Raw genomic sequence first — 72,089 nt, 5'->3', positions numbered from 1 at the left:
CACAGTACAGAGATAATACACACAGTGATGTCACAGTACAGAGATAATACACACAGTAATGTCACAGTACAGGGATAATAAGATAAGATAAGATAAGATAATCCTTTATTAGTCCCACAGTGGGGAAATTCACAGCGTTACAGCAGCAGAGAGGGGACAGAGAATATTAGGGATAAATGAACAAAAAGAAAATGGGGATAAAAAGACAAAAAAGAGACAAGCAATGATCGGCAGTTTGATGTTTAGTCTGTGGATGGGACCTGCAGGGACTGGTTAGGTGGGGGGCGCAGGTTACTTCAGTTTGGGCCTTGTTTGTTGAACAGCCTGATGGCAGCGGGGAGGAAGGACTTACGATAACGCTCCCTCTCACACTTGGGGTGAAGCAGTCGGTCACTGAATGTGCTCCCCAATGCCACCACAGTCTCATGCAAGGGATGGGAGCTATTCTCCAGTGATGTCACAATACAGGAGTAATACACACAGAGATGTCACTGTACAGAGATACTACACACAGTGATGTCACAGTAAAGGGATAATACACACAGTGATGTCACAGTACAGGGATAATACACACAGTGATGTCACAGTACAGGGATAATACACACAGTGATGTGACAGTACAGAGATAATACACACAGTGATGTCACAGTATATAGATAATACACACAGTGATGTCACAGTACAGAGATAATACACACAGTGATGTCACAGTACAGGGATAATACACACAGTGATGTCACAGTACAGGGATAATACACACAGTGATGTGACAGTACAGAGATAATACACACAGTGATGTCACAGTATATAGATAATACACACAGTGATGTCACAGTACAGAGATAATACACACAGTGATGTCACAGTACAGAGATAATACACACAGAGATGTCACTGTACAGAGATACTACACACAGTGATGTCACAGTAAAGGGATAATACACACAGTGATGTCACAGTACAGGGATAATACACACAGTGATGTGACAGTACATAAATAATACACACAGTTATGACAAAGTACATTGATAATACACACAGTGATGTCACAGTACAGGCATAATACACACAGTGATGTCACAGTGCAGAGGTAATACACACAGTAATGACAAAGTACAGGGATAATACACACAGTGATGTCAAAGTTCAGGATAATACACACAGTGATGTCACAGTACAGGGATAATACACACAGTGATGTCACAGTACAGGGATAATACACACAGTAATGTCACAGTACAGAGATAATACACAGTAATGACAAAGTACAGGGATAATACACACAGTGATGTCAAAGTCCAGGATAATACACACAGTGATGTCACAGTACAGGGATATTACACACAGTGATGTCACAATACAGGAGTAATACACACAGAGATGTCACTGTACAGAGATAATACACACGGTGATGTCACAGTACAGGGATAATACACACAGTGATGTCAAAGTTCAGGATAATACACATAGTGATGTCACAGTACAGGTATAATACACACAGTGATGTCACAGTACAGGGATAATACACACAGTGATGTCACAGTACAGGGATAATACACACAGTGATGTCAAAGTTCAGGATAATACACACAGTGATGTCACAGTACAGGGATAATACACACAATGATGTCACAGTACAGGGATAATACACACAGTGATGTCACAGTACAGGGATAATACACACAATGATGTCACAGTACAGGGATAATACACTCAGTGATATCACAGTACAGGGATATTACACATAGTGATGTCACAGTACAGGGATAATACACACAGTGATATCACAGTACAGGGATAATACACACAGTGATGTCACAGTACAGGGATAATACGCACAGTGATGTCACAGTACAGGGATAATATACACAGTGATGTCACAGTACAGAGATAACAATACAGACAGTGATGTCACAGTACAGAGATAACAATACACATTATTGGGGCATTGTAATATGTGATAAGCAATCCAATTATAAATCTCTATTTTCAACGCTGAACTTAAAAAATAATAATAATTACCTATTACCAGTCAGGAAAATTGAAAATTATTTTTTACAAATGTTTTTTTACTAGAAACTGTTGTAATGTCCCATGTGTCCACTAGATGGCAGTTCAGGGATGAGAAATGAATATCAGACTGTAGCCACATACTGGACTGTAGATGGAGGCCACACAGCTAATACACACCATGTATGAGTATGGATGTGGGATTCCTGTTAATCACTAGGTATTTCAAGGCCACTGTATAACCATAAACATTATTATCACATAACGTATCGTATTCATGTACGGATGTCACAAACCCTACAGTTATCAATTCTGCCCCTCCCTGATGTATAGAGAGCGGTCCATGGGATTAGAGCCAGCATTCTTCTAAAAAAAATACTTTTATTGATGTCTTCTATTACTAACGAGCCAGTCCTGGAGTTAGGGAGGTCCTGCATACAGTGAAGCTACCCCCCTCCTAACTGACGCTGACACCGCTAACACGGCCCCGCTCAGGAGAGAGGGAGTCAGAGATGTTGGATAAGACTTGGTGAAGAGAATTTCTGAGGGAGGAGAGAATAAGGAACCTGATTTCTCTGGCACACCGGCCAACATCTTTCTCTACCGCTTCAATCTCCCCTCCCTTAGTAATTCTCTTCAGTAAACTCTGCCTGCAGATCAGTGGAATCATAACTTTTGTGTCCAGTAAGCAGCACCAGGACTGTGAAGCATGAATTTTTCATCCGGGTTCGCAGCCCCTGCTCTGCGCGGGACCTTCAGCCCGAAAAACTTTCTGCTGTTTGCAATGAACAATTTCCACAGCCCCTCCCCTCTACTGAGTGACTGATGTATTTATCCAACCAAAAACCTGATCTAAGCAGAGGGGAGGTACAGTGCAGAGAGCAGAAAGATCTTAAAGCGTAACTGTAAAGTTATAGTGATTTTACAAAATTATTATATGTGATTCCCCCTTTGAAAACAGAGCGATGCCTACGTTGTGCTGCTTGCCCTTTCTTTCCAAAGTTCTGGTATTTTCTGTTCTTAAAGTGTTTCTCCCCATAGGTGAAGTGGGCGGAGACTAATGTCTGTCAGTCTATACCCTCAGGATGAGGCCAGCTAGTTTGCCCACAGATCCTATGATGCCTTGTGTTCTCTCTCAAAGTAATTTAGCATTAAATCCATTTACTTCCCCACAAGTAAATCCACTGAACACTGCATAGTGCACATACAGTACAGGATGTATATGGTGACTATAAATACAGGATGTACCGTATATACTTGAGTATAAACCGAGTTTTTCAGCACAAAAAATTTGCTGAAAAACCCTAACTCGGCTTATACTCGAGTGAAAAAAAAACAAAAAAAAACCCCTCAGCTCTCCAGTGCCCCGGCAGCGCACTGAAGATATTTTGCCAGGTCCCTATGACGTCGCAGGCTCTGTTGTCAGTGGCAGCCGCTGGAATTGTATTGCGTGTGCCGGTAACGGGCGGGGGAGGGGCTACATAACGTGGTTGTAGGTATAACAGATCGGGGGGGGGGGGCGCCTGCATTACGGGGTAGGTGATGGCTAAGTACTGGTGCACTGGGGCTGGCAGGCTATACAAAGGTAGGGCATGGGCTAGATGGCTATAAACTGGGGCAGGGGCTGGATGGCTATATACTGGGGCAGGGCTGGATGGCTATATACTGGGGCAGAGGCTGGCAGGTTATATACTACAGGGGCTGGATGGCTATATACTGGGGTAGGGGCCGGCAGGCTATATAATACAGGCGCTGGCTGTATACTACAGGGGCTGGCAGGCTATATACTACAGGGGGCTAGTAGGCTTTATATTACAGGGGCTGGTAGGCTATATACTACAGGGGGCTAGTAGGCTTTATATTACAGGGGCTGGTAGGCTATATACTACAGGGGGTTGAAAGGCTATATACTGGGGGGCCTGTGACCAATGCATTTAGGTTTTCCCAATTTTTGGTGGTAGAATTAGGGGCCTCGGCTTATACTCGGGTCAGCTTATACTCGAGTATATACGGTATATGGTGACAGCCTGGAAGCTTCCATCAAATGGAAAAGCAACTAACATGTAATAAGGGTAGAAATCATTAGTAAACCAGTTACATGCAGTCTATAGCCTGTGCTGAGTGAGCTGTAAGGATTAATAGCTTATCTGGACAGAGCTGATACTGCTGACGAAATTCAAAATGTTTTACTTTTTCCACACTAACTTGATAACTAACATTTACCGAATGTCTGTTTTTTTTTTGTTGACATGGTTTTTTATGCATCCTCTCATTTTTGTAATGTAACCCCAGGTTGCTTGACTACAGGAAACGCTCTCCACTCTCTCCAGTATTGTCGGGATCAGTGGTAGTGGATCCTCTGTACCACCGCCAGCGATGATGTTAGCCGACACCTAACCTAAGTGAGGTTGCCGGCAAGAGGGGACACAGTGAGGCAATTCAAGATGACCGGTTTCAGGATGGAGACATGGAAGGAGTTCGGGATGCGCATGGTGGGAGGGAGACGAAGTCTGTATGCCATGGAGTTGATGCGCCTTAGTACCTCGATGGGGCCCAGAAAACGGGGACCGAGTTTGTAGCCGGGGATCTTCAGACAGAACTACCTGGAAGACAGTCAAACTTTATCTCCAGGAAAGAAGACTGGAGGAGGCCTACGTTTCTTATCAGCCTGTGTATTGGTGCAGGTGGATGCCCGAAGTAGAGAATGGCGAGTTAGCTCCCAGATGGACTTAAGATCTTGTACCAGTTCTTTTACAGCAGGAACATCAGAGGGAATGGCAGGAGGAAGAGGTGGGCGTGGAAGTCTCCGTAGACAATGAAGAAGGAAGCAGCACTGGCGGATTCAGAATCTAGAGAATTATAAGAAAATTCCACCCAAGGTAAGAGGGAGGACCAATTGTCCTGTCGAGAAGAGACTTGCCCGTTAGTCTGCGGATGGAATGCAGAGGAGAAGTCCAGCTTGACCGGCAGCTGATTGCAGAAGGAACGCAAGAATCTGAAAACAAACTGGACCCCACATTCCGAGACATCATGCAGAGGGAGTCCATGTAGCCGGAAGATATGGAGGAAGAATAGATGGGACGAGGAGCTGATGGCAGACCTGGCAGTGGAACAAAATGAGACATCCTGGAGAAATGACGGAATTCCCAGAGGAAGATGGTAGATCCATAATAAAGTCCATGGCTATGTGAGTCCACCGGCAACTAGGTATCAGCAACGAAAGAAGAAGACCTGCTGGCTTGAGAGGTGATGACTTGCTACGGGCACAGGAAGCACTTGACCAGATCGGGCCACCAGTAGTAACGAGATATGAGAGCGGCAGGCCTCTGCACCCCAGGGTGCCAAGCCACATGAGAGCAATGCCCCCAAGTTAGTATCCTCTTACGAAGAGCAGGTCGGACATAAGTCTTGCCAGGAGGAATCTGCCACAGAAGAGGACACAACCAGTCGTTCTGGAGGAACAATATGAGGAGGAGCCAGTTCTTCCCCAATGATATCAGAGGCATGAGAGAGAGCATCGGCCTTAACATTCTTCTCTGCTGGACAGAATTGTATCATAAAACAGCAGAAGAAAAGGGACCAACGAGCCTGTCGAGGATTGAGACACTGGGCCATCTGGAGGTATAGGAGGCTTTTGTGATAATTGTAGATACAGACCGAATGAAGAGCTCCTTCCAGCAGATAAAGCCACTCTTCCAAGGCAAGTTGTATGGCTAGAAGCTCCTGAACACCTATGGAGTAGTTCCTCTCCACAGCAGAAAAAGTCTTTGAGAAGAAACCACAGGTGAGCGTTCGGCCATTGGGCCCTTTCTGGGTGAGGATGGTTCTAGCTCCTACAGAGGAAGCGTCAACCTCAAGCTGGAAAGGTTTCTCCGTATCAGGCTGGGTGAGAACAGGAGCTGAGGCAAAAGCAGACTTCAGTTTAGAAAATGCTTCTTCAGCCACCGGAGACCAGAGGTTAGGGTCAGCATTTTTCTTTGTTAACGCCACAATAGGTGACATGAGGGAGGAGAAATGTGGTATGAACTGCTGGCAGTAGTTAGCAAAGCCTAGGAATCTCTGTGTAGCTCATACTTAGTGAAGATCTTAGCTCCACGGAGGCAAAGATTTCCGTGATCAAGGGTAATGGGTAGCGGTTCTTCACAGTAACTTTATTAAGCCAACAATAGTCGATGCAGGGGCGAAGAGAACCATCTTTCTTGGCCACAAAAAAAGAATCCAGCACCGGCAGGAGACAAAGACTTGCAGATGAACCCTTTCTGCAGATTCTCTTTGATATAGGCTGACATAGCCGTGGTTTTGGGTACGGCCAATGGGTATACCCGACCTCGTGGTGGAGACTTGTCCGGCAGCAGCTCTATAGGACAGTCATAAGGACAGTGTGGTGGCAGAGTCTCTGCTTGTTTGGCATTGGCAAAGTGCGTATTAGAAGCGGGAAGACCCACCAGAGGCTTGGAGGATACCGAAGCAGACATGGTGGACACCGGGCAAAGAACCAAGAAACAGCAAGACTGGAACTCTGGACCCCAGCGAAGAATCTTCCCAGTCTGCCAGTCAAGCACTGGAGCATGTTGCTGCAAGCACAGGAGACCCAACAGAATGGCAGACATAGATCAGGGAAGCACATAAAATGACAGTCTCTCCTAGTGCATAGCCCCAAATTGCAGAGACAGAGTCTCATTTGTGCAATATACTGGAACGCTAAGGACCTGTCCACTGACGGAGGAGATAGCCAGCGGCTTCTCTAGGCAGACCACAGGAAGGTGATACCGGGAGACCAAGTCAGCATCCACGAAATTTCCTGTGGAACTAGAATCCATAAAGGCTGTGGCTTGAAACTGAGTACCTGTCCTGGAGCTGAGTAAAACAGGCAAGTTCAGTCGTGGTGAAGCTTTGCTCTCACCTAGGGACGCTCCTCCCAAGAATTCTAGGCGCGTGCGTTTCCTGGACACTTGAGGACGGACTGGACAAGACTCAAGAAAGTGTTCCGGGCACAATAGAGGCAAAGGTTCTCCTGTCTTCATCGGGAGTGCTCTTGGGGTGTCAGATGAGCTTTATTCTCCTGGATGGGTTCCTCAGCAGCAGACCCGGAGGGCGGCAGAGGTGGACTTTGGAAGACAGGAGCCAGGTGGGGCAGACGGAGGATCTTGAGTTGCACTTGTTCAAGACGCTGCTCCTCAAAGCCCTCAGTAAACCGGATGTCGATCGAAGTGGCCAGAGAGATGAGATCACTCAGAGTAGATGGCAGGTCACCTGGAGACAGTGCATCTTTAATTTGTCCAGAAAGCCCCTTTTTAAAGGTTGCGACCAAGGCAGCTTCATTCCAGGCTAGCTCAGAAGCCAGGGTAAGGAACTGAACTGCATAGTCACCGACAGATGAGTCCCCTTGATTCAAGTTCAGCAGGGCGGTCTCAGCAGAAGATGCGTGGGCTGGTTTCTCAAAGATGGACCGGAACTTGGCGTAGAAGATGGTGATATTAGCTGTGACGGGTCTTTTGTGTCCCAGAGGGGAGTAGCCCATGCCAGGGCCTTCACGCAGAGGAGGCTGATGATTAAAGCCACTTTAGACCATTCTGTGACGAACTGTGTAGGCATGAGTTCTATGTGCAAGGAGCACTGAGTGATAAAGCCCCTGCACAACTTGGGATCCACATCATATGTAGACAGCATGGCGAGTCTCAGCTGAGGGCAGACAAACCGGAGTAGCAGAAAAAACCACAGGAACTTGAAGCTTGTGCTGAGTAGCCATCACTTGTTGAAACATGGCGGTGACTTGTCCGAGTTTCTGACCTTGCGCAGCAATCTGCCGAGACTGCTGGGCCACTATGGTGGTAAGATCAGCCAGCACAGGTAGCGGAACCTTGGCGGGATCTATGTCAGGATCTTGCTGTCGGGATCAGTGGTAGTGGATCCACTATACCACCGTGGACGATGACGTAAGCCGACACCTGGGACCGGAGTCTAAGTGGTACCTGGTCTTTACCAGAGCCCGCCGCAAAGCAGGTTGGACTTGTTGCGGCATGGTACCACCAGGATGTTCCACAGGCGTGACTTTGTCCGGAGTGGCGGCCAGGCGTAGTACAGAATCGTAAGGCAAACTCGTGGTCGGGGACAGGCAGGGGGTTGAGACAGGCAACACAGGATCAGAGTCAGGGACGTAGTGGTAGGTCAGGACAGGCAGTACGGGATCGGAGTCAGGAACGGAATCAAGGCCACAACGGGAAATCAGGATAATCGCAAAGGGCATGGAACAAAGCTTTCTCTTAGGGAAAGAAGCACAAAGATCCGGCAGGGGTCACATGAAGAGGTTGAGCATTTATAGGTTGTAAGGGGGCCAGCGCCAATTAGCGGTAAGCTGGCCCTTTAAATTTCAGACGGTGCGTGCGTGCCCTAAGAGGCGGGGACTCAGGCTGAAGTGAGGAGACCATAGCTGGAGTGCGGGTAGGTGTGGCTGCCAGCGAGACGGGGCACACGGAGGCACATGGGAGCTTCTGCGACCCAATACATGGGTCGCAGGAGCACCCATGCTAAGTGCACAGGTAGCAAAAGGAAATAGGGTCGGCTTGTTCCAATGCACGTTGAATGTTCTTTATTCAACCATGATAAAAAAACACCAAAAATTATAGCCATGAGAATAAGCGGTAACTCTAAATAGCAAACATTTCAACTGATGAACTTTTGTAAAGCAGGGATCCGAAGAGGTAAAATATACAGCCCAAAGAAATTAATACTTTGCTATTTAGATTTTAGATTTTATCATGGTTGAATATAGAACATTCCACGTGCATTGGAATAGGTCAGTGCCAAACCAAATTCCTTTTGTTACCTGTGTACTGAAGGTTCGGTATTAGTCTGATAGTCTGGGGAAGGTCATTCCAGGGTATTAGTGCAGCTCGGGAGATGTCCTGGAGACATGCATGAGGTTCAAATTAAAGTAGAGAATAATCTATGATCACTGGTGGATGGAAGTGCACGGTTTGGGCAATAGAATGAGATAAGATAAAAGAGACAGGGGGGTGCAGCATTATGCAGAGTTTTGTGGGTGAGAACTGTATTCGGAAGGAGACGGGCAACCAGTGTTTGTGTATTTTTTTAAATTCTTTTATATATTTTATTGTATTCTTCTTATTTATTATTTTTTCTGTAAATAATATTTCCTGGTAAAATTATCAAATAATAATATTAATAAAATACTAGCATTTATCTAATGTGACAAAATGTAATTTGGAGAAAGACACATTCATTTCCTATGACTGATCCAATAAGGATTTCAGAAATCGTGAATATGGCTCAGCAAAGCAATATCAATTGTCACATAGTACACGAGGTTATCATAGTAGAATCCAGGTAAGACCTCAGAGTCTCCCAGTTGCCTTGGTAGAAGCACATTGGGAGTCTCTATATAATACATTAATTGCATATTGTACAACAGTTGTCCCTCGGCCCCTCATTGTAACTCCCGGGGCCTGGATCACAGGTGCTCAGACCTCATTGCACTTCCTCTCATTAATTATAACAAAATTAACAAAACATAAAAGTGAATTCTGGAGAGACAGGTGACATGTGTCTCCTTTGTGTCCCTTAGGTAATGCTGGCGGGATGCTACAAGACAATCCTTAGCGGCTCTACTACTCCCCAGTCACTCTGATGGAAATAATATCACTTCTCCTTGTTATTTATCCTCCTGGGCAGCAACAGCCAAGAAGAAATGATCTGTTCTATTAATGATGAGCTGATAAACAACTCAGAAAAAAATTTGAGACAATGTAATTATTACACAGATATGTCGTCACCTTCATCCTAGAAAAAATAGGAATTCTAGTTCGTACAGTACAGCTGTAGTCAATGGTAGGATTGATACGGTTGATTCTAAAGTAGAGTAGTAATAAAAAATAAGTTCTATGCATAGATGCATAGATATCCCGGTTTGGTTTTCATCCAGCATCATGACATTAGGTTTCCTCAAGGTCGTGCTTGATGTCAAGGGAGCTGCCTTACAAGGTAGCTAAAAGAGGCGTGGTTTTCCTTATTCCATCCAGGAAAACGTATTTACATATTTTATCAAAGTCATTAAAGTATTTATTAACTACACAAATTAAAATAAAATATTAAAAAGGAAAACAAGACTAATGCAAGTAAAGACTGATAAATACAATAATAAAGTGGACGAAATAATTTCAACAAACTTATACAGGAGTATAAGTTATTCAGTTATACAGGAGAGGTGTCTGCTGTATTATACCTTAGCACAGGGCAGCTGCTAGTAGAAACGGGCAGTCAACCAATTAGGTGCTACTGTCAGGTTGGAATGTAATGTCATCAGCGGTACCGATCGGCTAACCACATAAATTTGTTAATGTCACGGGTGCTACTGCGACCCGTGTTTCAGGTTGCAGGCGCACCCGTGTGCCTCTGTGTGCCCCCACTCGCCAGCAGCCTCACTTACATAGCCGTGCCCCAGAGACGGTCTTCTTGCTTCAGCAGGCGGGGGCGCACGGGTGGGGAAGCGCGCTTGTCAGCCGTCTGAAATATATAGGGCCAGCGCACCGCTGATTGGTGCTTGCCACCTGAAAACCTACAAATGCTCAACCTCTTCCTGTGACCCCTGCCAGATCCTACCTTTGCGATTATCCTGATTTTCCGTTGTGACCTCGATTCTGTTCCCGACTCCGATCCTGTGCTGCATGTCCTGACCTACCGCTACGTCCCTGACTTTGGTCCTGTGCCGCCTGTCTCGACCTCCTGCCTGTCCGTGACCACAAGTTTGCTTTACCATTCTGTACTACGTCTTGGCCACCACCGTGGACAAAATTGCGCCTGTGGAACGACCTGGTGATACCGTGCCGCGAAACAAGTCCAACCTGCTTTGCGGCTGGCTCTGGTGAAAACCGAGTGCCACTTAAACTATGGTCCCAGGTGTCGGCTTACGTCATTGTCCACAGTAATATAAAGGATCCACTACCACTGATCCTGACAATTAAAACCTTACGTACAAAAAAAATTCTTCTAGAGCTAATAACTTTCATACGTTGGTTCACGGAGCTGTGCGAGTTGTCACTCTTTGAGGGATGAGTTGACGTTTTCTTTGCTAATATTTTGTGGGACTGTACGACATTTTGATCACTTTTTATTACATTTTTTTGTATGGTGAAAAATGGCAAAAAGTGACATTTTAGACATCTGGGCGCTATTTTCCCTCACAGGCTTCAACGCTGGAAATAACCCTTACCATATTTTGATAGATCGGACATTTGTGGATTCGAGGATTCCTAATATGTTTATGAATTTTACAGTTTATTTTTATATCATTTCTAGAAAAAGGGGAGTGATTTAAATTGTAGGTTTTTTTTGAAATGTATTTATTTTTTCAGCTTTTTTTCAGACCCCCTAGGGCAGTGATGGCGAACCTTTTAGACACAGATTGGCTGATTTATGAAGTGTCTAAAAGTCAGAATATTTCTAATTGCCCATGGCAACCAATCACAGCTCCCCTTTAAAATATTCATGAGCATTGGTAAAATGAAAGCTAAGCTGTGATTGGTTGCCATGGGCAACTAGGAATATTCTGACTTTCAGACGCTTGATACATCTGCCCCAGAGTGAACAAACTACAAACAAAACCTACTTTTATGTCACAAAGTGCCAAGATGACAATTTAAGCAATAACCTATTGATCCCAACTGAATCATAAGTCTTAATCCTATTGGCGTTCTGAGGACACCAATACAATAGAAAGAAAATTTGGATTGTAGCTTCTTTCAAGGGTCTCCTGAAGAGGAAGAATCAGGGTACCCAGAGCAGGAGCTCCGACCATAATCCATCTCTGTCCACACCTTCTCGCTTCTTGTGTAGTCCTGGTAGCCAAGGAGGTGTCGCTTCAAAATAGTTTTGGACCGCAGGAGAAAACCTTGAGTCATGTCTAGCAAATTTTGTGCTAGGGTGAAGGCCTGAGTGCAAACAGAAAGGGCTCCAAGTGCCACCTCTGGCACCTGTGCCATAGGTTCGCCACCACTGCCCTAGAGTACTTAAACCCTAGTTTGTTTGATTGATTTTAAACATGATCTATTACACTGTGCCTCCGGCACATTGTAGTAGATCATCAGAAATAATACAGCCTTGGGACTTAAAAGGATTTGAGGCTGTCATGGCTACAGATTCTTAGCCAAGATGGAGGTGCCCACATGCCGCCAGCTTTTGACTACCCCCAGTAATCATAGGGCAAGATACGACACACATCGGTAAGAGGGTTAAACAACAGAAGTCACATGAAGACGTGTACAAGTGTATATGACGTTTCACTCCTTCAAAAAAAAACTTGAGGCATCTAATAAAAGTTTGGACTTTCCATGTACTTGCCTGGCAATGAGGACGGCACTACTTTCTGCATTTTAACTCGTGCTGCTTCTGATATCTAAACATAGGTACTGAAGACAAGACTAAGAAGTTGTGGTGTGAAGCCGGCCACTGAGCCGTGCTGTAGGTTCCCTGTATGGTCAGGAACAGTATGGACACCTCCTTGACCTCTCCAGGGCATCATGCTGTCAGGACATGGTGGGTGGGGCTATCATAAGCCACACACCCTCTGAATGCTGATGTGTCACGACTGTACAGGCTCTACAGCTAGAAGGCTTGCGCAGTCCCCGAGGAAAGAGTAGTCACAAAACAACCTACACTCTCTGGGGAGGAGTCACAACCAGGGACTAGGGGCAAATCCCCCCCCCCCCCCTTTCATTAGAACTAATTTCAAAATAAAACACATTAAATAAATTTTAGGTATTAAAGTGTTTTAAACTTCATTATCAAAATAAAAATGGGTATTGCCACTTTTCCCCATTTTTCAACATATTTTAATAAAAAGTAACTAAAGGGTTGTACAGTCACAAAAACATCAGTTTATCCAGCAAAAAACATTACCATAGAACCCATATATGCATTTGTATACCATTTCTAGCTATGTGGACAATTACTTTACAATGATTTTTGGCTTAGGCAGATTGTCAGAGAATGTTCTGTGTGTTAGGAGCGCAGTGTGGACCTAGGCAGAATCCCAATCGGAGTGGCGAGGAATCAAGGATTGGTAAGTTTTTATTATCTAACAGTTGAGCCTCTATCATAAAACCCATCAAATATCATCATGGAGGAGAAAACATAAGGGGAGATTTATCAGGGCTTCTAAGCCAGTTTTCTGGTGAATAAGCACTGAAATAATCACAAATTCTAGTGCACTTCAAGAATTTATGATTATTATGGAGACTATCCTACTCCACGCCATGTGGGCATAGAGGGGGCGTAGGTAGAGAGGGATAGCCGATGGTGGAGCAGGTGACCCTGCCCCATGCCAGAGTGCTTTTTAATTTGCAGGTTTTTATCAAAAACCAAGGTCAGGCCTAAACGTTTCGATGCATCCAGCAGGACACGGTGGGCATGGCCTTTATCATACGCTGGCACATGAGCACCGGTGTATGATAAGTTAACCCCATAGTGTAAAAGGCTTTCTAGTTATGGCGTTATGGACACTAAGTATCTGATGTAATTGACAGGAGGACAGTGTTATACTGTAGTGTTCCTGTTATGTTTTTCTTCGTAGCTATAAAGATACAGTATAATTATAGGTATCAACGTCTACGATTTCCCAGATACACAAATGTTACACCTATAGGGAATAGTATACACATATATACAACACATACGCATCACCAACACCAGTATTGACGGTAATGATGTTGAATACTACGGTCATGCTACCATCTTGTGGTCACTTCTCTAACAGCATGTTTTTAAGGGAAATCAAAATCAAGCACGATAAACCAAACACCTGAGGGGCTCTGTCGGGCGTTACCAGAGCCCTCGTGCTGCAGCTTCATGGGCTGTTACTTCCCTCTCCCACTATGTGAGATTACAGCAGGCAGAGGGAGAAGGGAAATGCTGAGGGAGCAGGGGGAGGGGGGATGCAAAGTAACAGCCAGTGAAGCTACAGCACAGAGAGGCTCTGGTAACATCCCCAGGAACCCTTCTAATTTTAAAAGTTGATATTAGAAGGAAGAAGGACATGGATAACAAATATAAGAAGATTCCCACAGTAACAGATCTATGAGTATGTGTCTTGGGGTTATCATGATGGATTTTTGATTAAAACAACAGATTTTTTCTTTAAAGATTATCACATAAGTAGTCTTTACTTTGGGAGTCCATCTATGTAGGATAAAGGGTGCTGGATTACTGTGTAGTTACAATTTTGGTGGTTGTAAGAGTTATGGAACTGCACAGTAGAAAAAAAGTATTTTTGAAAAAAGGGATTAAAATATGAAAATTAGTAAAATAAAATTTACATTACCGTGTAGCCTCGTGTATAAGCAAAATATGTGCTGAAAAACTTAAACTCAGCTTATACTTAAGTCAAGAAAAAAAATAAAGTCTAAACTCACCTTTCCGACGCCCCCAGCAGGTCTTTCCTTCTATGACATCATAGCATGCGCTGGCCGGGCCGTGTGCAAGTCCCGTCGCTGACCTGGAGCTGAAGCAAGAAGAGGACCTGCCCAGGGCATTGGAAAGGTCAGGACTTTTTGTGCTGGGCAAAAGGGGGGCTGGATAGCTATATACCACACAGGGCTGGCTATATACTAAAGGGGACTGGCTATATACTACACAAGGCTGTCTATATACTAAGTGGGGCTGGTTATTTTCTAAAGGGGGCTGCCTGGAACTATAATAAAGGGAGATGACTGGCTATATACTACAGGGTGCTGGCTATATACTAAAGGGGGCTGTCTGGCTATATACTAAAGGGGGCTGGCTATATACTACAGGAGTCTAGCTGGCTATATACTAAAGGGGGCTGGCTGGCTATATACTACAGGTGGCTGGCTGGCTATATACTACAGGGGGCTGGCTGGCTCTAAACTAAAGGGGGCTGGCTGGCTATATACTACAAGGGGATGGCTAGCTATATACTATGGTGGATGGCTAGCTATATACTAAAGGGGGCTGTCTGGCTATATACTAAAGGGGGCTGGCTATATACTATGGTGGATGGCTGGCTATATACTACAGGGGGCTAGCTATATACTACAGGGGGTTGGCTGGCTATATACTACAGGGGGCTAGCTATATACTACAGGGAGATGACTGGCTTTATACTAAAGGGGGCTATCTGGCTATATACTACAGGGGGATGGCTGGCCATATAATACAGGGGGCTGGCTGGCTATATACTACAGGGGGATGGTTAGCTATATACTATGGTGAATGGCTGGCTATATACTACAGGGGGCTAGCTATATACTACAGGGGGCTGGCTAGCTATATACCACAGGGGGCTTTCTGGCTATATACTACAGGGGGCTTGCTAGCTATACACTGGGAGGCTGTGACCAATGCATCTTCCACCCTTGGTTTATACTCAAGTCAAATGTTTTTCCTAGTTTTTGTGGTAAAATTAGGTGCCTTGTCTTATACTCAGATCGGCTTATACTCCAGTATACACGGTACTTAAAAAAGATGCAAAAGACGAAGATTTTTTTATGTATTTTTTTTTTATTTAAATAAGGTAAAAATAAAGACATATTTCATATCCACAGCTAACGGATCAGATGATTTCACAAACAACCTAGGGGTTCTAGTCAAATCTTTTTCTGACAAATTATTAGTAATTTATTTGATTTATGACACTTTTTTTAAACTTTTTATTTACGTCTTATTTAAGAACCTTTCTACAAAACCTGTAGATAAATCATAAAGAGATATGATGAAATAGAAACATGGCCAATAGGAGAATTATTTAAATCATGATGAATATGAAGTAGCGAGCTGAATTAGTAAAGCCTGAAGGTGAGAGGAGAGAAACAAGAAAAAGATAGGATGTGCTGTTTGCATGTAGCATTAGTCCTCATTCACACAGCCACGTGTTCGCCCTAACTGGATCTCGGGCGCAGCACACAGCGTCTGGAGAAGGGAGGGGGAGTGAGTGTTTCTCAGCCCTTCCCTCTCCATTGAAAGCTCAACAGCAGCAAATTTGGCAAAATATAGGACATGCGCTATATGTTAAGGTGCGGGTCGGTCACAGTATGACACTGTGTGGTCACCACGCCGTGACGGTGCCATAGTCGCCTATGGGGCTGTGGTCTGGCAGCAAATACGGTCATGTGCATGGGGTCTTACTCTGATTTTTTTTTTTTTTTACAAATCAATAGTTCTTGTTGTATGCCCAGCAGATTCTTTGCTATCCTCCTCAGTTTACAAAAGTCCCTTTTACCACCCATCTTTTCTGTAATGTTATTTCATAGTTGAAATAACATTACAGAAAAGATGGGTGGTAATTCCCCCCCCTGTATAAAATTACTCGTGTATAAAAATTTTTTTACTCGTGTATATAAATAACCTTTTCATAAAGCCCTCATATCATTTTATTTTTTGGAATTTTTTATTGTTAGATATAATACCTCTAGTATTTCGGGTTAGTTAGATCAGAAACTGGCAGTCGGGGGTTAAGTTTTTTGTACTTGTGATTCATTATCTATAAATGAGCAACAACTTGTGCACGTTGACAAGCCCCGGATGAAGCCACCTGGCGAAATTCGGAGTCGGGCTGTTAATGTCGAACGTGCAATCATTCTATTTTTATAAGGCCTTTTTATCAGAAGTTTTTTGTGAGTATATGAAATAAAAAGAAAAGTTTTATGCCAAACCCTATTGCACCATTGTGTGTTCTCTCTCTCTTTATCGGTGAATGGACTTGAAGTGTTCCCTTTCCGGACAGGAGCGGAACTAACGTTGGAGGAGTTGAGTTTCTGAGTCGGAAGACCGGACACTCGCACCGCATTTCCACACGTCGGGCTCAAAAGAACGCTACACCAAGGGGGGATAACGCACAAATAAGGTTTCTACTCGGGTACATGTGTTTGAAAATGGAGAGGTACTGTGTTTTTTCTTATTGACTATTTTTAATTTTTAAATATCTAATACATACGGTGGACGTTGATGCAGAGGGACTTTTGTGTTATTGTATTTCTACGTTTGGATATTGGACTTTTATCCGTATTTTTGTCTCTCTTGCACCGTTGCGCCATCTCCTACAGCGGATTTGGTTTTCTTTTTCTGTTTTCTATACCTCCTCAGTTTAGCCCATTAAAGGTAGTTGTTGTCTCATCTCCGTGCACAAATCTCAGTGAAAAATGTTTTTTTTTGCTTACAAGAAATTCAACACACATAGACCTCATTCACTTGGCCATATGCATTTTGCGGTCTTGTTTTTGCATCCATTTTTTGGCCCCCAAAAACTGATTGTGTGTCACCCATATGCCTCATATCTGCAAAAAAAAAATATGGTCTGGTCTCCCGGGCAACCCAACACAAAAACGGGTCGCATGTGGTTTTTTATTTGTTCCAATAGACATGCTATGGAGAAACTGTGCCGAAAAAAAAATGTAAAAATATATGACGTGCTATTTTCTACATTGTGGTCTCCTGGCCAGTTCATCGTGCGGCGAGAAATACGGCCATCGTTATACATATAGCCGTATTTCCCATTAAAGTCAACAGGGCCATGTTTTAGATGCATTTAGACGGCCATTTTTGTATGTAAAAAAAGGTTGTGCACATGAGGTCTAACTGCTATAGGGTAGTGGAGCTTATGTGATGCTGCTCTTTGCAGCTAACAGGAGAGACAAGTGTCTGTGCAGCTCTATGGATATAGAAATCTCCTGCCAAAAATAGTGAGGTAGAAGGGCTCCCCACTTCCCTATAAATCCCTCATTCCTAGTCTGCCATCCTGTATATATCCTGTGTATATTTTATCTGTCCCACTTTGCACCTCAAACTGTGTCATATACTTTTATGCAGCACCCTCCTCCAGCTCCTGCTCTCCACTTCCCTGCACAGCAAGGAAGCTGTTAACTCTTAGTGGTCATACATTTATATTTCACTGCTGGCTATACATTTATATTTCACTGCTGGTTTCTACTACTTATTCCATACTCCATATTCCCCAAAGTTATGAAATCTGCCAGGCTTGTCACTATATAGATACTGTATGTACATATTGTGCTTAGCTCAGCGGATGTATCTCACTGGATTTGCTTCTGAGGTCCCTTATAAGAGCACACAAAGCATCATCGTTATTGACTCAGATCAGGGCAAACACAGGAAAAGGTTAGTCTACGCCCACTCCATTGCTGCTGAGGAGTATTTCTGACAAGTAGCTTCAGAACATAAAAAAGGCCATAACTCTGGGAAAAAAAATGTGAGCAATATAATATGAGCATCATTCTGTTTGTTTGGAAAGGGGGAATCAACAGATATAACAATTTGGTAAAAATTCATTATAGAAATCAGAGTTAGACTTCAAATGATTTAAATGGAATACATCTACGAATGACAAAACAAGAGGAGAACCAGTTGACAAGTATGCAGTAGCACTTAATGCCAGGCTGCAGCTGCAAAAGTCTAAGATTTGGAGTGTTACTGTGAAAACCTGTTATCCCTTTATACATAATATTAACTTCTAAGAGAAGTAAGGATTCTTTTTTGGGCTCCACATGGTAAGAAGGAAGTAGTAGGACCGGGGAGTGTTTAAGGGCTAGTAGGCTAATTCATAGCCTTCATAGTTCACAACAAGAGACTGGATAAAGTGGACTTCATGTTCTGAATATCATCTCTTCACTTGATGTTTGATGTCTTTCAGGAATGTCATTAGTTCTACATGGAGCTGGTCCATGACCTGGATGAACTCCATACAGCTTTCCGGTCCGTTCCTGATCATCAGGTGTAATGTCTTCCTAATCTGTTCATGGGCGGATCCAACTTTGATAATGTCTAGTTCTTCTTGTGAGATTGTACGTCTAGTGAAGAGGATGTCTAGGACTTCATTCAGGTCGGGTTTAGCTTGAACTATATGACTTAAATTTGATTGTAAGAAATCTGTCAAAATAAATTAAAAGCATTATTAAATGAATATGTATAGCAAGAAAGTTTGAGAACCTTATAAAGTCATGTTTAAAAAAAAAATACGGAAATTGTTTAACAAAAATTCTATAGACCTTTGATGCCAGCATTGGTTCGGCACAACATGCATGACCTATGGTACTCACCTCTAGCAGTGGTCATCCTAACATCCTATCGAGCAAAGACTAAGGAGCCCATCTCTGGTACTGGCTTATATCAGTAATCAAGAGTCCAGCCTAAGACTAAGGCTCCATGCACTGCTCACCCCTCCCCTTTTCATAGGAAACAGTGTTGCAAGCTCCTTTTAGGGCACGGAACGGTGAGCACATGTTGTACCCGTTATACCCGTCTATGTGGAGGTATATCCGGCCTCAAATATACGTCCCTCAGGCTGTCGTGTGAATGGGGCTACTAATTCAATATTGTCCATAGAATAATGGTGACACGGATATTTTATGTTCCAAATTTTTATTTTTGTATATTCAAAATATGATAGCAATAAAAGCAGGAAACATGTATGGTAACACTATCTGGAATGGCAGGGCCTACGCGTTTCAAGAGCACATGGCACTCTTGCCATGACTAAGAGTGCCATGTGCTCTTGAAACGCGTAGGTTCTGCCATTCCAGATGGTGTTATGCTTTTATTGCTATCATATTTTGAATATACAAAAATAAAGATTTGGAATGGGAAATATCCGGTGCCGGAGTGAATGGATTTTTTCCATGGATTATATACCGAATCTCGAGGTCCGGACACACTCCATGGCACGGTGCTCCGTAGGATGAAGGTGAGCGGTTGAATTATTTCACTTTATACATGTAATTCCAATGCTGGCCCACTGTCTGCATGAATCTTCTTACTGATGTTTCCTTCTTTTTGTTTTCTGTACCGGAGCACATGTGATATCTGGAGTTGACTGATATGTAATGATATAATCCTCCGCTCACCAAGCTTTCTAAACTGCGACCCCACCACCATCATGCCGTATAATCTCTCTTCTCATTTCCTTTCATCCTGACCAATTTTTTATATATTTTGAAAAAAACTATTAAAAATGTGAGTTTTTCAGAAATTATTGTATTGTATTGCCAGTTCTGAGGTATAATACAAACCAATGGGCCACAGATCAAGTTTGTGTGCAGGTAAGGTAACTAATAGTTTTGAGCTTTGTAACTAAGGATTACGACTATATTACATGGCAGGGGGGGGGGGGTAATTGACTACATGACTCTTGCTTTAGCTTCAGAGAAGAGTCCATGAGATGGTACACGAACCTACAGTATGACCAGCTCGTTTTATACAGGAATAGGAAGCTTACCTGCGGCATCTACTATGTCCGGACTAGAGGTCTTTGGGGAATTAGATTCGGTATGACTCTAAAAAGAACGGAAAAGATTTGATTTGTTGATTAAATGGAGGAAATCTATAAGCAAATTCTACCTGGAAGAGGGACTTTATGAGAGTGATATTAAAGGAACCCTCCAGTCACAGCTGATTCAGTAAATCATGCCTTGTGTAGGGTCTGGAGGGAGGAGCAGGACTCCAGGTTCTAGGAATGCAGAGAAAAGGAGTCCTGCTCCTCCCTACAGGCATTATTCAATGGGGGACATGTATCTTAGGGTTTTTTGGGGTCTATAATTAAGATATTTGGAGACTTTTGTTAACATTGCATTAACACATTTTGTTAACACACTGTTAATGCATCTTGTGTGTATAGGGCCCAACTTGTTTTGTGGGAAAACCCCTTTAAAGAGGTCCCAATATTTATCTATTGGAAGCCACAAAGAGGATCTCTAACACTGAAGGACCGGTCTTGTTAATTGATGTCATTGTGTAATGCTTAGATTTTCCTCCGGAGGTGCTGCAGGAAAACTAAATACTTTGGGGCAGATTTACTTACCCGGCCCATTCGCGATCCAGCAGCGCCTTCTCTGCGGTGGATTCGGGTCTTCCGGCGATTCACTAAGGTAGTTCCTCCGCGGTCCACCAGATGTCGCTGCTGCGCTGAAGAGCATCGGAACGCACTGGAGTACACCGAGCCGGGCTGAGTGAAGGTAAGTGCGTGCCGAGCGACACTTTTTTAAAAAAATAATGCGGCAGTTTTTCCGAATCCATAGGGTTTTCGTTAGGCCACGCCCCCCCACATTTCCGTCGTGTGCATTCCGGTGCCAATGCGCCACAATCCGATCGCGTGAGCCAAAACCCCGGGGCAACACAGGTAAAATCGGCGCAATTCGGAAATATTCGGGTAACACGTCGGGAAAACGCGAATCGGGCCCTTAGTAAATGACTCCCTTTGTGTCAGGTTCTTTGTACAGTTTATAACACTGGAGCTGGAGTCTTTACAGAAAAGAGGCTGGTAATTTAATGGGGTAAAATCTTGTGACCCTTGAAACCCTGACTTTCATAATAAGGTATATGATAAGGACCCTTTTATGAGAGGTTTCCCAAGTAAATTTCCTTCGCAAATTCAAGAAGGAACCATTGTGATTATAGAAGTATACAAGCAGTAGGGAGTACGGCCTCTGTATTACAAGTCCCTCTAGCAATGAATATACAGTATGATACTATGTATTAGTTTCCCTCTTACATACATCTTTGTCTTCTTCGTCTTCGTCACTGACATCGGCGCTTGGTTCCCCCCTTTCGGCTCGATTTAGAATCTCCCTGAAAATGTTTATGCTGAAGGTATCACTGTCTATGGATAAAAGCAAGAACCATGAGATACTGGTTACTTCTGACACATGATGATACAGAGATGATGATACCGGGTGATACATCCATCACGCACCTGGGACAGACGGCTTGGGATCTGTTCTCACACAGTCGGAACGGCTTGATGTCTGTAATAAAAATGAACAAAATAATAATTTTTGGAAACAGTTTCAGTTACTTTGGGTAATTGGCACCTTCAGGACTAAACACAATTTCCGTTTTTGTGTGTCCTCTTTTAGTGGCCACATTTATAGGATATAATATTTTTAATGTATTTTTTGGTTAATTTTTTTAAACTTTTATTTAATGAACCTTTAATACGTTTGCTCTGCAGTCAGTTTTCTCTGCCCACCCCATGCATCTGGCTGGTACACCAAAGCAAACTGACTGTAAGAGGCAGGTTTACCTGACTGCAGGAGGCGGGGTTTGCCTGACTGCAGGAGGCGGTGTTTGCCTGACTGCAGGAGGCGGGGTTTGCCTGACTGCAGGAGGCGGGGTTTGCCTGACTGCAGGAGGCGGAGTTTGTCTGACTGCAGGAGGCGGAGTTTGTCTGACTGCAGGAGGCGGGGTTTGCCTGACTGCAGGAGGTGTTTTCATTTATTCACGTTAAACCTAGAAAAATATGCTAAAAAGACCTTAAAGGGATGTACATATTACAGAAGAAGGGCTTAAAGGGGGTTAGTGTGGTGACATGTTCACTTTAAATAGGGCATAACATTCTGATTAGTGGGACTCTAATTAGAAGTTTTGTTGACGGAGTGAGTATAATCGAGTCAATGTCTATGGGATGCCATACCGAAAGGCAACTATCAATCCTATGATCGCTGTTTCCAACAGAGGTAGCTCCACTGCCACTTTCTCTATTCACTATACAATGATCACTGAATTTTAAGTAGAGGCAAAAGAAGAAGAGAGAAGTATTTCCATTGTAGGAGTAACTCTCCTAAAAGATTGCACGAACATGAAATGTACTTCATAAAAAACAAAGGCGCCTCTACAGACTTACCAGTGGCACCCCCGCCATCAAAGGACAGCAGGTGGTGGCTAAGTTGATTATCTGTCCACTACTTCTTTCTAACTTACTGAATATACAAAGGCAAACTAAACAACCAGTTGGAAGATGCATGGCTGCACAATGAGACTACAAGGGTTTGTTTGTAGTCTGTTACCATGGAGATACATGGGTCTGCTTAGCAGCTGCAGCTTAGAATGGCCTGAAATCGTCAAAAGTTCTACAATTTTAATTTCAGATGAACTGGGAGAGTAAAAATTAATTTAGACATGGTGTGAGACTCATTATATAAAAAAGTGAACCATTTGCTTTACCTGAGAATGTGAAGAATTACGTTGTTTAAGTTGATTCAAAACATTAATAATTTCACTGTCAATCACATCCACATAGGCCGCATTCATTTCATTGGTCCGTTCAATAATGGCTGCCAGGTTGATAGAAGCAAGAAAAGTTGTTATACAGACTATTTGACAAGTATTGTCTCCACAAAGTTACACAAATTAGTAAAATTGTCACCATTGACGACACCAGAGCTATGAGGCACTTGTATATTTGGGGTAATATTGGCCTTTAAAGGTGATCTGTGTGGAAAATGTGTTAGTTGGTCTTGATAGAGCTAATTATTCTAGATCTATGCAGACCCTCTCATAATGCTACATGCATAGATGCTCGTCAGGCTGCGGCCCACCATAGCAAAGTCCACAGTGTCCTAAGGGTGGCGTGGATAGGCGTCTGGTGAGCTGTTCTGAAGGCCATGATTGATAGGTAAACCCCTTTCAGGCCCTTTGAAAGTTGCCATAATGACACTATCACACATGGCAATTGTCAGGACTCGGGGTCAGCACCAGGAGATCAAGCGGAGCAGGAAACGGGAACAGGAACAAGGAGCAGGGAACAACGCAGGGAGACTTTCACTAAGGCTATGAGCTCAAAGATCCAGTGGGGAGTGATGGGACAGGGACAATCGTCACAGCAATTAGTTCTAGCTAATCGTAAAACCACCAAAAATTTGGGTTTCTTACTTTTTAGGCATAATGCAGGTTATTAAAGTGCTAGACTTCCCCCAACGATCAATCAATGGGCGGTCTACATAATATATAGAGCAAGTGTAGGGTGTATCTCTTTAGTGGACCCATAAGAGGAGATACTAGTATAATAAATATTTCAATAGGACCCTTGGGGTGTACTTAGACACTTTACTTCTTACCCGGCTCTTATAAAACGGCTAGATGGTATCGTGCTTCAAAGTAAATCATACTTTGAGAACTTTTAAAAAAAATGTTATGAGGTGCTAAATCCTCACCGGAGAAGCTTGGTCTTTTACCAGGATCACCATCCCAACACTCCTGCATCAGCTCGATAGCTTCAGGAACCATCTTCTGGGATGTCCATAGGTTGACCAGTTCCATATCGGGACGAGATTTCTGATTTAGCAGAAGAAGCATTGTAATCACTTTTCTGTCTACATCTAAAACAGCAAAGATAACACGTCTTAACTACTGTGACATTTCCTACCAAACTAAAATTACATATTCACTAATATGACATTTTGACGTAATATGACATGTGAAGTAGATATCTTCATGTCTCTAGTTGGAAAGAACTTGGTTTGAAAGTACTTAGCAATTAATCAAAGAGGGAAACCACACACACCAGAAGAGTTACATGTTTGGTGTTTGAGGACAACTCATAGGTTTCTTCCAAAGAGTGGTCCAGTTATGTAGACATCAACTATCACTTCCACTTTGTATGACCTCAGAGAGACAAAACGTCATCTTGGACCTTGAAGAAGCACGTTCTGTATCCTCTCCGTCTACCCACGTGATGCATTTATCTCACGTGACATATTATTTACTGCACAGTTTCGAAAGTATGACCAAATGAAGAAAAGCCAATCACAACCGAGCACAGCACCCAGGGGGAGGTACATAAATACTCTGTAGTAATAAATTAGAGAATCTTACTGTGTGATTCTTTTGACTTGCACACATTGGGGCACACATTGGGGCTCACTTACTAAAGGTTCGAACGCTGCACTTTCGTCGGGTTTCCCGAATATTTCCGATTTGTGCCGAATTGCCCCGGGATTTTGGTGCACGTGATTGGATTGTGTCACATCGGCGCCAGCTTTCACACAAGAGAAATCGGGGGGCGTGGCCGTCTGACAGACGGATTCGGAAAAAACGCAGAATTTAAAAAAACTTTGTGTCACAAGATCAGCACTTACATGCACCCGGACGAAGAAGGTGAACTCCAGCGGACCTCGGCGCAGCAGCGACACCTAGTGGACATCGGGCACACGACCTTAGTGAATCCCAGCAGACCCGAATCAGTGTTAAACAACGCGCCGTGGGATCGCGACTGGACTGGGTAAGTAAATGTGCCCCATTGATTCGCATTAGACTAGAAGTTTAGATCTATAGGTCAACTAGGCCAGAAGGTTTTCTGCCATTAGTAATTGTAAAAAGGCTGTGAAGATCACCCCCTACCCCTCACCCAACTCACATATATGCCCCACCTACCATTGCAGAGAGGAGGCATTTTAGGTCAAAATAAAACAATGAACAAAATTCCGGCAAGTGCAGATGGACAATAATCATAAAAGTAAATGACTAATAACCCCGAAAGAAAAAAATAAAGAAAAAGGATGTGTGGGACCTACGTTGATAGGGCTCCTGTCCTGATAAGACCGACCATGTAAATATTGCAAAACTGCAACATAAAGAAAAAGCATTAAAAACACAAAAAGTGACTGCAAAATGAAAAACTAAGAGACTTCCTTCATTGTCAGAGAATTACAAATTCTGCAGTTTTCTTAAGGGTAATAATGTTTTTGAAAAAAGTGAGAAGTCAGGTGTTTTGATCAGTAGAGGTTCTCCAATAACCAAAATAAAGCGTTAAGTTGTCTCTAGAGCTTGGCTCCAGTTTATGAATGTTACATGGGGTTGACATGGGGTCAACCAAAATAAACCATGGATGGCAAATGTCTATGTATATGTAGCAACTCCACTTTCTTACAAATCACCAAACCAAAAAACATAAAAGATAGAAGCTTGTCACCGAAAAATGTATAGTAAACAAATGATACAGGCAGTCCCCGGGTTACGTACAAGATAGGGTCTGAAGGTTTGTTCTTAAGTTGAATTTGTATGTAAGTCGAAACTGTATATTTTATAATGGAAGTTCTAGACAATTTTTTTTTCTTTTGCCCCAGTGACAATTGGAGTTTCAAAATTTTTGGTGTAATTGGACCACGAATTATCAATAAAGCTTCATTACAGACACCTTACAGCTGATCATTGCAGTCTGGGACTATAGTAACATCCAGAGAGGTCACCAGAGGTCACAGTGGGCAGAGGGGTCCGTCTGTAACTATGGGTTGTCTGTAAGTCGGGTGTCCTTAAGTAGGGGACCGCCTGTATCTTTATTATTGCAGAAAAAGTTATGATAAAAATGTAATACATGGAAATAGTACAGCACGGAACGGCACTTTGTAAATAAAAAATTTCGGCATAAGTAAGTATTGTATTAATGTAACTGTGCCAAGAAGTATGATTACAAGCAAAAAACTGTTTTTACAATTTTACTGGGTTATCCTAACAAACATGTCAGATTAGGGTATCGAATAAACTACCTGTGCAGTGCCTGCCCCGACGCACGTTTCAGTTACTCCAGCCTAACCCTTGTGTAACTAAGAGCTTCACTGTGACACAGGTATATAGAGATACATCTCTCAGGGATCTCTCTATATCATATTATTATTATTACAGTAAAATTACATTAATAAAAATGTATAAGACAAAAAATAAAAGGTCATTCAAATGGGCGTGTCTGCTGCGTATCTGTAAAAATGTGGACGTGATGCCTGTGTTTGTATCCTTTTTTTTTCTTAACTTCCATACACCATCCGTTTTTTTTTCACGTCTGTACGCCATTTTTTTCACATATGTAAATAAAAACGGATGGGTTTCTAATCTACTTTTTATCCCTGCCCAGTTGGTTGCCTAGCAGCATTTGAGAAAAAACACTCTGCATATTCATTCATTTTTTTGCAGATCCATTGACTTCTATGGATGTACATGGTCCGCAGGTGAGCCAAGCTTTTATCTCACTGCACATCCATGAAGAAAACAGAAATGGAAACACGGAAACAATGGGTCAGTTTGCCATCCACAAACAAAAAAGAATGGGGAGCGGACATCAAAAACGTCCGTCTAAATGAGCCCTAAATTATACTATTTAGGATAACCTTAGCAATACATAAACTACACTGTCATAAAGCACTGAAGCCTCTCCTGGCAAATCACTGGTGACCGTTACTGATCGCATGTGTTTCAATGAAAATGCATATGTAATTAGGCTGAGCCCCGCCCCCAGACATTTGCATTGCATTTCTAAATGTAATATAAACACCTCATGTGACCGAATCCTAAACATTCAGATAATAAATTTTTTTATTTTCTTGAAAGTATTGTATTGAGTATCGTGATACTTTTCTGGGTATCGCACTCAAAATTCAGATACCGGTGCAACAATATGGTAGACTCCCTTCAAGTTACTCTACTATGTTCAATAGGTCACATATTACACTTCACAGAACACTGATAGAATTAACCAACAACCTCACCTGTAAATGTCAAACTCTTTAGTAGGCTTGTAAGGCATGGACTCTATGGCTTCGGGTGGCATGTAGGACAGAGTGCCCACTATCGACTGGTTAGATGAAACTGATGCCTCATTTTTAGCAAGTCCAAAATCTGTTAGCTGGAATGAGAAGAGGATTAGAAGATCTGAGCAAAAGAACAGAGTTTAAGAAAGCAAACTCTCAAACACAGGCCTCTCCCTGCCACAGGAGACGCCACTCACCACTTCCTGTTTTACCTAAAGGACATCTACCACTGGATTACTAGTGGTAGAGCAGTGGTGGCGAACCTATGGCACGGGTGCCAAAGGTGGCACTCGGAGCCATTTCTGTGGGCACTCACCAGACAGGAACAAATCCACCAAATCCTCCTGCAGACCCAGGCAACTTAAGAGAAGCTGCTCTCAGCACTATTTTAAAGAGACTCTTCATTGGTGGTTTGGAACTGCGGGAAAAGTGAGAAGGTGCGGACAGGACTGCAATATCTTTGAAGCTTATCCTGCTGGACCCTTCATTCTTCCTCCACAGAGAGACCTTGGAGAGAAGCTACAATGAGAGTCTGAATTTTCCCTCCTTCTTTCAACTGTATTTGTGGCATCAGATGCTGATACGATTGAGTGATGTGGAAGAACAGATAGCAATAAGTTACTGCTTAAAATGCCATGCTGGCACTTCACGGTAAATAAATGGATTTTGGTTGTAGTTTGGGCACTCAGTGTCTAAAAGGTTCGCCATCGCTGTGGTAGAGTGTCCGAATCAGGTTGCTTGTTCCGTCTAGGGGATGGGGGGGTACTGTTTTTTACAAGTTTTCTGGCATCTATAATAACGAAATATTGGGGATCATTTACTAAGGGCCCGATTCGCGTTTTCCCGACGTGTTACCCGAATATTTCCAATTTGCGCCGATTTTCCCTGAATTGCCCCGGGATTTTGGCACACGTGATCGGATTGTGGCGCATCGGCGCTGGCATGCAAGCGACGGAAATCGGGGGTGTGGCCGAACGAAAACCCGACGGATTCGGAAAAACCGCCGTATTTAAAAAAAAAAAATTGGTCGCACGCGCCATACTCACATGCACCAGGAAGAGATCAGTGAACTCCGACGCAACTCGGCGGACCTCGGCGCAGCAGCGACACCTGGTGGACATCGGGCGCAGGACCTTCATGAATCGCTGGAAGACCCGAATGCTCCTCGGAGAAGCTGCCGCTGGAACGCGAATGGACCGGGTAAGTAAATGTGCCCCATTAACTTTGTAAAACAACCGGAGGCGCTCAGGCTGACGGGGCCCAGGCACCTCTTGGCTATTAATTTATGCATGCCCCCGCTGCAAGCCGCCTCCTAGCCCCGGCCGGGGAATTAGGATCCGGCCAATGACAATGTCCCTTGGCATTTAAAAAAGAATTGTAATGAAAACATTTCCTATCACCGTACTCTTTACCTAATTGTCATTTACACTCTGAACTGTTTATGTACATTAGACTTATATCCCCTGTTTATGGGCAGAAATGATTTGTACATTTCTTTATGCTCTGATATTCATAATTTACCTACATTATCAAAGAATACGCTGTATTGCACTTGTACATTATAATCAGGGCTGTGGAGTCGGAGACCATTTTGGTGGAGTCGGAATAAAATAAATTGTTACAATAATCTCCCTGCTATATTTGCTGAATATGTTTTTCCTTTGAATTTTAGGAAATTATGGAATGTCCTTTAATTGTCTGTTCTATTCCTGATCTAAAGATGTAGGCTTTTAGTTGAGATGAATGTAGATGCACTTTTTGCTCATGCTCAGTAGTGAAGCTCCTCCCCTAAAGATCCGAGGGGAAGGAATGTGCACTTACAGTGGGTACGGAAAGTATTCAGACCCCTTTACATTTTTTCACTCATTGTTCATTGCAGTGCAAGACATATGAAAGACGTATACAGTGTGCAAAACACATGCAGGATCCCAGACTATGAGAAATAAGATTCTCTGGTCTGATGATACGGAGATTGAACTTTTTGGTGTTAATTCTAAATGGTGGAGAAAACCAGGTGCTGCTCATCACTTGCCAAATACAATCCCAGCAGTGACACATGGTGGTGGCAGCAACATGCTATGGGGCAGGGACAGGACCACTGGTTATGATGGAAGGAAAGACGAATGCGGCCAAGTACAGAGATATCCTGGATGACAACCTCTTCCAGTGCTCTGGACCTCAGACTGGGCCGAACCTTCCAACAAAACACTGACCCTAAGCACACAGCTAAAATAACAAAGCAGAGGCTTCAGAACATCTCTGTGTCTATTCCTGACTGGGCCAGCCAGAGCCCGAACCTGAACCCAATGGAGCATCTCTGGAGAGACTGGAAAATGGCTTCCACCAACGTTCACCATCCAACCTGAGGGAACTGGAGAGGCTCTGCAATGAGGAGGCAGAGGATCCCCAAATCCAGGGGTGTAAAACTTGTTGTATCTTTCCCAAGACAACTCAGGGCTGTACTAGCTCAAAAGGTGCTGCTAACACTGAGCAAAGGGTGTCTGAATAAATATGACCCCGTGATATTTCAGTTTTTCTTGTTTAATAAATTAGCAAATATATCTACATTTGTTTTTTTCTGTCAAGATGCGGTACAGAATGAAATTTAACTGGAACCTGTCAGCAGAAATTGTCCAGTGTGGTTGCATCTTTGAGAAAATCATCTTTAAGTATAAATTGGTTGTATAAAGTCAAGGAGGCGGAGATTTTAACACTGAAGTCAAGCTCTCTCTTCCTCAGAAACCCCCTTCACTGTCATTGATGGTCCTGCACCCAGAGGAAATCACTAACCAGATCTCCAGAAGTCTTGTGCATTATGTCACAGGGGAGGAGGTGTGGGAGGGAGCTTGACTTCCATGTTAAACTCTCCGCCTCCTTGACTTTATACAACCAATTTACATCTCACTTCAAAGTTGCTTTTGTGGATGGTGGAACCAAGATGGGCCATGAAATAAACACGATCTGGAAGGTGTTAAGATGTTAGACTACATACTGGTAATCATTTATTAGACCAATTTCTGATGACAGGTTCCCTTCAATGAGCAAAAAAAATTAACTTTTTTGATCTTATCAAATGACTATAATGAAACATAGAGTGAAAATTTTAAAGGGGTCTAAATACTTTCCGTACCTACCGTATCTTAGTGAGTGATCAGGAAAACCTGATTAAGGCAAGATTCAGTGTATATTCACTCTGTATACTGCTGTATGTTTTAGTTTGCTTTTCCTGTGAGTTCATGTTTGTAGAGATCCGCTGCTCTGATGGATTACATACACTATACATAGAATATGAAGGGAAAATTGTTTTCTAACATCTCAAATTTAGAAATACAGAAACATACACATAAAAAAGTTCTATAGGTACTGTATAGAAGCCAAGCCTTCTTGTGATCTAGCACTGCAGCATTATGATGTAAAACACTCCGTGAGCAGTTCCCAGAGATCAGTCTGATATTGAGAGTTCAACCATTCATCAGCTGACAGTGTATGAGGCAATTCCTCTATAACGGAAATTTGTTAGAGATGTTGCCCGTGTGGTTACTGCATTGCCACATTCCCAAGTCAGTGTATAGAGGCTGTTAAAATAATTAGCTTTAAAATAATTAGGTCAGACTTGGGGTCATCTAAGAAGGAGGATCTGATGGAGGCAATGCTCTTTCTAAGAACAAATTCATAGGGAGTCATTTATCTTAATTTTTCTTCCTGTTTTTTCTGTCTTTTTTGAGACTTTTTTTGGCGCATTGCAATTTTTGTGCCTTTTTGGGAACATTTTGAAATGTCTGCCGGACAGTTGTTTTTCATCAGTAAGACACATTTATCTTCTATTCCAGATGTGCAACATGTCGCAAATGACATTTATCATGTCAAATTAGCAACATTTTTTGGCACAAAAAACTCCAGTCTAAACTATACTTAAGGAAAACTTTGAAAATGGAAAGAAGTTACTTGCGACATTTTTTGCGACATTTGTAAAAAATGTCTCACAAAGAGATCTTTTAACACAAGGAAAAAGTGAGATTGCTAAATTACCACAGAAAAACTATAGGCAAAAACAAGCCAAAACAAACATAGATAAGATAAGTGACCCCCATAGACTAAAAAAAAAATATTATTCAGTACATTCTCTTGAAACCGTTTTTTCGTTTTTTTAAATTTTGTTTTGCAAAATTACAATTCATTAAAGTTGTACTTCTGAATTGTATTCCATTAAATAAATATTTATGTTCTACCTAAAAAATTTGGGTTTTGTATCGAAATGGTGATAAAAAGCCTTATTATTACAGGCAGTCCTGGGGTTACGTACAAGATAGGTTCTGTAGGTTTGTTCTTAAGTTGAATTTTTTGGAACTGTATATTTTATCATTGGAGTACCAGTCAAAAATTTTTTGGCCTCTGTGGCAATTGGATTTTTAAAATGTTGGTTTGTCATAAGAACCAGGATTAACATTAAAGCTTCATCGCAAACACCTTTAATAACTATTATAACTCTTTATTCTAGTTTAAGGCTAAAGTATAGTACATTACTAACATCCAAAGGTCCGTTTGTAACTAGGGGTCGTCTGTAAGTCGGGTGTTCTTAAGTAGGGGACCGCCTGTACTGTAAATTTTTCACTTAAATATGCCCCATGTATGTGGGAGTCAGAGAAATAGAGGAGTTGGAGGTTTGTCTTAGCGACTCCACATCCCCGATAATAAGTGTGCAACAGAAGGCTGTCTCATCATTAGCAGTAACGGGAGTGCTGTGGGGGAGCCCGCTAGGTACAGTCCATTCGGAGAAAAACTAAATTTAAAATGACCCAACTGAACAGGATCTCATGGACTTTATGGGGCAGATTTACTTATCCGGTCCATTCGCGATCCAGCGGCGCGTTCTCTGCGCTGGATTCAGGTCCGGGCGGGATTTATTAAGGCAGTTCCTCGGAGGTGGCGCTGCTGCGCTGAAGTTCCCTGGAACGCACTCGAATACGCCGAGCCGAGTGAAGGTAAGTGCAAGCTCCGCAACACATTTTTTGTTTTAAATGCGGCGGTTTTTCCGAATCCGTCGGGTTTTTGTTTGGCCACGCCCCCCGATTTCCGTCGCGTGTATGCCAGCTCCGATGCGCCACAATCCAATTGTGTGCGCCAAAATCTCGGGGCATTTCACGGGGGAAATCGGCGCAAATCGGGTAACACGTCGGGAAAACACGAATCGGGCCCTTAGTAAATGACCCCCCTATATGTGAGTCTCATGTCATGCACAGAGAAAGTGAATGAAAAGATTAGAACTTCTCCTCGAGTGTTTGTTTTTACATGAGTTTACATTGTGCATTAGCAGGTAGACCATCACATCACAACATATTTGTTGATGAAGATGGAAAGATAAAGAACGAAGAAGACTTTACACTAACCTGAACATCTAAGAACTTGTTTAATAAAACATTGTGGGGCTTCAGATCACGATGGATGATCAGCGGCTGGAGAACGTGGTGGAGATAATTCATACCCAACGCCACTTGGTGAAGAATCTGGAACCTCAATCCCCAAGGGACATTGTCAATGCGATGAAAAAGGGTATAAACGGAACCGTAAGGCATGTACTCCATGACCAGGCCATATTTACATTCAGTCCTCCCTTCTATCTCATATATTCCAAGCAGACGGAGAACATAGGTGTAATTTGCCCGTAACATCATATTTTTCTCCTTACGAAGGCTTTTTGAATCAGCACTGAAATAAAAAAAAATAGGTTCTATAAATAATTACAGGTATTATAGAAAGGTCTGTGAAACGTTTAGCACAAAGGACCCCTTCCCAACATGTGACGTACTATTACGATGGGTGCGGGTGCATGGAGAGGGCTCAAGGGCTCAGCCCTCTCCATAGCCGGTAAGTTTATACTGCAGCAAAGGCTTACAGGTAACAACCTCGTGGGTGTTAACCCGTCCAACACTGCCAGCAGCTTCAATAAAGATGGCAGGGCATGGGCGCCACCATCTTGGCGGAGATCATCACTCCACGTGGCGTCATCAGGGGCCAACGATCGGTCGCCATGACAGCCTCGGCCTTCTGAAAATACCAGAGGCTGTCTTGTTTTAACCCATTCAATACAATGTACAAAGTACCCTTGGGGGTCTGAAAAATAATAAAAATTAAAAAAAGGTAAAAAAACTAATTATAATTAAAAAAAAACATAAAAATTCAAATCACCCCCCTTTCCCTAAAACTGATATAAATATAAATAAACAGTAAAAATCATAAACACTTTAGGTATCGACGCGTCCGTAAATGATCTATCTTTAAAAATATAATGACAGTTTTTCACTGATTTTAACCTCGTAAGGGAAAATAGCACCCAAAGTCGAAAATGGCACTTTTTTTGCCATTTTGAAAATCATTAAAAAATTCAATAAAAAGTTGGAGAAGTTTAGTTGTAAACTAAAGTATGAAAAAGTTATTAGTGCCAGAAGATGGCAAAATATATATTTTTTTTTGTAGAGGTTTACATTTTTGTAAATGTATAAAAACATTATAAAACCTATACAAATTTGTTATCCCCGTGATTGTACCGACCCAAAGAATAAAGTAGACATGTCATTTTGAGCGCACAGTAAAATCCATAAAATCCGAAAACAATTTCACTGCATTTGGAATCTTTTTACTGCTTCCCAGTACACGGCATGGAATATTAAATACCATCACTATGAAGGGCAATTTGTTACGCAGAAAACAACCTCACACATCTCTGTACATGGAAAAAATAAAAAAGTTATACATTTTTGGAGGTGGGGAATGAAAAATAATAATGCAAAAACAAAAAAGGGCTGCGGCGGGAAGGGGTTAACCAGTACCCTGGTCAGCCATACCCACACCTCGTAGAGAAAGTTTTCAAGGCTATAGATTGGCTTACAGGAACAAGAACTCTACTTACATTTTCTACACATCAGAGCAAGTTTACTTAAAGGGGTATTCTGGGAAAATAAACGTCAGATACAAAAACCCATAATGCTATAAGTAAATGAATACAAAAAAAACTCAATGCCATGAAGCACACAATGGGGTTTAAATATTTTGCTTTTATGTTACACAAAATTTTATGGGCTTTCTAAAGTAGGCGGAGTTGTCTCCAAGATGGCTGCCACAGGATACTAAATCTCCCATGATCTCTCTGTTCTCAGCTCCTCCTAGTGATGATTTAACAGACTGTCCTGCTCTGTTACCATAGTAATGATGTGTAACTGCCATCACATTGCTCTACTGAGATGACCTCTCGCCACAACACTGGCCATGGTGGACGCACTGCAACCAACTGACTACAGCCAAACATAGCGGTGATAACATGACCAGGCCTGGCAGCTGCAGGACATATGATGTGGACATGTGACCAGTGTCCCTCTGTGTCTCCATTTGAATATGAACTATGCTTATTATAATTTCTTTCTTTGGTCCCTACTCTGGCCCTCTGAAGAAGCCACCAATTAACAGATTTATATCCCAAGACTGAAGCTGCTCCAGGTGCACTGTGGTTGTGCCCTCACACTTTGTATGTTTTCCATCTGCTATGACTGACAGCTGTGGTATTAAACCAGAAGCCAGAGGCCCATTACAACTTTCATCAACCTCTGCAACTTTAATTAAATGTTTTTATTTTTGTTCTATAATGAAAAAAAAAAACATTGTGCAATAAAGGAAATGAAAAAGTGTAACATTCCGTTTTACGTAATAAAAAGTATATCAATTTCTACTGACTCTGAAAATATAAAGGGAATAGGATGTAATGTCTTTAGCAAAGGCCTTATAAAAGGAGAAGAGACCCTAATATTCCCAGTCAGGTAACTATATAAGGTTTTTGTATTTTAGCTTTAGTTTGTGAAGCTTTGTCTACCACCTCAGTACCCAACTAAGGATCAGGAACTTGGTGTTTCTTACAGAAGGGTTCTGCACAGAGATAAGACCTTCTGCCACTCATGTGAACAAATATTTTTAAAAAATTCTAAAAATTCTTGTACCACTTGTGAACTACATCAACGGCCCCTTACCCTAGCTCATCAGTGGCCAACTCTGTACTGACGATAGGCAAGAACCCAAAAACAGCAGTCCGCAGATGGCCGATTCTGGCTTTTTGGAAGGAATAACTCTGGTTTGGCTACAAGAATAGGAAAACTCCTTGCAACAAAAAAAAATTTAAAAAGTGTATGAACTCTACTTTGGCCCCTTGTTCCAGCTCCACAATGTTCTCCAGTTCTTCAGCACCATAGACTTGCCTATATGTGCCGGCCCGGGGATCAGTGCCACAGAACTGGAGACCACCGTATCGCTGAAACAAAGGAGCCGAAGCAGGGTACCTACACTTTTTTTGTTACATCTGCCCCAATACCCAAGAGGTTTTACGGGATTCCTGGAAAACCCCTTTATATGTCAGAAGCTCTCGAACATCTCGAGTTGCTACCTTCCAACATGAAGTTCTGGTGTCATATATTTCCTTTCTATCACCAAGGATACATATTTTGAATAGTTTTTTCCAAAGTGTAAATGGAGCTCACATGACCTGGATGTTCCCATCTTGGTTAAACAGGACGAAAATGAGAATACACAGGTGCTCTTCCTAATTACTAGTGATGGGAAGTCCGGCTCTTCTTAGTGAGCTGGATCATTAGGCTCTGCTCACTAAGAAGAGCCGGATCTTCCGGCTACTGAACAGCTCGCTATAAAATATATGATAAGGACCCGCAGGCCAGTCACTCCATGCCACACCACTTTTAACTTGACTTTATTAGGTTAAAGGGGGCATGGTGAGCCCATTAGGGGCAGGGGGGAGCTGACTCCAGTGGTTCATGTGAAAAAGCCGACTCTTCATGCTGGCTTATTCGCGAACGACCCATCACTACTATTTACCAGGAGGGAGCCCTGCAGTTATGAAAACAAAGTAGAAGGGAGATTTATGGTTTTTCCGTAACCGTGGGAGTGATGTAAATAGGAGAGCTCCTTGTGTAAACAGTTTCTTTTTCACTGGTATGGGCGTTGGAAACAGAATGGCCAAGTTTAACTGTTTCAACAACTTTGACCACCTTGGACAGGAGAAGAGAAGGTTTATTCAGATGTGAGATGCAAGCGGTTGTGAAGATAAAAGTTTCCATGTCATTACACCAAATGGTGGTCTCTACTAGGAGTAACAGTCAATCTCCTGACCACTGTATTGGCCTTTTACCTCATCACAAAGTACCTAAGCATCTGTCTTGGTATCATGATTAGAGAAGAGCGGACCCGAACATTAGGTACCATGTCCTTCTTTCAGCTCTGCCGAACCCAGACAAGATGCTTGATGGGCTGCAGAGCGGCCAATCAGAAAGCTTTATGCCCCTAGCAACTAGTCATGGCTGTGATTGTCCAGGTGGACACATCATCGGTTCCCCTCCTCCTGCTAAGCACATAGGCTGTGGGGAGAGATGCAATGCGCTGCATATGTCGCTCAGGCGGAGGCTGCGGGATGGAAAGACGTAGCTTGCTACCTCTTTCCATCCTACATTTTTGGACAAACAGGATGTTTAGTGGCCACATGGAGGCAACAACTACATGTCAAGGTATACGCTAAGCGCATACATCAGGTGCTTTCCTGACGTGTACCTTTGGGTACACAAAGAACGTGATGTGAACCCAGCCTTAGGCAGAGCTGCTGAACAGAGGACACCGAACCAAAGGGTGCGTCCACTGATCACTAATTATGACAAAGAAGTATAAGTGTAAACCCTTCAACTTCAACAGAAGTGTAACTTGAAGTTTTTCATCCCCAAAGTGATGTCTTCTAAAGAGGACCAGCTCAAAGTCTGGGCTAGTACCACAGAGCTTCTAATTCTTTTAATTATTAAAGGAAACCTACCATTTTATTTCATGCATTATGAAGCAAACATACCTTTATCTGCCAGCCCCTGCCTCCCAGTATACAGCCTGCCAGCCCCTTTCCCAAGTATACAGCCTGCCAGCCCCCTGCCCCAGTATACAGCCTGCCAGCTCCTTGCCCAAGTATACAGCCTGCCAGCCCCTTTCCCAAGTATACAGCCTGCCAGCCCCCTGCCCCAGTATACAGCCTGCCAGCCCCTGCCCCAGTATGCAGCCTGCCAGCATCCCCTGCCCCAGTATACAGCCTGCCACAGTATACAGCCTGCCAGCTCCTTGCCCAAGTATACAGCCTGCCAGCGCCTTTCCCAAGTATACAGCCTGCCAGCCCCCTGCCCCAGTATACAGCCTGCCAGCCCCCTGCCCCAGTATACAGCCTGCCAGCTCCTTGCCCAAGTACACAGCCTGCCAGCCCCTTTCCCAAGTATACAGCCTGCCAGCCCCCTGCCCCAGTATACAGCCTGCCAGCCCCTGCCCCAGTATGCAGCCTGCCAGCATCCCCTGCCCCAGTATACAGCCTGCCACAGTATACAGCCTGCCAGCTCCTTGCCCTAGTATACAGCCTGCCAGCGCCTTTCCCAAGTATACAGCCTGCCAGCCCCCTGCCCCAGTATACAGCCTGCCAGCCCCCTGCCCCAGTATACAGCCTGCCAGCTCCTTGCCCAAGTATACAGCCTGCCAGCGCCTTTCCAAAGTATACAGCCTGCCAGCCCCCTGCCCCAGTATACAGCCTGCCAGCCCCCTGCCCCAGTATACAGCCTGCCAGCTCCTTGCCCAAGTATACAGCCTGCCAGACCCTTTCCCAAGTATACAGCCTGCCAGCCCCCTGCCCCAGTATACAGCCTGCCAGCATCACCCTTCCCCAGTATACAGCCTGCCACAGTATACAGCCTGCCAGCTCCTTGCCCAAGTATACAGCCTGCCAGTCCCTTTCCCAAGTATACAGCCTGCCAGCCCCCTGCCCCAGTATACAGCCTGCCAGCCCCCTGCCCCAGTATACAGCCTGCCAGCCCCCTGTCCCAGTATACAGCCTGCCAGCTCCTTGCCCAAGTATACAGCCTGTCAGCCCCTTTCCCAAGTATACAGCCTGCCAGCCCCCTGCCCCAGTATACAGCCTGCCAGCCCCCTGCCCCAGTATACAGCCTGCCAGCCCCCTGTCCCAGTATACAGCCTGCCACAGTATACAGCCTGCCAGCTCCTTGCCCAAGTATACAGCCTGCCAGCCCCTTTCCCAAGTATACAGCCTGCCAGCCCCCTGTCCCAGTATACAGCCTGCCACAGTATACAGCCTGCCAGTCCCTTTCCCAAGTATACAACCTGCCAGCCCCCTGCCCCAGTATACAGCCTGCCAGCCCCCTGCCCCAGTATACAGCCTGCCAGCATCCCCTGCCCCAGTATACAGCCTGCCCCAGTATACAGCCTGCCAGCCCCTTTCCCAAGTATACAGCCTGCCAGCCCCTGCCCCAGTATACAGCCTGCCAGCATCCCCTGTCCCAGTATACAGCCTTCCCCAGTATACAGCCTGCCAGCATTCCATGCCCCAGTATACAGCCTGCCCCAGTATACATCCTGCCAGCATCCCCTGCCCCAGTATACAGCCTGCCACAGTATACAGCCTGCCAGCATTCCTTTCCCCAGTATACAGCCTGCCAGCATCCCCTGCCCCAGTATACAGCCTGCCACAGTATACATCCTGCCAGCATCCCCTGCCCCAGTAGATAGCCGGCAGCCCCTGCCGCCATCCCGGGCACCGCTTCCCCGTCCCCCGTGGTAGAGATAGTTGATTAAAAAAAAAACTCACCTTTCCGGCGGCCCCCTCAGGTCTTCTGCGCGAACCACCCGGCATCAGCAGCGGCGGCAGCTCCGTGCAGCGCACAGCTCTGATGTCAACATACATCAAGCTCTGACGACCGCTGACATCAAGAGTGTGACAATACCATGTGACGTCGCACTGAGTTTTTTCTGGTAAAATTAGGGGCCTCGGCTTATACTCGAGTATATACGGTAATAAAAATATGCAATAATTTATGTAAGAGTAGATTTTCCTCTCGGATTTGTGTGTCTAATACAGTGTCCTTGGAATGAATGAGTTACTCCACAAACAGATCTACATACAGAAAGGAAACCAGATATGATTTGTGGTTTTTACAACCTGCTGGGTGTATACTTTGATCTTTCAGTTAATCTTTCCTCTTGGATTGGGATAGGAGAAATTCTCTGTAAATCCAGGGCAACATTTAGCCCAATATCCACAGAAAAACACACAAGTGAACGTGCTAAATCAGAGAATCGTGGTCTGTGTGGTGGCTGGATTTTGTGGACTGCTGTTTTGTGGACACTGTTTCTGGGATTGGACTCCAAACATCATAATGATATATGATGCAAGGAGTCACTGCTGACCTGCAGATCAACAGCGCCAAACTGTTAACTTGATTAGGTTACAGTGTTTTTGTGGTGGATCCTTGCATCATATAGCACTATGATGCTTTGTGTCATGTCCCTGATACAGTGTTCAGAGCTGGAATTCTCACCTATCTACACTCAGAAAAAAACAGTGGTTACTGTAACTTCAAATTTTAAAACACAGTGGAAAACTTAAAAGAAATCTACCAGACAGCTGACTCCCGAAACAGGTTACCTTCCTATTTTTGGTTTTAATAGGTTCGTTTTTGAGAAAAATGTTGTTTAAAATTATGCAAATAAGCCTCAGGGGCTCTTGAATATGTCACAGAGACTCCTGCTGGCTCCATTCATCATCTGTGCCTACCTTCTCCTTCCCCTTCCAGAGAGCTGGTTAGAAAAATGATAGAGCCATATGGGGCTTCTGTGGTGGGGCTAGGATAATAAACGCAAATAACACGCACGTGAAAAAACGCTAATGACTCCTTTGCAACAACTGACCAAAAACGCATTCCACACTGACGTGATCTGCAACGCAGGTGTGTGAGGACACTAATATTAAGCCGCTAATATTAACCCCTTACCGACATGTGACGTAATAGTGCGTCACATGCCGGGTGCGGGTGCATGGAGAGGGCTCACGGGCTGAGCCCTCTCCATAGCCAGTAAGTCTTTGCTGCATATTGCTAGCACCGATCGCGGGTGTGTTCCCGTCCATCGCCGCCACCGGCCTCAGAAAGTATCATTGCTCCTCATCGGGGAGCAGTGATCCGTTACCATGACAGCCTTAGGTATTCTCGTTTTAACCCCTTCATTCCAATGTGCCATCGCATTGTAATGAATGAGGAGGAAAATCTCCATATCACTGTAGTATGACAGGATATGATAGGATTGATCAGACAACCTAGGGTTAAAGTACCCTAGGGAGTCTGAAAAATAGTACAAATAAAAATAAAAAAAAGTTAAAAAAAATATAATAAAAAGACATAAAAATGTAAATCACCCCCCTTTTCCTAGAACTGATATAAATATAAATAAATAGTAAAAATCCTAAACACATTGGGTAACGCCGCGTCCGAAAATTCATGATCTATCAAAATATAATAACGTTTTTTCCCTGCGTTAAACCCCGTAACGGAAAATAGCGTATTGTCCAAAGTAAGCGCCTGGCGGCAGGGCACGGGGGCGATCATATATGTGTTTCCATTACAACGTTTGTCAACGCAACACAAACGCCAAATGTGGCAGCACTCTCAGCCTACTTAATTGAAGGGGTTGTCCAGTTATAGCAAGTTAACTTGTTGATCAGTGGGTGTCAAAGTGATGGCGTCCCCATAGATCACAAAATGGGGTCAGCGCCATCTGTATGGCGAGCCAAGTGCTGAATGAAGTAACCGGCGCATGTCCCACTGGCTGATCCCGTCATCTCGGATGCAATGGACCCCCATTCTGGTAATACGTGGGGGTCCCATCGCTAAAACCCCCCCTCCGATCAGGAAACTGGTATCTAAGACTGGAGAATCCCTTTACACAGAACAATTACCTACTAAATTATTATTTGGTTGTCTGGCACAAGTACAGTAGAAGTGTAAATCATGATCGACATACAGTAGTTTTACATAAAATAAAAGACATAAGAAACAACTATGAAGAAAAAAACACCACCATATATCACAGCACATACAAGCGCACCACGTGACCCGCAGGCCCCGCCCACCCCGGGCCGGCGCTGCCACTTACGCGGTGTCTCTGAGGGTGTTCTTCAGGGCGATGTCCATCCCCAGCCTGGCGCTGTGCCCCCTGTACACCACCCCGAAGCCCCCGCTGCCCACCAGCTCCAGCTGGGTGAGGTCTCCGGGCGGCAGAGGCTGCATGTCCTCCCTGCAGCTCACACTCTGACTGACTCAGGGCGGGAAATGACTGAGGGAGGACCGGGTGTCGTAATCCCTGATAGTCCTGACAGCTAAAGGAGGAGACAGGAATGTCCTCTCACAGCCTCTGCCCTGCGTGTACACACGAGGGGAAACACAAATATTAGCTTCAGTAATGAGGCGATTTTACCATTATTGATAAAGAAAAGTTATTTTCACGAGACAAAATGGCGGCTGCCGCCTGTAGATCGCTTCTGACTGAGATTTTTATATAAAAGTTTGTGCCTGAGAAGTAAAATATCTGTGGGCATCACTTTTTGGCTACTTATAGTCCCCTGTAATTTTTATACTAATCTGACGCACGCCGGCCGTGTTAGTTACTGAGGTGACAATAATAAGTAAGCGTCTTACGGTTTCCGAAAACAAGGATAAATGCAAACATCCGCGTTTTACGCCATGTGTGATCCTTGTGTCACAAAACCTGATGCGTTCTCATTATTTACCAATATGAAAGACTGCACGTAGACGTCATGTTTTGAAACGGATTTCGGTCCGTTTTTAAACAATCCATCCAAAAAAGCATGTGTTTTTGACCACATTACCACATCTTTAAGCTTTTATTACATTTTTTAACTAGCCCTATGTGTCCTGAAAAAAACGCAGCAAAAAATTTAAGATAGCACGCAAAAAACGTTATGGCCCTTAAACCGACACGTACAAAAATTTGCTTTACAGGCCACGTTACTAAGGGGGTAATAAATGTGGGCCCATTGTTCCACTGTTTCCGGCGTATTTCAAATTTCCTATTTAGTCCTCCGTGTTCCAGAATACTAATTATTTAATTTTGAATCTCTACAATTAGGTGGGTGGAGCCTGATTGTATGCTAATTAGGCCTTCCACTTCCAGTTTTGTGCCAGAGCCTTCAGCTGTACATCGAATATTTTTTAAAAGCAATATATTTGAAATTCATGGACATACAAAGAGGCATATGCAACATCCCCCACCAGGGCCAAGCCTTTTCTTGGTGGCCTGGAGACAGCCAGAGTGGCTGGCGGTTGCGGCCTAGGCACGCTGATGTCACGGTGCTTGGTATGGGGATCGGAGGGCTGTCCTACAGCCTGGCAGGTCTCCAGCAGGTGGTGTGTGCAAGAAATGATGTAGTGGTTACTCTCTGGGGCAACCCCTGAGGTGTCTGTAGGATGAGTCCCTGGGTGATGGATGGGGAACCCGTGGTGGTAGACAGTCGTATCCAGGGATCAGACGGAAGCAACGGTGTGCAAATCAACTTAAAGTTCTTTATTAAACAGCAGATTCTTTATGCTGGAAAGGTCATGGAGAGTCGATCCAAAGGAAAGGTGCATGCAGCCTGATAGTATATGCAGCCTGGGCTTGTTCAGATGAAACTGCGTCCAAGTGTTGGAAGCTACAGTTCTCGGCTTAAGTCTCCAGACTTGCCCTGGGTGCCAGGCAGGAGGCCTGAGGCACTAGAAGTTCCTGGGAATAATGCCTGTGGCTGCACTGAAGGCGTGCTGCTCACTCTCCTTGGGATAAGACCATGTGCTCTCACCCAGCAGCAGCTTATATAACCCTTTATATAACTGTGGTCAGGTGGTAGCACCTCTCCAATCACCTTCCAGCTTGTATAACAGACACATCATTGGATAATTGCATACACCAGTTAACGGTTGCCTTGCCAGGCAATATCTGCAGCTGCAGTTTTACTAGGTTGTCCTAGCATTATCTTCAGGATGAGTTGCACACCAGCTCACCAGATAGATCCTGATGTGGAGAGGACGCTATTCACAACTACCACCTTGCCTATGCATTGGCAGGGGTGTTGCACATAACTTAGGGGGAATTGGTCACCTGATAGTGACATATTTATCAACCCCCTAACATCACAGCCGTTTTTTTGTTTTTTCTATCTATTACTCCCCGGATTTCTAAAGTCAACCTCTTTAATGTTACGTACGAATGATTGTACATGTCTCTGTCAAAGAAGTAAGTTATGATTCCCACGTTAATGAAACTGCTGCTCTTTGTGTAGTCATTTCTTAAATGAAATTGCACAAGTTGTGGGCTGAGCCCTGGTGTCCTGGCACCACTATTTCTAGGTATTGATATCAAGCTTCCAGTTATTAAATAATGCGACGTGATCTCAGTATGAAGCTAATGTCACCCAGTTCACATGGAAGCGCCGAGATACCGAGAAGAAGTGCTAATTAGGGTGCTTTGCCAGTAATTAGTAGCTATTGTGATGTGTAAGGAAATAAGTGAAGTCACATTCCTCTAAAAAGCAGAACTCCACTGCCTACTGCAGATACTTCCCTTTGCCCTTCTTCTTTCTCCACAGCTGCATCGGTTTCATCACCACATTCACTGTTATTTTTTTTAAATAGTTTATTAATGATCGTTATGGTGGCCCTTCCACCAATGACAAAAGTGCATGTCCAGCGATGTGGAAGTTCAACCTTCTGAATGGAATGTTGTATGGAGAGAATACAATATGTATTGTTGTCTACTGGGCCACCGTCATGACTCCAATCATGGGCTCGATTAGGATAGGGGGCCCAGACCGGAGGCTCAGTATTCCCATGTGGTCCGTATTGCACACATGGCCATGTGTATGAGGCCTTAGGCTAAGTTAACATCTGCGTTCAGCAGGTTCTGTTATTAGTAATGGAAACAATAGGACCTGCATCTTTTTTTTCGACTATAAATAATAGAATCTAGGGCTTTATTCACACACTTTGTTTGATCAACATTCAGGAACCAGCATTACATGGAACGCATATGCAAGCGAGCCAAGCCCCTCTCCTGTAATGTTGCGTTGTGTTTCATAACATGTATCATAAACGATGCGCCTGGAATCTGGCTCTACAGGCGGTCCCCTACTTAAGAACACCCGACTTACAGACGACCCCTAGTTACAAACGGAGCTCTGGATGTTGGTAAGTTACTGTACTTTAGTCCCAGGCTACAATAATCAGCTGTAACAGTTATCAGATATATCTGTAATATAGCTTTATTGTTAATTGTAATTCTTATGACAACCCAACATTTTTAAAATCCAATTGTCGCAGAAACCAAAAAAAATTTGGCTGGCGTTACAATTATAAAATATACAGTTCCAATTTATATACAAATTCAACTTAAGAACAAATTTACAGAACCTATCTTGTACGTAACCTGCCTGTATATTAATCAATTATGGGTGCTGTGTGTAATAAGTTTATGGGGTTGCCATATATATTATAAATCAGTAATGCTCTACATAGTATTATTAATTCTGGGGTCTATAATCAGGATAATCAATTAATAACACGTATGTGTGCATTGTGGTGTAATAGTATAAGATGGTAAATTAAAGTGCATGGGGGGAGGGGCAAGTGCTCCCAATTCCAGTGGCTCCCAATTCCAGTATTACAGCAGTCTACCTGTCTTTGGCACTGATAGCTCAGCACTTGTGACATCGAGGTAGTGATATCCTGTGACCCTTGGCCTGTCCAGCTTAGCCTTCAGTGCCAAAGACCATCCCAACGCTGGAACCAGCATTGGTCATCTCTCAGGGGGTTTTCAGGGAAAACATAAACAGCTTTACATTATTTCATTTTTAATTTTTTATTATAAATAATTTACCTTTCACAAATAATAAAAAATATGAAAAAACAAACCTATATAATGAGAAAAATGAGCACTGCATAATATTACAAACAAATTCTCAAAAAAAAAATACTGTACTTGCAAAAATAATTGGCTCCCCAATCTCCAAAAAATCTGGTCAAAATGGCTCAAGTTTTCTCGCCTAACCCTCTACTATTATATTGAATATATCAAGCCTTTTTCTAGACTTCACCAGACCTCATCATACGTAATACTTTTTTTTAAAGACTATTTTCATTTTTCAAAAACATAACAGTCTACAAAATGCAAACATCCACCTCATTGAACTACAAGGTACAGTCATATGAGATGGACAATCAGCACAAAAATCTTAGCATAGGATAATAAACCAAAAACAGAGCGATAATTGCCCCAGCAAGAGGCCCACCTTCCTGAAGGCGGCAAACATTCATTCACCCAACCATTCACACCTCACACAAACGGAGCTATTCCTCCTCCCTACCCGAAGCTGCTACCCACACATCCCAGATCGAAGAGAAACTATTCCGAGTACCTGTAGCAGTGTAAGTGAGTTTCTAAAACAAGTCTAATCAGCGCGATCCATTTGGCTAACGTAGGGCGCCTTGTTGAAGGCTTCCAATTCAGCAAAATAACCTTTCTACCATAGAACATTAGGAGTCTAAACAGAGCCCTCTCAAATCTAGCCTGAATAATGTCGCTTACCAGGCCCAGAACACACTCACACGAGGGGAGCAGACACCTGGGAAACCCAAACGCTCGTTAAATGTAGGAATGAAGGTCCATCCAATAGTCCTGAATGGATGGCCATTCCATCACACGTTATACTCAACATCTTATCATCTATTGTATTCTCCTTTTTCTGAAGTTACATATTACAAAACCCTGATAATATGTTTTTTTTTCTACACTGGTTACCATAATAACTGTTATTTCATTATTTTTATATAATGTTATTACAGGTTAGGTCGGACTATGTATGTCTAGGAGCCTGCGGGTTCACCCACCCTGGCTATAACAATTTCGTAAAACCACAAAAACGTGTGTCTCCAATACTGTCAAAATTGCGATGTCTGGCTACTATTTTTGTATTTTTAATTTTTTGTTAACCCCTTCACGCTCCGTGGCGGATATATCCACCACGGAGCGCAGTGACTTAGCGCTCAGTGGCGGATATATCCGCCACGGCGCTTATGCCGGCTCGGCTCTGGATCAGAGCCGAACCGGCATTGAGAAACACGGGGTGCCGGCTGTAACCAATAGCCGGCACCCCAGTGTAACACCCGCGATCGGAGTTGTCTCCGATCGCGGGTGCTTAACCCGTTAAATGCCGCGGTCAGCGCGACCGCGGCATCTAACATGCATCTGGGGGATCTTTCCCCCACGATCGGCCCCCCCCGAACCGTTTTCGGGGGGCGACGATCGTTGCTATAGCAACTCTGGGGTCCGATCTGGACCCCAGAGTTACTTGCAAGAATTGCCGGTAAGATGGCGTCTGTGACGTCATCTTACTGGCACAGTGCCAGCCTATGCAAGTGCATAGGCTGACACTGATAATACTCTGCAATACATCAGTATTGCAGAATATTATCATGAAGAAGCAATCAGAAGATTGCTTGTTCATGTCCAATGGTATAAAAGTGAAAAAGTAAAAAAAAAAAAGTTATTCAATAAAAAAATAAAGTCATAAATCACTAAAAATGCCCCAAACCCCCAAAACATATAAAGAGACATATAACTAAAAAAAAAAAGTCTAAATCATAACACAAACCCCACATATATAGTATCACCGCGTCCGTAACAACCCGTAGAATAAAAGTAAATCATTATTGAACCCCCACGATAAACGCCGTAAAAAAAAACTGTTATAAACCCTCCAAAAATTATGATTTTTACCTTTTCAATCCCACAAAAAATGCTATAAAATGCGATCAAAAAACCATATGTACTCAGACATGATACTGGTGCAAAGTACAACATGTCCTGCAAAAAACACGCCATCAACCAGCTCCGTAGCCAAAAAAGTAACAATGTTATGCCACTTGGAAGACGGCAATACATAAATGATAGATTTTTCCCCAAATTAGGGTTTTGTTTGACAAATTTAGTAAAACGTAAGAAAATATATTCATGTCTGGTATCCCCGTAATCGTATCAACCCATAGAATAAAGATAACATGATTATTAGTCTATACGGTGAACACCAAAAAAAAAAAAGTAAAAACTCCAGTACAGAATTGATGCTTTTCTACTCCTGCCCTCAAAAAAAGTTCCTAAATTTTCAACAATAGGCGATACCAACCCCAAAATGGTAACAATGGAAAAAGCATCTCATCCCGCAAAAAAAATGCCGTCACATGACCCAAATAACGAAAAAGCGAAAATTTTATAGCCTTCAAAAGGCGCCAATGAGGAAACTAAAATCCTGGCAGCTGCAGCGCCCTCCTTCCCTTCTGCACCTCGCTGTGCCCCCATAAAACAAGTCACAGCCACATGTGGGGGGTCTTTGTACTCAGGAGAAATTGCAGAACAAATTGTATGGTGGGTTTTCTCTTTTTATATTTTGGAAATGTGTAAATTTTAGTGCTAAATGAACGTATAAGGGAACAATATGACCATTCTAAATTTCACCTCCATTTTGATTCAATTACTATGAAGATCTCAAGGGGTTAACAATCTTCGTAAAAGCTGTTTCTGATAGCTTGAGGGGTGCAGATTTGAAAATGGGTAGATTATATAGGGGGATTTGATGCTAAATATGTAAAATTTCATTCAAAACTGTATTTATCCCCAAAATAGTCAATTCTGAAAATCCGGAAAAGCGATATTCTATTTGTAGGCCGCGTGACATCAAAATAAATTATCCAGACATTTCAGAAATTATGAAAATGTAAAGTAGACAAATGGGAAATGTTATTCAGCAACTTATTTAGGTGGTAAATCTATCTGCCTGAAAACGCAATGATTTAGAATTTCGAAAATGGCAAATTTTTCAAAAAATGTATCATATTTTCTTTTTTTTTGTAAATAAATGCAAAACTTATCAGCCAAAATTTACCACTAAAATGAAGTACAACATGTGGGGAAAAAACAATCTCAGAATCGTTTTGATAAGTAACAGTGTTCAAAAGTTATAACCATATAAAGCGAAGCAAGTCAGAATCCAAAAAATCGGGCTGAGCCTTAAGCTACAAAATGGCTGCGTCCTTAAGGGGTTAAAAATGAAGAAAAAAATCTTAATTAAAATTTATATATAAATAAAATATAACAAACTAACAGAAACCAAGCAGCCCAATGTTATCTTTCCCAACAGAAAACTTATCAGTATAGAAAAGAATTTTCCTGTAGAAACATGTTTAAAAAGATGGGAAACACTTTTCAAAAAGTTTATAGTTGCTACAGTCCATAGACTCGATACAGTCCATGTTTTCCATTCATTGGCTGTAAAAAAAATATTTGTGAAGATTACAAAATTCTTGATTGACTGGAGTGTATAATCCATCCTTAACTCTGCCATGTACTAGAGTTCTGAGACCCCTTTAGGCAAAAGTTTTATCTTGGCTTCTAAGTAGGGTCTATGGTGGCCTAAGCCTTCTGAAATCTTGTCAGATAGGTATCACCTTACCTGGATTCTAAGCCTCAGGGTCATGAACCATAGTTTGCATACTCTTGTCTTTAAGTTATGTTTGCCCTATTATTCAGGTCTCCATATTCTACATCAATATGATGTCAGATGTGTTGATATTCATAAATACAATATTGTCTTATAATTTCAGGACTAAAACTTGTGCTTGACAATCAATAACACTCAAATTTGAATCAAATTACATTCAAAAGAGATTCTTGAAAAATGACACAAGTTGTGTAGGATTCTCCTTGTACTTCTTGACCATAACTTTCCCAGTTTCATTCACCAATTCCTTCAAATTCTGTGTGCTGTTCAGTTGTTCCTGTTCATCCTTAGTTAAGATGCCGTCATTATCAAGGTTCCTCATGATCTTGTTATAGTCTCCGGAGCCCTTGATGACTGACGCAACATTATTCATTAGAAGTTCTGAAACAAAAACCAGATGTGTGTGTTAGGACATACAGGGAGTATGTATAACATGTCTAAAAGTGGTATGGACTAAACAGAAAGCCAAGCATGATAGGCCTCATACAACAAATAAACCTAGAAGTATGTTACTTTTTAGCCTTTTAGCTGTAATTTTTATCTCAGCCTAGGTGTCACTTGATCAATATACTGGAAGTCACATCTTCTATGGCACTGGTGGCGAACCTATGGCACGGGTGCCAGCTGTGGCACTCATAGCCCTCTATATGGGCACCCTTGCCATCACCCCAGGGCAGGGTTTGCCAGACAGGACTCAAGGCCTTTTGCCGTCCCAGACAGCCCAGGACCCTAGAAGGAAGCTACAATGATAATCCAAACTTCTTCTTCTTTCTACTGTATTGGTCTTCTCAGGTGCCTATAAAATTTAAACTTCTGAAAGTTCAGGGAGTAATAAGTTACTGCTTAAATTGTCACATTGGCACTTTGTGAAAAATATGTGGTTTTTGGTTGTAATTTGGGCACTCGGTGTCTAAAAGGTTTGTCACCACTGTTCTATGGTTTGGGTCAGAGAGCTGTTATCCATCTAAAAATATGGCCAACACATATGGCCTCTGTAAAAAGAAACCTTAATGAAAGTAGAAAAGGATATTCTACTGGGTTGGTCCTCCCAAAGCATAGACATATAAGTTAATTGGAAACCTGGTCTAGATAAGGCACAGTCTTCTAAAAGAAGTGGTCTTTGAAGAGTTATAGGAAGTAAGGACCTCAAGACGTTATAAATAGACATCGAAATGGTTTCTACCATGACCGCCTTAGGTTTGGAAAGAAATAACAATGGTTTGTCTATGTTAAGTGGTTTAGTGTATGTTTTGTTACTTTTAGCCTTTTAGCTTTAATTTTAGTCTTTGCTTAGGTGTCGGCAGCACTTCATGGACCTAAACAGACTCCACGATACTTGACCCATACTCTGGTGTTCATAACATCAAAGGTCTATCTTAAAAATATGAACGCATTGAGCATTTTGCCCAGATATATCACAATAGTGTACAGTATACACTATTCTGGTAATGTAATTTTATAATGTAATAATTACTCGGACATTGGCTTCTTCTGAATTCAACTTTACAAAGAGTGAAATCTCTTTGAAATTAAACCCTTAACGGTAGTAGAAAATGATCTTCTACTGGGTTGATCCTCCCAAAGCAAAGACCCAGTGCGTAAGACGTATAAGTGCAATGAAAATCTGGTCTCGATAAGGGACAGTCTTCTAAAAGAAGTGGTCTTCGAAGAGGCATGACCTTAGACTGTTTAAAGGGGTATTCCAGGAATAAGCATAATCCATATGCAAATGGGTACTCAAAATATAAGCTAATGTGTAATTAGTTGTTATTTAAAATTTTGCTCCCATTAGCAGAAAAATGCTGCTGACATAGACTGTAATGAAGAATTAAAATGCTACTGGCCCTTTAATCAGTCCGTTAATTTCCTCCGCGCGGTCCATTGCAGAGTATACACAGGACAGAAGATGGCTGCTGGTCACATGTCCACATCACATGTCCTGCACCTGCCTGAGCAGGTCATGTGATCACCACTACGTTTGGCTGTTGTCGGTTGGTTGCAGTGCATCCAGTATGGTTAGTGTTGTGGTGATGGCAGTTACACATCATTTCTATGGTAACAGAGTTGGACAGTCTGTTAGATCATCGCTGGGAGCAGATCATAAGAGGGAGGAGGAGTTACTGAGAACTAAAGGATCATGGAACTTGTAGTTTCCAGTGGCGGCCATCTTATTGATAACTCCATCTACTTTAGAGAGGCCATAAATTTTATAAATCATAAAAATCTAACTATTTAAGCTCCATTTTGTGACTAATGACATTGAGTAATGTTGTACTCATTTATTTGTATCATCATGGGTTTTTGTGTCAGACCTTCATATTCCCGGAATACCCCTTTAAGTATAGACATCAAAATAGTTTCTCTTCAGTCTTCCATGATTGCATTGGGTTTGGAATCACACAACGATGGTTTGTCTATGTGTAGTGCTTTAGTGTGTATCCTAGCACTAAATATTAGATCTTGGCTTCCGGTTAGATAATTTTTGAGTATTAACACATAATAAAATATTGTTAACAACCTGACGATGAAATGTCATGGTCATCGTCTTCTGAAGAAGCTCCAGAGGCCTGAAATATGAAACAAAGGTATAGTAGGCATTAGCTTAGTACAAGGAAGAATATAGATATGATACGATATGTTACAGGAGAACACTGCTCCTAACTGAACACACTGCTCTATGATTACATATTACATACAGGGTATACGGATATGGTATATACTGACACCATTCTGTAGTGAGATGTCACTGTGTTCAGAGGCCTTTTGGTCATTAGTATAACAACAAGGATATTTAGGTTAGTGAAACCAGAAAACTTTCTTCCTGACCCTTCTAGGAGAATCATTTACCGCAAGGAACCAGGTTATATTGTGTGTGCTTTCTGTGTATGTATATAACTGATTATTAATTATAATATAGTAGACTTTATATGTGTACCTATAGATATACCAGGTGTTCTGTGTTATACCATATACAGACTTCATATGGGTACCTATAGATATTCCAGGTGTTCTGTGTTATACCATATATATACATAACTAAGTGTCTGCAGTGAGTGTGTATATAATAGTGTAACTACATTTACAACCTGTAGCCATATCCCGTTCACACCTGGATCTGTGCCCTGCATGTGTATTGAGGGAGTAGAAATATATGTGGACTCAATCACATATGGCAGTGTATCTAATATGTACATGGGCCTATAGGATCAAAGTCAACTAAACCAACCCAATACTCTGCCTTGGTGAAGATCAATAACGCCAAAACAACTTTATATGGTTTGATTGATATCCTTGTTTGTTTGTTTGATGGCTTTTTAATGGATTGAACATTGACATGCTGAGTAGACCTCCACTTATATCCACAAAAACTATAGTTGATGGGCCCTCCACCTAAACTGTTGCAGGCATCTCGATGTGTAACTCACAATATTGTCATTCCTGAGTTCCTCATCCTCTGTTTTTGCCTCTTCGGAACATAACACTTCTGTTTTTTCTTCATCACTTTGTAGAGCATCTCCTAAACCTAAAATAAGAAAAGTAAATTAAGAGAGCTATTGTTTTGGAACCCATATGCAGTAAAACCTTAGTAGGGTGCTATAGGGGACTATTAGAATTCACTATGAAATTGTTGAGGGATGTTATATGTTTTTGAATTTTTGGGCAATCTTTTATATTTTGATTGACTATAACTTCACGGGACATCACAAAATTTTCTCTTAATGATTTGCATGGTGTGCGTTATGCTATATTTAGAGCATATTCCACCTACAGTATGGAATGTAGACTTTGAAGGGCTATGCTTACTGGATACACAGAATTCTATTATATATTCATCTTTAAGAGATGTGCCTTATGTGTCCAGTTTTGAGCAGATATACAGCATATGTGACATCGTTGAGTAGGTTAAAGGGATCACATGACCAATTTTGTCATAATTGTCCATTTTTTTGTAAGCTTTATAATCTATTTGGTTTAATGTCTCTTTATGTGTGGAAAAACAACATTTTCAAGAAGAGAACAAAGCAAGGACCCCTCCAATTACTTCACTGGGTCATGATATCCTCATTCTTCAATAAGTGGGAAGATCTCATCAAGAAAGATTAACTGACCTTTAATGAAACTCTCCATACGCATACTAGAGTCTTCACATGTTCCCAAGGCTTCTGAATACTTTAAAACAAAAGAAATAAAATCACCATAAAGAGAAAAAAATTCTTCATGACCTAAGACAGATGGAATCAACATACTACTTCAATACCAGTAGGTCCTTCAAAGCTAAAACTAAGACCTTCCATGTATTCATTTGGGCGTCCAGTCAGTGGAAGTTGACTGGTACACATAAAACATATCTGCCGACGTTACCTGATCTTGCAAAGATATCTGACGGAGAAGATCCTGGACATTTCGTACAGCGTTGACAATTTCATCTGTATACGCCTCAAACATCACTGCTGTCGATTTACTACAGTCTTGTAAGAGAAACAGACAAAGAAAAGTAACATTACAGAATGCAGAACTGAAGATAATAGTTTAGGTTCTTAATGGCTGCATCTTGACGATGCCCAACAAATATTGTCGTTGCTTCTTGTTCAAGATGCATGTCCTATTTCAAAGGATATTGGAAAGTCTCTAAAAAATATTTAGTCACACCTCTTTGAGAAAAATAGCCCTCTAGAGTAGTTTTCGAGGCTAGAATACAACTAATGACCTATGCTTAGATAACCGACACCCCAGCTTACCAGCACTCCGATTTCCTGCATGTGTCGCTTCCCCGCTCAGGTCCACAGGAGGTCACCTTCTTCTTCCTGGTGCAAGTAAGTGCTTGATCTTGCGACATAATTTGAAAGTTAAATCCTGCGCTTAGTCTGAATCAGTCAGATCATCCGACGGCACGCCCCACGATTTATGTCTGACGAAAGTGCATTCTGCGGACCCTTACTAAATGTGCCCCAATGTGACAGTCAAAGAAAAGAACTGTTAGAGCGCTTTAATTCACTTCAGTAAGAGCTTCACCGGGATTTCTACTTATGTGGTCAATACACAACATATTAAACTTCAATTGTAGTGTAACTGTGCACCGTTGTTCTTGCACCCCAATGATGAACTACTCATACATATCCTTTGTATATTTACTAGTAGTTTTTAAGCCTTGAAAACCCCTTTGCATTTAGGTCTTCAGAGAACAAGCCTGAAGGGACTTTACTCCAGTGAAGAAAATTGTTGCATCAGCAAATTAAGAGTTGTCAAAACATGTCTAAGGGATAAGGGTATGCAACAGAAACTGTGTGGAAGTCATCAAACTAAAATGACTGTCTATTTTTGGTCAAGAAGTCAAAAACATCTGGAGCATAGGCAAACTCTGCAGTATTATAAAGTGATCCAGATTGCACTTATAATTAAATTTGCCGATAGTCCATGTACTCACCATGGAAGCTAGGTCTGTCCTCTGCTTTGTGTTTCCAGCAGTTAATCATGAGTTCCTTAGCTTCGGGCACCATTCTGACATCACTGTACTGGTCTACATGACTTAATCTAGGTCTTTGACCTTCACATACACCTCGCTGGATGACCATATCATGAACACCTGCAAGAGGAGAAGACAACACAGTTCTACTTTATATATTAAACCAGTGATGGCAAACCTTTTAGAGACCGAGTGCCCAAACTACAACAAAAATCTGCTTATTTATCGCAAAGTGCCAACACAGAAATTTAATTTATGATTTATACTCTCTTCCCTGTCACAGTTTTCATTGATACCAGCACCTGAGGACACCAATAAAGCAGAAAATAGTCCCAGGTAGAGCTGTCACTTTAAAATAGCTCTGTGCACAGCAAGACCTGGGCTGTCTGGGACTGCAGGAAGATACCTGGAGTCATCTCTGGTGATGGCCTGAGTGCCCACAGACAGGGCTCTGAGTGCCACCTCTGGCACCAGTGCCATAGGTTCGCCATCACTGTATTAAACCAACAAAGAGTAGAGTAAGTATTTAGCATAATTGTGCTGTGTTGCCTAAGGCTACATACTGTTACCTACCTGGATAGGGCTCCTCACCGGAGAACATCGTCCATAGTAAGATTCCATAGCTGCGATTCAAAAAGTTGATATAAAGATCAGCAACATTAGTGTCAATATAAACATAGCAATCACATACAATGGTTTGTCCTTTGCCTTATTTGTCTCACAAAAGATCCAATTTAAGGTTCCCCAACCACAAGCAATATAAAATGTTTATGACCAGGTGACAGGGAAAACAGACAGTTTGTGTGCTACAGCGTTTATGTGTTGCATGTTGTGTGTACTGTATGTTAACGTGTAAACTGTATGTGGTCGGTTTGTTAATACACTTGTATGCATGTGTATTGTATAAATGTGCATGAGCTCAACGTTTGCATTGTGGATTTACTACACATAGAAGCCACACAGCAAATCGGCAGGTAATACACTAGGTATGAAGGTACCCTTACATTTTCCAGGATGTAAGCCATAGCAGGTCCAATCATAATTTTCCAAAAATGTCTCCAACCATAATTTCTGATGGCCACTCTATATAAGTCACATACACCCCTCCCCCACCATGGTTCCCGCTCATTAAGCATCCCTAAAAAAGCCACGCCCCTCCCCTCCCCCCCCCCCGATTTCTGTTGTGTGAAAGCCAGCGAGATTGCGCCGAAATCCGATCACGTGCGCCAAAATCCCAGCGGAATTTGGCGCAAAACGGAAAAAGGCGTGAAACCCGGCGAAAGTGCGGCCGCGGAGCCCTTAGTAAATGAGCCCCAGTGTCTTATATTAATTTTTGCTCCTAAACTGGCGCTAGGTCTTATTTTCAGGGCGATGTCTTATATTTCCATGAAAATTAATTCACATTTATTATTGGACAAAAGAATCCACTTCTCTAACATCCTTATAAATCTCCAAACTCTGAATTTCTTGCAGACTTTCTTGTGACTCCATTTGTATTGGAATTATTGGCGACAATAGCATTAGCACTTTTCTTCAATGATCCTCTTCTTGTCAGCACTTCTTGTCCGGGTAGCTGCTTGTCTCACATTTGCAGCGCTACAGTCAGAGATTTTATCCCATGATTTCTTCCGCATGTCCCAACCTCTTGTGGTATCTAAATGACCTACTAATACTAATGTATAGCGGGGGGGGGGGGGGGGGCTGCTGCAATGACTGCCGCTAGGTCTTATTTTCAGGGGAGGCCTTGTATTACTAAGCTTGAAAAAAATTCTACTAGGTCTTATTTTCAGGGGATGTCCTATTTTAGGGCTACACTTATTTAGCAGTCAGAAAATCAACCTTACCTGTACACATCACAAGACATAGTAGGGTGATAGTTGATGTCGTTCAAAGCTTCCGGCGCCATGTAGGACAAGGTCCCAGCGAAAGATGGAGTTACAGAACTAGTGGCCCCAACAATCCTCGACAATCCAAAATCTGTGATCTTATGAAAGAAAGAAATCGGATAAACTTGTAAACATATATAAAAGGATAACCGTCATCACATTTCACTAACGACTTCCATATTAAAAGAGTCAGAGAGTGTTATCTCGGGAAAAATTGGGATCCCTGAGGTGGAACATCCACTGATGCTTATCGAAGGATTCCTTGGGATTCACAGCAGTACGAGGGGTCAGGTGACATTACAAGTTTAGAATAAGATGCAACTGATTGGTATTTTGGTATTACCTGTACATCTAAGTGCTTGTTTAACAGTACATTACAGGGTTTCAGGTCTCGATGGATGATTGGAGGGTCAAGGCTATGGAGATAGTTCATACCCAGGGCAACCTGGTGGAGAATCTGGAACCTCAGAGCCCAGGGGACATTAAGGATCTTATCAAAGAGAGTCCGTAAAGAGCCATAGGGCATGTACTCCATGACCAGTCCATATTCTATAAGACTCCCTTCAGGTTTCTCATAGACAGCGAGGAGACGGAGCACATAAGTGTCACTGCAGGCCTTCTGCATTACATCTCGTTCCTTCATTAGATCCTTCATCAGTTTTTTCATGTTTGAGCTGGAATTAAAGAAAATGGTCTGGTTATCCATAATATTACATCTGCTTTTCAAGCCCAGAGAAAAGACTTGTTATATTATTTGGCTTGTTCTGTTATTTCCTTAGGCTTATTTAGCCACCATCTAGAGACAGCTTTATGAAGCTTTATATTTTCCTTAAGTTTTTCTAAAGTTAGGCCCATTCAAATGATCGTATAAGCGTCCAAAAACTTGTTCTGTGTGTAGACTGCAGGTAAGAGAGGCGCCACACCCGGCTTGCCCAGGTAAGTGCTTGGTGCTATGGCCAGTAATAGTATAGTGCTCAATGTGGCCAGGAATGTCCACTCAAGTTCTATTCCTAAAGCTGAAACAACTAATAACAACATCTTTAAGACACAAATGCTATTGACACTGAGCACAGTACAGCTGGGAGACTCCCCCTGTCTATAGCATGTCCACTTTCTTTTGTGGGATAATGGGGAAACTAAAAACATGTAAGGGGCGGGGGGATTTATTAAGCTGTCTAAGTTTAAGGATGTGCTTAGTTGCTCATGTCAACCAGACAATCAGATCAATCAGACAACTTAGGGTCAAAGTATCCTAGGGAGTACAAATTTGGTATCGCACCGACCCAAAGAATAAAGTAGACCTGTCATTTGTGGCGTAAAGTGAAATACATAAAATCCAAGCCCACAAGAATACGGTGTGAATGCATTTTTTCCCTAATTTCACTGCATTTGTAATTTTTTTCCTGCTTCCTAGTACACAGCATGGAATATTAAATACTATCGCTATGAAGTGCAATTTGTTAAACAGAAAATAAGCCATAACACAGCTCTTTACATGGAAAAATAAAAAAGTTATAGATTTTTGAAGGTGGGGAGTGAAAAATGAAAACGCAAAAACGAAGAAGGACATCGGCAGGAAGGGGTTAAACTGCTTTAGTTCGAGAGAACAATTTAAGTTGCTTTCTTCTAGTAGCCATAACTTGTCTGTGTGTGGACTTCACATGTTTCTCCCTTGCGGCTTCGTTATCTCCCTCCCTCATTGTGCACTGTGCCCCTTGACCTGTTGCTTCCTGTGTTCTCGAAAGTGAAAGAAGTTCCAACCATCCAAATTCCAAAAATAAAAGATGACTCCTCCTCCCTATTCCGGCTTGGAATTTCCAGGCATTGCACTTGTACAAAGTCAGCTCCCTATTTATATCCGACTATAACCCCTCCTCTGTGTATTTAGTTATATAAATGAGTGGATACACCCGTAGCACAGCGGAGTCTGTCATCTGACACTACGGCGTGACTGATTGAAAAAATTGAAGCTTCCTTAATGTTATGTACTTAAAGCAATTTAAAGCAATTTATGTGCAATATCCAATCACCAACCACGAATGTATCTATAACACTGTTAGGTCAGTACCGAAGCTCTACTGCCCCATACACACAGCATCCTTCTAGTGTGCGGCCATTGCCCTGTTCTGTCTCTCCATCCTGGATCAGGAATAGAATGGCAGAATTACAGTGAACTCTGACACATATGTAAACGTCCATAACATACGGTATATAGAACTATTTATCACACATACAAGGTCCAGCATATAAAGTATATCCAAAGTACAGGCAGTCCCCGGATTACGTACAGGATAGGTTCTGTAGATTTGTTCTAAGCTGAATTTGTATGTAAGTGAGAACTGTATATTTTATAATTGTAACCCTAGACAAATATTTTTCTGGTCTATGACTATTGGATTTTAAAAATGTTGGGTTGTCATAAGAACCAGGACTAACAATAAAGCTTCATTACAGACACCTGTGATAATTGTTATAGCTGTTTATTGTAGCCTAAGGCTAAAGTACAATAAATTACCAACACCCAGAGGGCCGTTTGTAATTAGGGGTCGTATGTAAGTCGGGTGTTCTTAAGTAGGGTACAGTCTGTATAAGTCGGAACTGGTATATTTTATAATAGTTCCAGACATTTTTTTTTTTTTTAGTAAATTTATTCAATTTTGTGCTGAAGAATTATCAATACAGCTTCATTACAGACACCTTACAGCTGATCATTGCAGCCGGGGACTATAGTAACATCCAGAGAGCTTCACCAGAGGTCACAGTGGGCAGAGAGGTCCGTCTGTAACTAGGGGTCATCTGTAGATCGGGTGTCTAAAAGTCGGGGACCGTCTGTACATAGTATATACATACTGTATACATAGTACATAGTAATCACCACCATACATACCTACGTGACCCCTGAATCATCTTCAGTGCGATCTCCCTGTTCAGTTTCTTGCTCCATCCTCTGTAGACAAGTCCGAACCCCCCGGAGCCCACCAGCTCCAGCCGCTCCAAGTCCCCAGCTGGAAGACGCTGCATTGTGTGCCCAGTAACAGCGAGGACTGGCGATCTGGGCACAAGAGAAGACACGTCACCGAGGAGAGAGCCAAGTCCTGCTGTGTGTGCAGAGCTCTGGCCGCTATCTGGGTTTTACTGTTTCCTTTTTGTAAAAGCCTCAGTGTTGTAAGCAGCAGCTTCCCCAGAACTGATCTATTATTGCTGCTGGCAGGGAATTCCTGCTTGTTCTGGGAATTTTCCCAGTGTGTCTTTCAGATCACGGATCCCTCCTCCCTCTCCTCTGGTTCTGTTGCATCATAGTATTTACTAAGGATAAATATTTGCAATTTCACCGCATTTTTTTTACATTGTTAATTTTGCCCCGACCACTTTACAGCTTAAATAACAAGTTACACCCATCCTAAAAGCCTGTATGATTGCATCGATACCTAATGGAGCACATTTACTTACCCGTCCCGTCGCGATCCCCGAAATGCGTTGTCCGACGAGGATTCGGGTCCGCCGCGTCCAATTTCCTGCATGTGTCGCTTCCCCGCTGAGGTCCGCTGAAGTTCACCTTCTTCTTCCCGGTGCATTTGAGTGCTGACCTTGCGACTAAATAGCTTTTTAAATCCCGCTGTTTTTCTGAATCAGTCAGGTTGTCCGACGTCCACGCTCCCCGATTTGTGTTGCATGCAAGCCGGCGCCGATGCACCACAATCCAATTGCATGCGCCAAAAACCCGGGGCAATTCAGGGCAAAACGGAAAAAACTGCGAAACCCGATGAAAATGCAGCGTTCGGACCCTTAGTAAAATTGCCCCAATATGTATAGGTGTATGACATGTCCATATAATACGAGGAGGGGAGGATAGAAGCTGTGACATTGTCAGTAGTGATGTAATGATGGGTCAGTGTTATCTATATAGAGGTCATTGTACAGGGAGGGGGAGGGGATAAGCTGTGACATCATCTATTGTCAGTAGTGATGTAATGGTGGGTCAGTGTTATCTATATAGAGGTCACTGTACAGGGAGGGGAGGAGATAAGCTGTGACATCATCTATTGTCAGTAGTGATGTAATGATGGGTCAGTGTTATCTATATAGAGGTCATTGTACAGGGAGGGGGAGGAGATAAGCTGTGACATCATCTATTGTCAGTAGTGATGTAATGATGGGTCAGTGTTATCTATATAGAGGACATTGTACAGGGGGGAGGAGATAAGCTGTGACATCATCTATTGTCAGTAGTGATGTAATGATGGGTCAGTGTTATCTATATAGAGGTCATTGTACAGGGAGGAGGAGGGAATAAGCTGTGACATAATCTATTGTCAGTAGTGATGTAATGATGGGTCAGTGTTATCTATATAGAGGTCATTGTACAGGGAGGAGGAGGAGATAAGCTGTGACATCATCTCTTGTCAGTAGTTATGTCATGATGGGTCAGTGTTATCTATATAGAGGACATTGTTCTTGAAGGAAGAGGAAATAAGCTGAATAAAAGACAGATCTGGATCTAAAATGACCAAGAAGGTAAAAAACTGAATTCCCAAAGTTTATTAAATGTAGTCTGTGCACTTACATTGAAATCTAGGTTTGCTCTCTGCTATTTGGTATCAACTTCTAACCATGATTTTTTTTTAGCTTTGGGCACCATTCTGACATACCTGTCTTGGCCTGCATGATTTATTGTAGGTATTTTGCCTTCACCTACTTTGCACTGAATTTACCGTATTTTTCGGACTGTAAGGCGCACCAGATTATAAAGCGCACCATCAATAAATGCCTGCTGAAACATCTAGGTTCATATATAAGGCGCACCGGATTATAAGGCTCACCGGATTATAAGGATGAATGACCAGCAGGTGGCAGACCTGTGCACAGTTCAAGGCAGCTGTTGTCTGTAAGTACGGTTCATATGTAAGGCGCACTGGACTATAAGGCGCACCTTTAATTTCTGAGAACATTGTCCATGTTAAGATTCCATAGCTACGAATCAGGGATAATTACCATAGAGGGATAAATATAATAAATAAAATAGATCAATGCAATAGAAGGATATAAATGAATAATGGTATAATCATTGTTTCCAAATGTTGGTCTTTACCTCTCTAGGGATCCAATTACCAAGGCAAAAGAGTGGCATTGATGAAGAAGCGAACAGTGACAGCTAAGATCTTGGACCCACCATTCTAAAAGTCAATGAGGTCCCAACAGCAATAATAATATTATTTTGTAGATGTTTAACCCCTTACCGCTCTGCGTTCAATATATCGGATGCTGAGTGCAGCGACTTTGCGCTTAGCGTCCAATATATCGGATGTAGATCCGATGCCGGTTCAGCTCAAGATCTGGGCCGAACCGGCATCAGGAAACACGGGGTGGTATCTGTGACTGATAGCCGACACCCCAGTGTAACACTCGCTGTTGGAATGGGCTCCGATCGCTGGTGTTTAACCCGTTAAATGCCGTGGACATTTAACATGCCTTTGGGTGGTCTTTTCCCCACAATCGCCCCCATAGCAAAACGGCTCGGGGGGGGGGGGGGGGGCGCCGATCGTTGCTATGGCAGTGCTGGGGTCCGATCGGGACCCCAGAGATGCCTGCAGGCACTGCCAATAAGATGGCGTCAGTGACATCATCTTACAGGCAGAGTTCCAGCCTATGCATGTGCATAGGCTGACACTGCTATTAGCCTGCCATACATCAGTATTGCAGAGTATTATCATGAACAAGCAATCAGGTGATTGCTTGTTCATGTCCCATGGCGGAAACAGTAAGTAAAAAAAAATAAATAAAAGTAATAAAAAATAAAAAAGTAATAAAAAATAAAGTAAGAAATCAATAAAAATGCCCATAACATAAAAAGAGAAATATAACGCCAAAAAAAAGTCTAAATCATAACACAAACCCCACATGTATAGTATCACCACACCCGTAACAACAATTTTGGACAATTTTGTTCTTTCATTCTATCTCAATAAATCGGTTTTTGTGTCACACGCTGGGACACAGTGGGGCACATTTACTAAGGGTCTGAACGCAGCATTTTCGTCAGGTTTCGCAATTTTTTTCTGTTTTGCCCTGAATTGCCCCAGGTTTTTTTGGTGCATGCGATCAGATTGTGGCGCATTAGCGTTGGCTTCCATGCGTCACAAATCGGGGGGCGTGGACGTCGGACAACCCGACTGATTCGGACAAACGGCGGAAATTGAAAAGCAAATTGTGTCGCAAGATCAGCACTCACATGCATCGGGAAGAAGGTGAACTCCGGCAGACCTCAGCGGGGGAAGCGACAGATGCAGGATATTGGACGCGCGATCTTAGTGAATTGTGGAAGACTTAGTGAATTGTGTGTACTATGTGCAGTTTACCTGTGTAGTGTGCAGGGGGCACCAGATTCAGGATTTCTGGTGCCTGTTCTTCATGATTCTAGTGCCCCCTGCACTGCCCCAACAGAGTGCAACACTTTTTTTTGTTGCACTTTTAACATTGGGCTTGCAACACACTTCTGTCGGACTCTGCATGACAAATGTGGCACACGGCCCTACTGAGTACCGCAACGCCCCCTAATTTGTGTCGCATTATGACTAGTGCAGCTGCGCCACAAAAGGGTCGCATGTGACACAAATGTGGTGCAGACGCTTCTTAAATACCTGTGCGAGTCTTTGCACTAAAACGAACATGCAAAGTTCGACTGAAAACTGGCGCACAGACTTTAGTAAACGTGCCCCATTGTACTTGGATTACAAACCTTCATCCTCGTGGTAGATTTCCTTTAATCCCCTTCTGCTGTACTAGAGATTGTCCAGGAGGTGGCGGTGAAGAGCTAATACCAGCGCTGAGTTCATAGTTTGTGAGGGTTGGGTCAGGGGTCAGCCTGGTGTTAGTTGCTTTATCAGTCATTTCCAGTAAGCTCGAAAGTGAAAGTACTTTTCTAAAGGAGCCTAGTTTCACAGAACATTATTATCCAGACTATTCATGAACAGAATTCAAAACATTACATTGAACATGGAAACACAAGCAACGCAATGGAGCAGCAGTGGGCGTGGATGCCAAATGGTTGACTAATACTTTTTACTACTTTGTTTCTATCTGATCATTTGTTAGATATTAGATATTATTCATCCAATTACATTGTTGTGGGTTACCACATGTATGTGTTTAACGTAATGAATTTACGTCTGAGTAAAATATGTTTTCATTTGAGAAAATATGGTTCTTTTATTTTTCATTTTGTTATCTTTTCTAAAGGATTTGCAACATCCCCCACTGGGGCCTAGCCTTTTCTTGGGGCCTGGAGGCAGCCGGGGCCCAGAATACCGGAGTGGCTGGCGGTTGCGGCCTAGGCACGCTGTGGTCACGGTGCTTGGTATGGGGACCGGAGGACTGTCCTACAGCCTGGCAGGTCTCCAGCAGGTGGTGTGTGCAAGAAATTAGATGAAGGAGAGGCTGATATACTGGTTCTCCCTGGGGCAACCTCTTAGTGCCTGTAGCATGAGTCGTGATGGTGATACAGCCGTAGCAGGGACCAGACAGAGGCAACGTTGTGCATAAAATAATTTACAGTTCTTTATTCGAATCAACAGCAGCAACAGGCCAAATGATTCTGTACAAAGCCAGATTACTGGAGTGATCTTGGAGAAGGAACCTCAGGAGTTGTCTCACCAGCCTGGATGCAGGGGCAGGCTGGGATGTAGCTATGTCCAATGTTGGAAGCTGCAGCTTTGTCCTGGATCTTCTGTGTGACCTTCACTAGAGGTGTGAGGCACATGCTGTCTCTGTCACTCAGTGTATAGTTGATATGCTCCTCTGTCAGGAGCTGGGCCTAAAGAGATGTCTGCTCACTAGAAGAGCTGGGTTCCAAGAGAGCTAACTCCTCCCCTGACTAAGGCTACATGCACACTGCAGTGTGCCCGCCGCACCGTAGCACGGCGGGCACAGGGCAGCACGGGGAGAGAAGGAGGAGGTGAGCGCAGCTCACCCCCGCCCCTCTCCATAGCGAAATATGGCCGCGGCGCCGTAATATGGGAAAAGATAGGACTCAAGGGGGTGTGGAAGCGACGGCGAAACGCACGTCGGGGTGCTGTGGTGGTGGTCTGGGGCTAATCTGATCTGAGGCACAGGTATATTACTTTGACACTATGTCTGACTTGAGATAGAGTTTATATTTTCTGTGCCCGTTATAGCCCTTACTTTCATACTTATGGATTGATGTTGTATACTATTATGACGTGGTACTTTTTACTATGGTTAATGGATTGACCACCACCATGCTGTTTGTTCTTGTGGTTTTAATGTGTATGTTTTTAATGTCCAATTTTTGATTGTCTATATGAATTAATAAAGGTGTATATTTTGAATTTATTTTTGGTACCTGTAGTATGACTTGTGATCTCATATGTTTTCTGTTGGTATTTATTATTCGCAACTACTCCTCTGCCATGCGCATTGGCAGGAATGTTGCAGATTGAGCTGATTTTTTTAGGGTACTAGAATATGAAAAAGACCAGGCTTATTATTAGAAAGGTGCTAAAATTTGCAGTCCTTGTTATCGCACAAACATAAGAGTAAAACACATTAAAACTATACAAAACCAAAAAAAATTAAAAAGGATATATTTATTTATATTTGCATATAAGTTGTAGCATTTATGATACATTAACATAACAATAATACATACTATGGGACCCCTGTATTATCTTCATTAAAATCTCCATATTCAGTTTCTTGCTCCATCAAACACAGTGCTTGGCAGAGAACACCAGGATTGACTAATTCGCTGCTGGCTCCCTTTGGTCTCCACAGATGTAAGCAGGTTCACACTGAGCACATGTGACAAACGTGAGTCTGGAGATGCAGTGGAGAGCGATCTGATGCCTGCAGCATGACCAGTTTGGAATTGGGTCAGCAATGGTGTGGGGTTGCATTTCTCTGGAGGGCAGCACAGCCATCCATGTGCTCCCCAGAGGTCGCCTGACTACCATTAGGTACTGAGATGAGATCCTCAGAGCCCTTGTGAGACCATATGCTGGTGTGGTTGGCCCTGGGTTCCTTCTAATGCAGGACAATGGTAGACCTCATGTGGTCTGAGTTTGTTAGCAGTTCCTGCAAGATCAAGGAATTGGGGCTATGGACCGGCCGCTTGTTCCCCAGACCTGAATCCGATTCAGCACATCTGAGACATAGTATCCTAGTATATAAGGCCGGACAAAGACACAAGTCCATCAAGTCCAACTTTTAAGAGTTAAATGCATGTTTTTTCCCCATAACCCGTAATATTTTTTCCCTCCAGAAAGTCATCCAGGCCTCTCTTGAACATGTACATAGAGTCGGCCATAACAACCTCCTGCGGCAGAGAGTTCCATAGTCTCACTGCTCTTACAGTAAAGAACCTTTGTCTATGGTGATGGTAGAATCGCCTCTCCTCTAGGCGCAGAGGATGCCCCCTTGTCCTGGTCACAGGCCGAGGTATAAAAAGATCTTTGGAGAGATCCTTGTACTGTCCGTTCAGGTATTTGTACATTGTAATGAGGTCTCCCCTCAGTCGTCTTTTTTCTAAACTGAATAATCCCAAATGTTGTAATCTGTCATTGTATTCTAATCCGCCCATTCCCCTAATAATCCTGGTTGCTCTCCTCTGCACCCGTTCCAGCTCTACTATATCCTTTTTATACACTGGTGCCCAAAACTGTACACAATGGGGGTCATTTACTAAGGGCCCGAATCACGGTTTTCCGACGGGTTACACGAATATTTCCGATTTGCGCCGATTTTCCCTGAATTGCCCCCGGGTTTTTGGCGCACGCAATTGGATTGTGTCGCATCGGCGCCGGGTTGTCTCATTGATCCTACCATATAGTGTCATACTACAGAATTTCCAGATCATCTATTACAATGTGTGACAGTTGCGATCGAGTTAACACCTGCGATTAGGGCGTGAGCCCTCCCCATACACCCGCAGCAGTAAGGGGTTTAAATGGCTATTGAGTACAAAATAGGTAAATAAATACACAGTGGATCAATAAATAATTATATCTACATATACACATGAATAGATCAGTGGGAGTCTAATGGTTCAAAGGGGTATTCCCATGAAAACAAGTTTCTTAACCCCTTAGGGACGTGGCCCCTTTTCGTTTTTGCATTTTCATTTTTCACTCCCCACCTTCAAAAATTTGTAACTTTTTTATTTTTCCATGTAAAGAGCTCTGTTTGAACTTGTTTTATGCGTAACAAATTGAACTTCATAGTGATGGTATTTATTATTCCATGCCGTATACTGGGAAGCGGGAAAAAAAATTCAGAATTATGAAAAAACGCATTTGCGCAGTTTTCTTGTGGGCTTGGATTTTACAGCTTTCACTGAGCACCCAAAATCACATGTCTATTTTATTCTTTGGTTCGGTACGATCACGAGGATACCAAATTTGTACAGGTTTTATAATGTTTTCATACATTTAAAAAAATTAAAACCTTCTGTACAAAAAAAAAATTCTTCATTTTGCCATGTTCTGGCACTAATAACTTTTTCTTACTTCAGTGCACGGAGCTGTGGGTGGTGTCATTTTTTGCGACTTTTGATGACGTTTTTAATGCTTTAATTTTTAGGACTGTATGGGCTTTTAATCACTTTTTATAGAATTGTAAAAATTTTTCATAATGGCAAAAAAGTGCCTTTTTCGACTTTGGGAGCCAATTTCCGTTACGGGGTTAAACGCTGGGAAAAATCGCTAATATATTTTGATAGATCGGACATTTTGGGATGCGATGATACCTAAGGTGTTTGTAATTTTTACTGTTTATTTATATCAGTTCTAGGGAAAGAGGGGTGATTTAAACTTTTACTTTTTTTACCATTTTTTCATATTTTTTTTTATTTTTTTTTTACCATTATTTTAGATCCTCCAGGGTAATTTAACCCTGCAGGGTCTGATTGCTAATACTATATACTGCAATACTACTGTATTGCGGTATCAACCTATTTTACAATGATTTTTAATAGCCTGCCCTCTAGTGGCTATTAGAAATCATTACACCTGGCAAGCCTACGAGTCTCAATGAGACTCTAGGCTGCCATAGCAACCGATCACCGCCCTCCGATGACGTTCCAGGGGGCGGCGATCAGGCATCCAAGATGGCGTTGCCCATGTAAAGGTAAGTTAGGTGCCGCGGTCGGGTTCGACCGTGGCACTTAACAGGTTAACTGCCGCGATCGGTGCTAGCACCGACCGCGGCAGTGACAGGCCGGTGTTGGCTGTTTTATACAGCCATTACCCGCTGTTTAGGGAGAGAGCTCAGCTCGTGAGCTCTCTCCATACACCCCTTGCCGTGCGAGGACGATATAGTTCGTCCTCGGTCGGCAAGGTGTTAAATATACTCAGGATAACAAAAGTCTGTAAATTCTCTACACATTCTCTAATTAACAAAAATACAGCATTTCACGGATATAATTCCAACCAGTCTCTATCATTCCTGTTTTTTACAATTAATCTCCTGACTTGGGTTGGGGAAGACATTGGGGCAAATTTATCAAGCTATCTGAAAGTCAGAATATTTATAGTTTCCCATGGCAACCAATCACAGCTCATCTTTCATTTTACCAGTGCTCATGAATATTTGAAAGGGGAGCTGTGATTGGTTGCCATGGGCAACTAGAAATATTCTGACTTTCAGACAGCTTGATAAATCTGCCCCATTGTTCTCCTGTGTGATTCTGCACTGAGCTGCTCTCTGCCTCCAGCCCCCACCCTAACATTCTAGCACAAGCTCACACAGAGACGTCCAGCAGGAGGAGTGTGTAATTAGTGTGTTATACATGAGTGTATTGGTCTGTGTATAGCTGTAGAATTTTGTGTGTGTATATAAATGTGTGTATATTTGAGTGTCTAAATGTGTGTGATTGTACACATATATGTATATATTTTTTTAAGGGGAAGGGAGGCCCCATGCAGAAATCTGCTATGGGGCCCAGCCTCTCCTAGTTACGCCCCTGTAAGAACCTACATATCTCACTGATACAACCCAGGACACATTTCTCACTTGTGGTTTTATATCTTGTACACATTTATTTAGCAGAATGCATTTTATGCAAAAAAACAATATGTAGGACACACTACCACTTCAGCAAAAGTGCACATCCGCAGACATCTTTCAGATGTCACTAATCAAACCGTTGGCATTTCGTCTCTGTCTAGACATTTTAGAGAACAACATGCGGGCAGCAGTGCAGGTTTCCAGTGTACAGATCCCCAAGAGGTGGGGATTTCACACGCAAAATCCTGCACAGGGAAACTTATTGGATTGTTACCCTAGGTACCAGGCATCCCTCAGGCCTCAATAACAGACTGGATGTTATCACTTGTTACTAATGTACCTTTGGCACAGTATTGTCTGCTGCATTCACCACTAGTTTCCGCTGTCCTTATGTTTCAGCTCTAACGTCCACTTGAAGTGAGAAAGCCCTTCACACTGGTCAACATTTAACAGTGCCACACTAAGAATTCTACGGACATTTGTCGTGTCTTTACCATTCACCAAATTCACCAAATTAATCCCAACATGTATCTAGAACAAGTAAATGTATAATAGTCGGTTTTATCTCCGCATGTCTCAGTGCCTCACCATACATATCCGCATGTCTACAATTGTTTTCAGATAGCATGGTCTAGAGCAGTGAAGGCTAACCTTTTGGAGACAGAGTGCCCAAACTTCAACCAAAACCCACTTATATGTTGCAAAGTGCCAACATGACATAAGCAGTAACTTATTGATCCCTGCTGTGTCACAGGTTGCAATCGTATTGGCGTCCTGAGTTCACCAATATAATAGAAATATCATGGAAAAATTTGGATTGTAGCTTCCTTCCAAGGTCCCCTGAAAAGGAAGAATAAGGGTTCCCAGAGCAGGAGCTTCAACACTAATCTATCACTATCCACACCTTCTTGTTCCTCCTGTAGCCCTGGCAGCCAAGAATGTTGCTTTAAAATGGTGCTGGGCATGGTACCTCCTATGCTGTATTGGACAGTAGGAGGAAGCCTTGAGTCCTGTCTGGCAAACTCTGTGTTGGGGTGAAGGTCTGGGTGCCCACAGAAAGGGCTCTGAGTGCCACCTCTGGCACCCATGCCATAGGTTCGCCACCACTGGTCTAGAGGTTATCTATTTTGTGGCCACTGTAGGGATATGTTTGGAGAGGCTCTGCAACTTTTTCAAAATTTACCTTGTGGTTATCATTTTTGGAACATGTACAGATGTCTTTATTAGATATGTAGACCAATCACTAGCAAATGATTATCGGACAGCCACTTTGCTACATTTATTTGCACGTCTACAAAACTTGTGTAATAATTGTTGTACTTTTGCAAAGAAGCAGGCTGTGTGTGGAGGAGCCACTGCCTCCATTGAGAAATAACAAATTTTTTGACACTGTAGCATTATGGAGTTGTCTCTCCCCCACACACAGATCCTATTTATAATACTGTATGTCTTTTGAGCATTAGTGAATTGTGTGATCACGCCCTATGACAGTGATGGCAAACCTTATAGATCACGAGTGCCCAAACTTCAACCAAACGCCACTTATTTATGGCAAAGTGCCAGCACAGCAATTAAAGCAGTAATTTATTGCTGCGGAAACCAAAATAGTTGAAAGGAGGAGGGCACATTTGGACTATTGCAGCTTCTCTCCAGGGTCCCTATGTACAGGAAGAATTGTTGGGCCAGCATTCTTTGAGCCCTGTCTGTTGAAATCTATTCTGGGGTGATGGCCTTGGTGCCCACAGAGAAGGCTCTGAGTGCCGCCTGTGGCACCCGTGCCATAGGTTCGCCACCACTGCCCTATGACATACTCTTCTGAAGATCTGCTATCTGCTGTCCACATGTTCCTGCTTAGACGTCTAATTGAAGTGAGTGAGCCTTTCAAGCGTAGTTCACACTGGGCAACATGAAATTAATTAAATTAATAAAGTCTCACTTCAGCCCATCTAACCTGTGCATGCTATAGCACATTTTTGCACATATCTATATATCTACGATTGTTCATTCTTCGGCCACTTTGATGCCACGCTTGGAAGGGCTCTGCCACTTTATTTATTAATATCAAATATGTGGTTATTACTTTGTATCATGTACAGATGTCTCTATCAGATGTGTATAAATCACCAACAAGAATTATGTGGCAACCACTAAATAATATTCACTAGTTTATTTACAAAACATGTGCAATAATCATTGTATCTTTGTAAAGAAGCACACCGTGTGTGGATAATGCGGATCATTTTTATAATTAGTTGTTGTTTTTGAACATTAGTGAATTGTGTACACACATCTAGTGTCTTAGGGCCTGCTCCCCATAGGCTCATGTTCACATTTGTATGATTAGTGATTAGTTTAACATAGGCCAGCAATTCAAAGGTTAATGTTGGTTTGCACCTTTTCCACTCCCACTGGACGTGAGGTCTAGGTGAGGAGGCTTTTTTTAAACCGGGTTTGTTCACACAATTTTAGATCATGACTAAGGCTATACGCCGAAACGCGTCGGTCGCTAATATTACGATGTACCTGTATTTGTGATCGCTATGTCGGATTTTAACCAATAAAGAAAAGGATTGGGTGTTAGCGACAGGCGTTTGCTTCATTATGAAGCAAATGCCCGGTGAGTATGAAGAGGGCTCAGCCCGTGAGCTGTAAGGGTACGTCTTATTGCGCTATGGGGTTAAGGACAATGCAACCGGGAATTCCTCCCCATTAGTGAATTTCACTATTCTGTCAGATGCATAATCCCTCCTTTTCAGATTACTATATAGTTTTTCTACATTCACATGCACTCAGTCCCTCTACATCCATTCATTCACCCAGCTCTACTACATCCATTTATTCACTCAGGTCTGCTACACACGCTAACACAACACTGCTTTATACACGGAAAAAAAAAACAGCAACACACTCAGAATTGCTAACAATTTTGTTGGTCACACACAAGCACAGCGCACAAGCCTTTCCCTACATCCATACATTCAGCTTTCCTTCATCCATCCATACAGCTCTGTTACATCCATTACACACCCAGCCCTTCTACATCCTTCTACTCATTGAGGTCTGCTACATACAATTACTGGCATGCACACACCCAGCACTGCTATATACACAAACACACAAAGCAACGCACCCAGCACTATTCGTCCTCCTGCTGCCAAGCACGTAGGGCAGTTCCTTCCCCAATTGGCAAAGCTGCTCACTGTATACTCTCTTTGTTTGTCCTATGGACTATGGTTGTGAGCGTTTGGAAAGGCGCTGGATGACCGCAGTATTGATGAAAAACCTTATGATGTGCAAACCAGGAATGACATGAAAAAAGAGGACGAGTAACTCCTCTCAATGACATGTTCTCACATATATGTGATCCACACCTACTTTTGGTTTCAAATACTGTATCTGAAAATCTGCACATGTGAATGTGCCCTCAACGATATAGAGCAGTGGTGGCGAACCTATGGCACGGGTGCCAGAGGTGGCACTCAGAGCCCTTTCTGTGGGCACCCAGGCATTCACCCCAGCACAGAGTTTGTCAGGCAGGACTAAAGGGCTTCCTCCTGTGGTCCAATACAGCCACGGATGTGCCATGCTCAGTGCAATTTTAAAGCAACATACTTGGCTGCCAGGGCTACAGGAGGAATGAAAAGGTGTGGATAGAGATGGATTATTGTTGGAGCTCCTGCTCTGGGAACCCTCTTCAATCCTCTTCAAAGGACCCTGAATACAAGTTCTCCATCATCTTTCTATTGTATTGGTGAACTCAGGACACCAATACGATTGAAACCTGTGATACACCAGGAATCAATAAGTTACTGCATATTGGTTTGGTTTTGGTTGTACTTTAGGCACTCTGTATCCAAAAGGTTTGCCATCACTGAAATAGAGGTTAAATATAGAAACAAAAAAGATCCAGCAAGGTT

General features: G+C 42.7%; 2 protein-coding genes across 3 annotated transcripts; both read right to left on the bottom strand.

The window, feature by feature from the left end:
* Positions 1-15,578: 15,578 nt before the first annotated feature.
* LOC140069443 (receptor-interacting serine/threonine-protein kinase 4-like) lies at positions 15,579-41,552 on the bottom strand. 2 transcript variants are annotated; one of them, XR_011848792.1, is made up of 11 exons: positions 41,358-41,552; positions 32,735-33,053; positions 27,306-27,442; positions 25,341-25,390; positions 23,982-24,146; positions 22,993-23,102; positions 21,743-21,794; positions 21,546-21,649; positions 20,270-20,327; positions 17,117-18,924; positions 15,579-16,233 (listed from the first exon to the last, which is right to left on the bottom strand). XR_011848792.1 is itself a non-coding variant. In XM_072115144.1 (10 exons), exons 1-10 carry the CDS (start codon positions 41,489-41,491, stop codon positions 18,656-18,658), a joined length of 1,398 nt encoding a protein of 465 aa, XP_071971245.1. In that variant the 5' UTR covers positions 41,492-41,552; the 3' UTR covers positions 15,579-18,655. The 2 variants fall into 2 exon arrangements, 1 of the variants encoding a protein (XP_071971245.1); XM_072115144.1 differs by having other exon boundaries at positions 15,579-18,924.
* A 6,793-nt stretch (positions 41,553-48,345) lies between these two features.
* On the bottom strand, positions 48,346-59,380 carry LOC140069442 (receptor-interacting serine/threonine-protein kinase 3-like). Its single transcript, XM_072115143.1, has 10 exons — positions 59,042-59,380; positions 56,498-56,828; positions 56,113-56,252; positions 54,842-54,891; positions 54,230-54,388; positions 53,167-53,273; positions 52,914-52,974; positions 52,230-52,327; positions 51,323-51,371; positions 48,346-49,185 (listed from the first exon to the last, which is right to left on the bottom strand). Exons 1-10 carry the CDS (start codon positions 59,173-59,175, stop codon positions 48,962-48,964), a joined length of 1,353 nt encoding a protein of 450 aa, XP_071971244.1. The 5' UTR covers positions 59,176-59,380; the 3' UTR covers positions 48,346-48,961.
* Between the last annotated feature and the right edge of the window lie 12,709 nt (positions 59,381-72,089).

The sequence above is a fragment of the Engystomops pustulosus genome, chromosome 7 (genome assembly GCF_040894005.1).
Source record: "Engystomops pustulosus chromosome 7, aEngPut4.maternal, whole genome shotgun sequence".
Lineage (NCBI taxonomy): Eukaryota > Metazoa > Chordata > Amphibia > Anura > Leptodactylidae > Engystomops > Engystomops pustulosus.
The sequence above is the reverse complement of the archived record's forward strand: the minus strand, read 5'-3'. Positions and strand labels throughout refer to the sequence as shown.

Coding starts and splice junctions, on each gene's coding strand:
- LOC140069443 (XM_072115144.1), bottom strand. CDS start 41,491: ATGCAGCCTCTGCCGCCCGGAGACCTCACCCAGCTGGAGCTGGTGGGC. Junction 33,054..41,357: donor AACACCCTCAGAGACACCGC/GTAAGTGGCAGC, acceptor TTTTTATTTCAG/TGCTGATTCAAAAAGCCTTC. Junction 21,795..22,992: donor GTAATTCTTCACATTCTCAG/GTAAAGCAAATG, acceptor TTTTTATTACAG/ACATCAAGCCGTTCCGACTG.
- LOC140069442 (XM_072115143.1), bottom strand. CDS start 59,175: ATGCAGCGTCTTCCAGCTGGGGACTTGGAGCGGCTGGAGCTGGTGGGC. Junction 56,829..59,041: donor ATGATTCAGGGGTCACGTAG/GTATGTATGGTG, acceptor CTTTAATTCCAG/CTCAAACATGAAAAAACTGA. Junction 54,389..54,841: donor CGGTGAGGAGCCCTATCCAG/GTAGGTAACAGT, acceptor CTCCTCTTGCAG/GTGTTCATGATATGGTCATC.